Here is a 72089-nt window from a genome sequence, read left to right as displayed (position 1 = left end):
GACATTTACAACGAACCTCATAACTCGAGATATCATAACCAATACCCAACAGTGGCAACAACTCCTAATAGACGGTCTACAAGCAACATGGTTCATAACGCAAACATTCAGCAGGAGACTTCTGATGCACAGTTAATACTCCCAACCAACTTCTACTGCCCACCTGTTCCAAGGCAGCTGGTCACTGAGTCTCCCGACTCCTAACAAAGCACCAACACCCAAACATGCCAATAAGACTAACGATCTGAGACCTAAGAGACTCAATCAAATGACTATTGGTTCCCACCCATATGAATCATACAGGTACTGGTTCATGATACATCGTGACACCTCCTACCACTAAAATGATAAGCTCCCGGTATTACGCCAACCCTACCGCCATTCCTTTGCTGGCCTGAAGACTTATGACCAGCACTACATGGACCTAAAGATACTCAACCATCAAGCCACTGACTTGCAGGAACCCAATAAACATCCATCTCAACACTAACCAAACACAACACGAGTCACACTCTTCTATCGTGCACAATACCTTTCATAATATAGGCTGCTACTAATGCAAAATCAGATGAAAACATGGTTGCACACAACCAGAGATTGAGACAGGAGGTCATACTCGTATTCCAATTCAGAAGCTATAAACTAAATAGAACCATATTAATAAATTCAGACCAAGTTTTCTCATGTTATCTTACTCAGTCCACCTATACACCCCTCCTGATTATACTCGATGAACTACCATGATATCTACCTTCAAGGGAACCCATAACCAATCCCTAGATCTACTGCATTCCTTCTTCCTCGCAACCTTACCCAGAGGGTGAAGTAACGGTAGATCTAAGAAAATGGAGAACCTCAACCATTAACTGAAACATCCTCATGAATGACTAAAACAAGATCCCACACCTTGATTGAAACTGAACAGGTTCCACCAATAGGTAAGTAGTTTGATAAAACTTCCAAAGTTATCCAAAAATACTACAAAAACCCTAGTCGGATCAATCCAAATACCAAATCTGTCGACACGACATGCCAAAAAATTGGATTCTGCGTAGATCCCAAGCCACACCTAAAAAGTTAAACAATACCGCTCCGATGTCCGAATTCCCAATAACCAAGGACATCTGTCAAACCTGAGCCTGCTATGAATAATACTTCCAAACCAACATTTGAGGGTACCCATACCCAGAAACCAAAAGCTACAATGTACAGATTTTACGATAGGTTGACGCATCCATTGAGTTCCACTGATATAGCTCGAAACCTTCGAAGAACCTCATCAATTGATGATGAACGAAATGACTAACGATCAAGAATGCATTGACAACTAATCCAATGATCCAATACACTACTGAACAAAACCCATGTGGAACTAAATATACCCAACTCCGAAGTTGATTTTCCGATCAACAATTGCCCAGTCTAGACTATAGATAGAAATCTGTACAACAAGCTGACAAATCTCTCAACAACCGATTCTCAACCTGAGCGACCCAAACGCCTCTTGCTCTATTCATCGGCATTATCAGAAGGAACCACTGGCTACAAGTTTTCCTTGTCCAAAAGCTTCATGTAGCGAAGACAACACGTACATTCCTTAGCATATATATCTGATGGAAACTTGCCATGCACCCCATTTTCACCAAATCTTGAACCAAAATCTCGCATACGCGACCCACAGATACATGTGACCCATTATTCTGAAACCATAAACTTTAACAGATCGATGATCCTCCAAGCAGAATACACATTTCTCCAATACTTATGGTTCAAACTACCACCAACTGACATTGCAAACATGCCAAAACTCAAATCGGCTCAACCAGATGCATACCATCCCAGAACCTTGGAATTTATAACACAACGCAAAATGATCTTCTAGATAAAGACCAAGCAAAATTAAATAGATTCCAAATCTCAGATGGATACCTCGGAAACTCCCCAATCATACCCGCCTCTAACATTAAAAATCCCATGCAGATGCACAAGCAATAATTTTGTCCATTCATCACACTGATTCGCTATCTAGAAACAATTGGACTGCCACACACCTCGTCTGCAAATACCTAATCATCAATTCATCACGTGAATCATTCATAAATACAAGATACATCATTCTCATAGTTGGGATACATCAGAGATAACAAAAGTTGTCGTTCCTGATTCACTTCTCTGATCACCTGAAACATTCAACTAGCACCAGACCTGACTATATTCAAGGAAAGCAGACCCTTAATCTCATCTCAGGGCAACCATACCATAAGGATTCTCTTGTGCATTCCCACATTGCCATACTTGTTGCCAAAACCGCAACTATCTACCCCCATGCTCGGTCTACATCCTAACTCTGAAAATCACATGTCTGCTCTCTCTTTCCCCCGACCATGTAAAGCTGGAAGAACATAACCCCCATCGTGGATAGTGACATCCTAATCCATCTGCCAATCACTTAGCCTCCGAATGCAATCCTCGAGCCGATCATCATAATTGCTTCCTTCTTGAGTCTTGTGACTCAACTGGCACTAACTCGAGCAAGGACATCGAGACCTCAAATCCACTGACTCACCTAGGTCTGCACCATTCGAACTTAATACTGACATGGCCACTAATGCACAAAGGCCGATAAAGACGGGAACAAACTACAATGAATCATGGTGACAGACCATGCTATCTACCATCAATCAGTTCCTTAGAATCCCCAGAATTTTCCTTGATTCGAGTACAAATCATGTGCTTTCAGTAGTTCGGGCCCAATACTACCTTCCACACTTATCCGTACTTTCCTCATGAATCATTCCAGATCCTCTAAGTAACTACTCATGTACACTACCGCCCGATATAGCCACATATACTCGCTCTCAAACGAGCACACAATGCTAATATTCCTAGAATCTCCTTCTAAGATTCCTCTTCCGAGAGATGCTCCTACAAGCACATTCTACCATGCTTCCTAGGATGTCCTAGGGTTCCCTTCACACCACTCTCCGCCATCAGCTGCAGAAGATACTCCCTCTAAGACCTTCTAACCACCTCACGGATACAATTACATACTACAGACACTAGAAAACTCTTCAACTGTAAGGTCTCACACTACAACGGTTTGACTCAAACAAGAGCTGCACAATAGAGTTAAACCTAACATTCTAAAATTATCTAATCCCTGCAACATGTAACCTAATGTATTCGCTTAATAGTTAGCCGATATTATTGAAGGTCCCTAAAAGCACAAAGCAAACAGCATTCGAGCATCAAGTAATCTAACCAGTGCCTCGCCTAATTAGACCATTCTATCCAACAATCTTAAATCCATACTAGCATGCAGTTCAAAAAGCTCAACCAACAGGCATATAGAAGGCATCATTCCTTGCATTCTATCATGCAACCCTGAGCAGATCCTTAGCCATAATCTAGCATGCAATTCTAATATACTCATACCAAAACAATAAGCATAACACATGTATGGGTATTTTGGGAAATACTTACTTGAGATCGGTTGATTGCACGCATCACACCCCATTTTCTTAAAAACATTTATGGAAAATCATTTTTCTTTTTTAAAAGATTTTAGAAATCCTCAGTTTGAGTTCAGACACACCCGAGAGTGTGCCCAAATCCCTCAAACCAAGGCTCTGATACCAACTTGAAACGTCCCAAAATTTCCAAGTAAAAATTTCATTTTAAATAAGTCAAAACCATTCATTCATTCTCCAAACGTCGGTCGTAATAAAAGTATTATCAAAACATCAGAGTAAAATCATAAAAATTCAATGCAGAATAAATCTCCAAGGGACGCAGTGCGATTACGTCGGGCCCTGCATTTGAAAACAGAAGTACCTGAAACCATAAACATAAAACCGTAAGCACAAAGCTTAGTGAGTTCCCCCAAATACGACATACCATACATATCATATACACATACATACATCGGGCCCCGCCCGATACATTCATCAGGCCCCACCTGGCATCGGGGCTTGCCCGGTATACATACAAACACATATAACACATGCAAGAATCACTAAGACAAATAGCATATAATATACTCATCAGGCCCCACCTGGCATCGGGCCCCACCCGATATACATATCACATACTACACATGCAAGTGTCACACATACAACTAGCATCCTAATCATAATAAATCATGGGTCGACATTAGTGCCTTCGACCCACAAATATTGTGATGAGACTCACCTGAACTATTCAACAAAAGCCCAACAGCTACCTCAGCAACAGAACATCCAACCTAAGCTTCCTAAATCCAAACTGAAACAAATCCTTAGCCAGATACTCAATTCTACCCAAGTTTGACCAAAAGTCAAACTTGTCAAAAGTCAACGTTTAACTTAGTCAAAGTCAACGTCACGACGTGACCATTCCTTGGCCACGTCGTGAGAATGCAAACGACAAAAAAATCACGATTCAGGACGCCATCAGGTCGTGACACTTCTTATTGTCACGTCGTGACTTCTGGTCAGAAGGCGAAAATCTTCATTAAGTGGTTAATCTCTTCATACCAAGGCCCATAACCTTAGATCTAGTTCCTAAATAGCTTCATAATGGATAAAGTTTCCAACTTTATCCAGATGGTCCAAACAACCAAAATCTAGTCTTTAAGTCTCAAAGGTACCAATAATGCATCTTTCTCAGCTAAATCCATTAAGTCCAAGTCTCCAACCTTCAGATCTAAACCAGTATGATGTTCAGATGGATAAAGTTTCCAAATTTATCCATAATAATGTCTCAAGCTTTCAGGATCTAAACTTTAATATACCAAAATGACCAAAATAACTTGCAAGCACTACTACAAAAACACCCTTTTACGACACGCAATGCAAGTTGTAAAACGCTCAGACGACACACAAACGCGTCCAAAGGAAGGCCCTGTCATAACTACGACAGACGACATGCTTTTGTGCGTCGTTTATTTACGACATGCATTTACGACGCGCAGTTACGACACATATTTACAACGCTCATTTACGACACTCAATGCGTATCAAGGGATGCTCTATCATAAAGGAAGACGACACACATTTGCGTGTCGTAACCTTACGACGCGCGTTTAGGACACGCATTGCGTATCATTAAATCCCCTGTCATAAATGAAGATGACACGCATTTGCGTGTCATAAACTTCAACAACCATTTACGATATGCATTTACGACGCTTCTTTACGATACTTATTTATGCATAACACAAAAAATATGGAAACAAATATACACTAAAGCAATCAATTTCATCCAATAACATCAAGTCAAAGAATTGTAATACATTGGTATTAAGGAGATCTGATTGTACATTGTTATTAAGAGGTTTTCCCTAACTATATAACCTAATACTACATTGCTATTAAAGGACACCTTGTTTCAGATATCATGTCAAAAAAATCCTCCATGTCAAAAAATTGGTTGGTGTCCATCGGGTGTAGATGACAAGTAATGACTTGAACATTAGCTGAAACAAAAAAAAATATTAATCACACAATCAACAACCTTTAGAAGTACATCAGAATACATATATGTACTAACAGATGTGATATAATATATACGATCCTGTAAAAAGAAAAATAGCAAAAAACAATTTAAGGAATAGATTGCCAATGATAATGAATAATAAAGAAATGCCTCTTACCAGGTTTTCAATAATTCAAAGATAAGGTTGACTAGTTAGCATCTAATAGTGTTAACATGAATCTACACAGTGGAATAATGTTTGGAATAAGAAAATGTAAGTATTTCTCTTTATAAAAATACCAAAAAAAAAAACATTAAAACGAATATCTTGTACTTGAGATTCTGATTCATTAATAACCTCATCAGCCCAATCATCACTGAAAAGCTTAGTGGATGCCACAAATCTTAACCAAATGGGCTCCACCATATCAACAATTATAGGACACACGTTAAATTTCAACCAAAGCCTTAACCTGCAACTCAATCATGATCTGCACTCCCATCACATACCTCATCCTAATTTCTGAATAATAATCTTCATAACTCAATGTTCTTGGGTGCCTAATTGCCTATAGAAACGCAACATCATGTAAGAAATGAGAAGTTTAGACTCTTATTGCTTTTGGACTATATGATTATTTTGCAAAATGCTAACTATTTGGATTTGATTGGTTTCTTTAATAACTTAGTTTGATTAAATAAGTTACAGGTTGAAACAAGTAATTATTTACACTGATTTTTTTCTTTAGTAACTTAGTTTGATTGGAATAAAGAACAATTTGGAACAAATAAGCAAATAAAAAACTAAGAAGTCTTGCAATCAAGTTCAAGTACTCATGAATTTCAAATAAAAAACAAAGTAAACAGTTACCCTAATCCTAATTCAAATACAAAAATCCAATTGATTTTAATGGATATTTAACTACCAGCTCTAATCCTAATTCAGTGAATTTAAAATTTGCCTTAATCAGTAATCATTAACTTTATAAGTCTGATGAGATAATAATAATAATAATAATAATAACTAGTGGGAGTTCCCCGTGCTCCGCACGGGTCGGAGGTTTTGCATATTTTTATTTGGTTTTGGTGGTGGTTGTTCGACATTGGCAAGTTAAATAACATACATAATGTGCATTAAGTAATGCATGGTATACATTTTAAAAAGTCACATACAACTACTAATTAAACATACACCAAACCAATTTCGGATTGTCTTCTATCCCTGGTCTTAGTAATCATGCTTAAAAAACTGCAGATACATATGGATAATCAACCTGATAAACAGATTTCGAGAAGTTGTAGGGGTTTTTTCTACCACTTTGGTTAATTCTGGTTGTAAGCAGCCTCTTTGGCCAAATCCTTTTCCTTTACCTTTGTTTTTGAATTCCAACAAATTTAATCCCATTAAATTACACAAATAATGCATATCATTCATCATTTACTTAATCAAAATCCAAACAAACTTTTTTTTGCAGCTTTGCCCTCTAGGATATAATTTTTTCCCCCTGTAAATGGAAATAGCAATGTACTTTTCCACCATTTCCAAGCTGTTTGAAGAACCTCATCATTTGTTTTGTTTCTTGCACAGTTTACACAATATACATAAATAAATCACTTCCATTCATTTGTTTTATATAGAACAACACATTTATTTGTTTTGGGTTGATGATTTGTTTGCATAGTTGTTGAAGTACTAAGTAAATAGAATTCTACGGGCTTGACTGGCCATCAACAATGATAACCAAAATATGATATTGGGCACCACCTCCTACAACGTTTGTCATAGTTTTTTCAATGACAGAGCCGATCTATTCTAATGGAATGAACCATTCTGTTCTTTCCTATACTGCAGCATAGCTTTCTTTACATACCAAAACCAAAAAAGGGCTCCATTCATCCATTTTGAAAATAAGGAATATGACGCTTTTGTTTGTGCCATTTATTTAACAAAACTAACTAATACAAAACTCTTATGTGCTTTTGTTTAATTGAAATTAAAGGGTATTTTAGGGACCAAAGAACACCTGACAGATTGGAAATCAGTAATGATGCACAATCTTCAAAATCATAGTATATACCTGGTTATATGCTTCCTCAGGCTTGCAATTAAAAACTATAGTGGCACAATTGTTGTCTCATATTTTCTAACTTCACCAGGCTGCAATGCCCCTAAGTTCAAAATCCCCATATGTTTAACTTCAGCTTCAATCTTTCCATCCTACAATCATAACCATCATTTAAATAAGGGAAAATTCATAATTGAGTTTTGAATTATGTATAAAAAAAATTACCTGGTAAAACTGCCAATAGGAATCGTATTCATAATTACAATACTTATACGCAATGAACCAATTTGAACAAAAAAACCCAACAATCAATTTACCTAGAAGGAGAACGATCAAGAAGGCAGGTAGCGGGAACAGAAGATGGAGATACCAGTGGAGACAGCATGGAGATGATGATCGACAGTCAATCAAGATTTCATGAAATCTATTCTGTTTACTTTACTTTTCTTGTAAAAGTAAACAACAAAGTTTACTATCACGATCATTGAATTATTGGTAACTAATAGTTATACCTTAACCGTGGTGATATCATTAGGCTTCTTTCCACTTATCACAAACTAAATACATGAAGGCTCCCATATCCATAGATTACCTGAAGCCCTAAGCTTAGATGATGCCAAATGTTATTAACAATTCAATATGTAAAAGCACAAAAAAAATCAAAATCAACATATTGTAAACATGCCTAGTGTTTTTACCCGGGTTCTAAAGCTTTTAAGTCAGATTTCAATTAGAAAAGGGCCTTCCTGTTTTTACCCACCCACCATCTATCTTTTTCTCATATTTTTTTCCTGATTTTTTCTCTTGTTCCCAGCTTTTAGTTCCTACCATGGGAAACATGGATTGTGAGCTTCATGAAAAACTTTATCAGGTTCACATCATGCTGCAAGCTTGAATGAAACAGTAAAAAAAGTAAGAATTCTATTAACGGATAGAATTACTTGAAATTTTTTCTTAACAAAGATATTGTGAAAGAAGCTTACTTGCTCACTGTGGGGTTGTGGAAAATAGTCCACGAGCCTTCCAGTTGGAGGTAAAGAGACTAAAGGGCCAGCACAGTCGTGTCATAACTGTGAATTCATCAACTTCCTTGCACCTGGTTTTATCCACAGAAAAAATGAGTAACAATATTGACTTTTAACAAATTGATGATTGTTTGTGCTAACCTGTTGATTTATCAATCAAAATGAATTTCAAACCCATAAGATGAATTTCATGAATGCCATTGTTTAATTGAAATCAAATGGAAACAAAGAATCGGTGATGGATAGAACACATACCCGAAATTGTGTTTAACATAATTAAACTTCAATAAAACCCTAAATCGAAGGAATTGTCGATCTGCTATGAAAAGAAACCTGAGAAAGTAAAAACCGTACTCAAAATAATAATATATATATAAATTCAATTACCTTAAGTGAATTAATTGAATACTCACATTAATGAGATATAGTTGCAATCATCTGTGGCTGAGAATTTAATCTTCACGGGAAATGAATCTTACCAATAATAAAGACAAAGAAACAAGAAACAATGAAGTCGAATTCCATAATTTTCAGAAAAGAAAAATGAAAACGGATAAAGAAATTACCTTGAATTAGGGTTCGTTAAAACGTTCACCATCTACATCTATTCATCTTTGCGTCATCTAACACCTCTCTGCCCATCTCCTATAAAATTTTAGCTTTTGTAGCCAAAAGCCAATCGAACGGTGTTGGTGGCGGTGTTGGCGGTCAATTTACAGAGGTTAAGGCAGAATGGGCTGTAGAAGCACCAACGAAAGATGGAGACATCACTTCTAAAGCCACATAGGACAGGTGAAGTAAAGGTAGGCGGTGGAAAATAGCAGGTGGAGCGGATGTCAGTGGGAGGAAAGAAAGAAAAGGGGAAGAAAGATCGTACCTGGTGGCTTAATGCTGGTAAAATGATTGGGTCATCCTACAAAGTGAAGTGTAATCGGGTGAGAGGAGCGGAGATATATGGGTGAGACGTAAAGCAGGAAAAGAATCGGCAATGATGAGAAACGGTGGTATCTATTGTGGGTATTGAACTGAAGCGAGGAGGGCTAGCGATGATCAATGAAGTTGACCACGGTTGAGAAAACCAAAACAATCCACTGAAGTCTAATCAAATAGAAAAACCCCTTTGGGTCGATCTATGCCCTATGTGGAGGGATCTAGAAGAAAAAGAAACAGGAAAGAAAGATAAAGATGATGGCGGTGGAGGAGGCTTCCGGATTGCCTGAGAATGGGGTAATAAAACAGATACCATCCACAAATCACGGTAAAGAGAAGAAACCCGATGAACAGTACCTGGCGTCAGGTACTGTAGCTAAGAAGGGAGAACTGGAAGGCAAAAGTCCATTAATGGAGGCGGTGGATCGTGTAAAGCAACCCAAAAACGTTTCCAGAAGGATCGAATGGAGTCGGTGGTGTGAATGTCGCTAAGATAAACATGACGAAGAGGGTTGGGGAGAAGGTCCTGGAAGGTAGAGAGACGAAAACCATAGGCGGTGGCAGCGGTGGTAAAAGAGAAGATGACATGTTTGCTGAATAAACAGTGGTGGTGAAAGAGAAGAGTGACGTAGACGACCCATGGACTGAACATTAAGCACTGTTATTCTTGCAAGGACCAAATTGCCATTTCAATAAATAGCTGGACCAATTCCGATTTACAGCAAATGAAAGGGACCAATTATGTCAAATCCTAATGCAGTTTACTGTTACTATTTTTCATAACTTTAATACATATATATATATATATATATAATAATATTTAAAGGAGAAATATAAATATTAAGATAACTTACATATAGATGAGTGAGGCAAAGAATATGAGCAGGAAAATAGCAGTTGTCAGCTTTAAAATCAGCATCAAATCAAGATGAATTACAATTTGAAACCTTCAAACCACAACTTGTCTTTGTTGTCCTGCCCCCTGCTGTTGCTGCCCCTGCCCGACTTGCCCGATCTCCTCCCCTCCTGTCCCACCTTCAGTAGGACTTTGTCCTCTGATACAAATCAACACTTTTTCTATTAACTTTATACTCAATAAATGCAACAAATAGCAATGAACTTTCATACTTTTGTATTATACCATAATCCTGCTTTCATTTTTTCGTTATTAAGGAATTGTAGTATAAAATTACAGAAATGGTCCCTGGATTAATGGAATAGTAACATGTTTTTATTTCCCTGGATTAATAACTACAGTTTTGGTCCCTATAGTTTTAAATTTTAGTAACTACAGATTTACCCAATGTAGTTTTTTATTTCAATAATATACTAGGTGTAAAACCCGTGTAATACACGGGTTGATTACAAAAGATCAAAGTGTAAACAATAAATATTTATTAAAATAAAACTTTGAAATAAGGAATGAAAAACATATTAATTGCAATTTATTATCACATTTATTACATTTAATACTTTACATATATAAGTATAAATATTAAAAAGTGAAAAAATCTAGAAATTGACATGTGAATATTATTTTATTTTAAAAATTATCACAAAATGACAAGTGTCAAAATTTATGAGAGATTGACATGTGGCAAAATTGATCTTCATTTAATATAGTAGATTCATTCCATGCAGTTTATAATTTATATCAATTACAGTTTTGGTCCCTGTAGTTGTTAATTTAAGATAGGTATAGTTTTAGTCCCTGTACTATAGTTTTGAATATGTAAATTTAATTTAAGATAGGTATATTTCATTCCATGCAGAACCAAGTCTTACTATTCATCACGTAAGTAATTAAATAATAAATTCGTTTTAGAAAATTATGCTTTTAATGCAAACAAACAATATGGTAACAAAATAAATACTGAATATATTGTTGGTTGCATCTGTATGTACCTTTGAGATCAGCTTGCAAAGATCAATGTCTAAATTCTTCCTCTTTGCAAGTTGACAAAAGAAGTTCCGCAACTTCAGCTTTCAGCAACACAATATCCCGACATAACCTATTTTACCAACAACAGAATTTTACTAGTATTAAAAAATACTAAAATATCCACACATTCTCAAGGAAATGAAATATTATCTCTTGGTGTGTGAGAAAATACATCTCTACTAAAAATGTTCAAAACCCTTAAGTAAACCCTAGAAAAACCCGAGGTCTCGATACAACGTCATGACACCTCTTTTCCCACGTCATGGCGATGATCAGATTCATCGATTTGATTCAATTTTGTGTTGGTTCATGGTGGTACTTTCAGATCTGCTGTTTATTTGTGTCTTGGGTGCGATTACAAGAGACGAGCTCTACGTTGGGCTCTCTAGTCCAAACCACTGGCTTGTCAGAAGGAGAAACCTACGAAGAAATCAAATATATGTTTTTCGATCTATTGAGTTCTAATAAGTTACATAGATTAGTTGAGTTTATATCCATATATTTCGAGTTTAGATCAAATTGTTTGTTGTTTCCGTTGCCTTATGTTTGATCTAATGAGGCTCGAAACTCATCAGTGGTATCATAGCGTGGTTAACTCAAGTCTATTACACTTAGACTTTGTCCTTTGAGTATGCTAGGGTTTGTATGTGTAGGTTTTCTGTTTTAAATGGTTTTAATTGCCTAGAAATTTGCCTCAATTAAATTTGATTTTATTTATTCTTGAAAAACGATATTTTTGGTTGTTATGCCTTTTCGCCACGACGTGACTGGTCCTCCACCACGTCGTGGTATCTACTGGACAAACTTGGATCACGACTTTCTTCGTCGCCACGTCGTGGTTCCCTATTGAGAACTTAAAATAATAATTTAATAAATCGCATGCTTTATGTGTGTCAAGACGTGGTTGCTCTTTCCCCACGTCGTGGAACTTGAAGTTACAAAATTTTCTAAGTTCGTTTTTGTTTTTGGTTGCTCATCTCTTTCAACTTTAATCACATACAAACAAGCCTTTATACTAAAAGATAAATTCATTTTGATTTAATTATAAAATTAATTAGAAGATTAAAGATTTGGACTCTTAAAAAAATCATTGTTGAATTTTAGTCAATAGAATTAAAAGACATATAATCCAAAAATGTGTATATATAGTAAAATAGTATTTATATGTATAACACTAAAAACATTGTGTTCTCGCATGTTTCTTAAATGTGCATTGTTAGTCTCACCACGACTAGGCTCATCTGCTTTATTTGCTATAAAGGAGGTTTAAGGTAGGTCCCTTTGATTCTTAACGAGGTTGGCTTTTAAGTGACATTTATTGCTCGCCACCCTCACCGACTTCTTGCGTTATGAAGTAGAGTTAGCCAAAGGGTTTGATAGGAAAATTGTGCAAAGTTAAAAGTATTGACTTAATAACTAATAAAACAAAATCTTGTTTTACAATAATGTGAATCTTATGCTTCCCAGGGAAACTACGCATTGTCGTATATCCTTCTTGGCGTTATGCGTGGGTGGCTTACTGACACGTCAAACAAGAATATTATCGAAGTAAGGTATATGGTAATCGTGATTTTCAAGCGTTACTTGATTCAAATATCATGTAGCTGTGTGTGGTTGATTCACCATTTGGATTCATGATCCTCGGCTAATCCAGTGATGAATGCTAAATGAGCATAAGTATAGATTAACATGTTATTGGCATAGTGTCAATAAATATCAAAAGATCTAGGAATCTCATAAGAATTAAGATTGACAATTGCTTGTCTACCTGAATAGCTTTTTGGTGTGATTTTTGGCTAATCCACTTCACATCATGGAGTGAAATATGGATCCTAGCTGATATTGCCTTATTTATTCATATAACTCATGCAGTATCTTGATATTTTTAGCTACATTTGGTCTTAATTATAGATAAAAGTGTTTATAATGTTTAAAATATGTTTTGTAGCAGTGAAGACATGTCCGGGAGAAAAAGGAATGAAAATGATGAGCTGGAGCGGGATTGCTGGATTCAGTGAAAGGATGAGGCTTCTGAAGACCCCACAGCATGGACATATGTGTCCCACGGTGTGGTGGATGGCGTTTTCCCGTCTAAAACTTGTTAGAGTGATCGCGATTAAAGACTTGGAAGGCACGTGTATAAGGCTTGTCCACGACATGGACATTTATTTTCCACGACATGGAACCTGTTTTGGAAACTATATAAATATCATTTTTGCCTCTTAACCTAACTTATGCAACAAGTCTCTCTCGACCATAGACGACCAAAGAACCCTTTTTGGAGCTTTGGAGATCAGAATTCGTTTGAGAAGCTAATTTTGAAGAGATCGAATGCACAATCATGTTTAATTTCTCGGTTTTCTATGTTTCAATCATGAAGTTCAAAGTTCACTTTGTTTTCACTTGTTTTTCTACAATAATCATGGGCTAAAAACCTTAAATTTCGTTTAGGTTAGAGAAGCTTTGAACCTATGTGTTGATTCTATGATTTTGGATTTTAATATTTGTTATGTTAACTTGTTAAAAGATCCTTATGTGTTGAAGTTTCAATATTTTATGTTTATTGATGAGTCTTATTAGGATTAGATTATCATTATATCTTTATGTGCTTGAATCATATGAATCTATGATCATTAGGTTTGGATGACTAGGACTTTAATCATAAGCCTAAGGTTAAATAGGAATGTTGGTAACTTTAATGTGTGAGCTTGTATGTGATGACCATTCGTGTATATAATTGGTATTATGAACATTAATGTGAGTTTATAATTAAAGTATTGCATAATTCGAAGTTAATACTGATTTATATGATTATTCGTTCACCTGATCACTGAGTTGATGGTTCTGTTAAATCAAAGGATTGGTAATATGATCATTATTACTTGTCTTAATAGGAATCAGTAATCAACAAAATTAGATCCATTGCACTATCATTAGAATCAACCATATGGAATTAGCTAATCGAACCTAAATATAAGTTCTCTTTAATACTTGTCTTTGAAATTGTTTTTTTGCTTGTCTTTAGTTTGAGCTACTTTTTGTCTTAATAAAGTTGAATGTAATTAAGTTTTCCGAACTTGAAAAATAAGAACTAACTTGTAACATCCCAAATTTCGAGTCCAAAAATTTCATTTTAATTAACTGAGTATACAAGCATTCATAAGAAAACTACGTAAAAATATATCATTTCGTAAATCAACATATCATGTCTGAAAGCCCAAATCATAAAGTAGCAACATGTCAGAGTACAATCCCACAATATCTCAAGTGCGGAAAATCAATGCGGTGTGTATGATGTGTTGCTACCACGCCAGCTCCTTCCCCTTCGATGAAGAGGTACCTGAAACCAAAACTGTAAACTGTAAGCACGAAGCTTAGTGAGTTCCCCCATCGTACCACATACCATACAATCACATAGCATACATACTGCCAGACAATTCTGGGGTGCCCGACCTACCCGGTCCGGCCATTCTGGGGTACCGACCTACCCATGTCAAGCCATTTTGGGTGCTGACAAACCCATTTCGAGCCATTCTGGGGTGCTGACCTACCCATGTCAAGCCGTTCTGGGGTGCTGACCTACCCATCGGTCCTAACAACCGAAACTCGGGGACTATTCCACCCCTACAGCTACTATCACATATATCATAACATAAACATATTATCAGACATATCTGGGGTGTCTGACCTACCCGTCGGTCCCAACAACCGAACTTGGAGACTATTCCCTCCCTACTACCATTATCACATATAACACATCATGCCAGCATATAACATATCATCACATATTGTCAAACATATCTGGGGTGCCTGACCTACCCTTCGGTCCTAACAACCGAACTCTACTACTGTCACATATAACATATCATGCCAGCATATAACATATCAGGTAGTAGCAAACCTAGATGATATCAAAAATACGATCATCTAAAATACAACTCCTACTGGTGGGCCGGCATTATGGCTGTAGACCCACCGCTGCTGGAAGGTAACTCACCTTGAACGAGTAGCTGCTGATAATCTGCACGGGGAAATCTCTGTCTGCTGCTGCTCCGGAAATCCTCCGGCTATAATCCCCACAAAACACTTAGTCAGAGTCTGATATCTATTCTTAGGGTAAAATGACCATTTTACCCCTGACCAAGTCCAAGTCAAAGTCAAAGTCAACTTCCAGTTGACCCGACTCGCCGAGTTGGGTCGCCAACTTGTCGAGTCCCTATCCTTTCATCTGTCCTTCCTCAAGCCTCTACTCGTCGAGTTTGGCAACGACTCGACGAGTTCTCCTTCTAAAACAACCACAAACGAACCTTCATCCGACTCGCCGAGTTGTATGAACAACTCGTCGAGTTCATCTCCATCCTATGAACAAGTCCTGTCCTCGACTCGCCGAGTTGTATGAACAACTCGTCGAGTTCATCCTCAAGAGTTGCGAGATTGCCTTGGACTCGCCGAGTTTGTTCATGTACTCGCCGAGTCCTATGAACTCCAAGACTATGGCTTATCCCAATACGTTGGGTCACTCCCCGGACCCTCTAAAACCTTTCCAGCACTCCACTGGGTCTCCTTGACCCATAACAGAAAAAAGGATTCTAACCTCGGACTCGCCGAGTCCCAAGAACGACTCGCCGAGTCGTTATTGTCCAAGTCTTATTTCTTCGATTTCTGGTGTACAACTCTTGTCCAAATGATAGATCTAGGTCCCTAAACTCGATCTAGCACGTAAAGTTACGAACTTTACGTGCATGCATGGGACTTTGAGCCTAAAAGGCTCTAAAAGAGACTCTTGAGTTACATGGGGGTTTCCATGAGTGCAAAAGCAGCCCTTATCTGCCTTGTAACTCCTTCATGGACCTAGATCCGAAGCCTCAACCCCCAACCATGCTTGCAATCATGGGTGGGTTACCAAAAATGGCTTATAAAAGCCCTAAATCTCCCCAAAGAGGGATCTAACAAATGAACAAGCAAGGTATCGACTTTATAGCTTCTGAGAACTGCAAATGATGCACAAACTTGAACCCCCTGGGTCTTCTCTTGATTCCTCTAGGCCCTTTGTCACACCCCAAAACCAAGAACGGTTGAAACGTTCAAGGGTGGAGGACGTCATGTAAAGTATCATAACAGTGCAAAGTAGTAAACAAGCAACAACATCATCCATTGCATTAAAAGTAAAGTTTTAATACATGAGTGTTCTTTCATTGTAATAAGACACCAAAATATGTAAACAAAATAAAGACGAGTCTTGTCTGTGCTCCGTCTTCTCAAAACCCTGGTTATCGTACCTATCTACTGGTGACCTGAGAATACAAGTTATTTTGAAAGTGTAGATCAGCATAAAGCTGGTGAATTCATAAGTATTATGGTGTCATTGATTCGAAAAGCTGTTATGAAAGACTTGTAAATGTTTAATGAAACATTTAGTATAAGTGTGAAAACCCTAGAAAATCCCATATTTCCTACTAGTATAAAAAGTAGTCTTCTACCAAGACCCGAATGCTTTGAAGGTTTGCATTTCTGTATCAATGAAGATTTTTCCCCTATACAACTATTATTGTAAAAATATAGTCTACCTCTTCATTTATGTGAATGTGTCACAAAATAAAAGTAATAGGGAAAATTATATAATCATTGAAATCGTATCCTTTTGCCTTAGGATAATCACAACGTGGAAACTCGCCGAACAGTACAACCGAGAACATCCGTCGATGAATAGGTCCCGCTGTAGCTAGCAGCCAGGTGTAGGATGGTCAGTCCCGTATAGTATATATATAGTATTTCTCTCTGTATAGATATAGTATTTCTCTCTGGATAACATGTAATAGTATCTATTCATATAGTAGTATAGACTCATGAATGAACTGACTCTTGTGTAATTCCTTGTAATAGGAATAGTAATTTGTATCCCCTAAACTATACCTATAATAGTTTACTGGAATGTAAATTGAATGTCCAAGTAGGTTTATACACCCTTGCTACTCAAGAGTGTTGGAACTGAAGAAAGAATGAAAGCTCTCATATCAATACATATATACATGAAACATAAGTGTATAGATATGGTTTTTAATAGTAAATTGAAAGAGGTTTTGTAAAACATTTAAGAGTTTTGAACAATAAATAATAATGACTTGATGTCAGTTTATAAAATAATTCAAAAGTAATTTGTTGATAACAAAGTAAAAATAACCGAAAAGCATTGTATTTATCACATTTTGAAGTATGTGAAATCAGTTGTTTGAAAACACAGTTATAAATCACATGTGATTGATTCTATAACTTCCTGTTTTCTACTTGTATTCCCCCCCCCCCATGAAAGCATTTAAAATCATTTAAAAGATTGATTAAGGGGGTATGAACTCACCTGTAGTGAGTGGTTTGGATGAACGGAATGGATAGGATGCTAGGTGTCAAGTGAAGACTTGTACACACACAAAGATCCTAGTTAACATATAATCACACATATATGTATCCAATTAGTCATTTAAACAACTAATTAACCATGTTAAGACATCCTAGGACATGATTTACACTTTATTTAAGTGTTACAAGTACTAAGGATTGCATCTAAGTGTTGTAGAACATTGCTATTGAGTTTAGGGTTCAAGGGTAAACTCCCTTGGAGTTTACGGTTTGGTGACCATAACTCATTGAGTTTACGGTCGTAAACCCATGAGTTTACGGCCGTAAACTCATGGTACTTTGACCATTTTGTGTTTTGAAGCCATAAAGACCATAAGAAGCATTCCTACTTCATGTTTAAGCCTTAGGAAGAGATTAGGGCACCATTTCACTCCTTTAGGGAGTTTACGGTCCTTGGACCACTTCTCCTTGGGTTTACGGCCGTAAACCCAAATGGTTTATGGTCTTTTGATGTTTTCAAGTACTAAGCACATCAAGGAAGGGGTCTAGGCTAGTTTCCAAGGCTTGGTAAGGGACTAGGGCCACTTTGGCCCCTTTGTTAGGGTTTACGGTTCAAGGTGTTCTTGGACCGTAAACACCTTTGATCCTTTGATTCCTTGTGTTTTCTAGATGATTAAGAAGTGTAACAATCCTTATAACAAGCCAAGGTAAGAGTACTTACTATGTAGAAGCTTGAAAGGGTGCTAAAAGTCCAAGAGCACTAGTGTGTGTTCTTGGTGTTCTTGGTGAAACTTGAAGATCTACACTTTTGGAATGATTTCACGGATGGAATCATGTAAGATCACTAGATTAAGTAAGATATCAACTTTTTAGGGATAGAAACACTTACAAAGTTGAAGATCAAGAAGAAAAGTTGGATGATACTTGATAGGATTTGAGTTTGGATCATGAAAATGTGAAAAAGTGGTAAATAATGACTAAGTGTCATATTTATACCCCCTTTTAGGGTTTACGGCCGTAAACACCTTTGTTTAGGCCGTAAACTCCAAACTCTTGGAGTTTTGGGACATTATTGTTTGCACAATAAACCCTAGGGCATCCTCTCTCCTGTTATCTCCTGAAGTACTAACTTCTAAACACTCAAACTTACTCCAGAAAGCTTGAAAGTTAGCAGAAACTGTTCTGACTTCTATTGAAGTGAATGGTTGTACAGAATAGAAATTTCGGGTTGTCACATCATCCCCCCTTTAGAAGGAATTTCGTTCCGAAACTAGAGTTTAAGCAAATAAGTAGTTACAAATAACTAAGTAAAAAGACGAGGATATTTCAGTTTCATCTGATCCTCTCGCTCCCAAGTGAATTCAGGTCCTCGCTTGGCGTTCCATCGAACCTTCACTATCGGGATACGGCTTTGTTTCGTTTGCTTGACCTCCCGATCCATGATCTCTACTGGTTCTTCCACGAAGTTGAGGCTCTCGTTGATCTCGATCTCGTCGAGTGGGATTACAAGAGTCTCGTCGGACAGACACTTTTTCAAGTTCGAGACGTGGAAAGTAGAATGTACGTTACTGAGTTCGCGTGGTAAGTTAAGTTTGTAAGCTACAGGGCCGATTCTTGCGAAAATCTAGAAAGGCCCTATGTACCTTGGATTTAGCTTTCCACGCTTTCCGAAGCGTATCAAACCCTTCCAGGGTGAGACCTTCAATAGAACACGGTCGCCCACCTGGAATTTCAACGGTTTCCTTCACTTATCAGCGTAGCTTTTCTGTCGGTCTCTAGAGGCTTTCAATCGTTCACGAATCTGAACGATCTTCTCTGTCGTTTCCCGAATGATCTCCGGACCTGTGAGAGTGCTTTCAGGAACTCGTCCTTTAGCTAACTGGGTATCTCCCACCTCATCCCAACATAGAGGGGATCTGCACTTTCGGCCATAGAGGGCTTCGAATGGAGCAGCCTTTATGCTCGTGTGATAACTGTTGTTGTAGGAAAATTCGACAAGGGGTAAATGAGTATCCCATGCTTTCCCAAAGTCGACCACACAGGCTCACAACATATCTTCCAAGGTTTGGATAGTCCTCTCACTTTGTCCGTCGGTCTGTGGATGGTAGGCTGTACTCATGTCCAGCCTAGTTCCTAGGGAACTTTGTAGCGACTGCCAGAACCTCGAAGTGAATCTACTATCTCTGTCTGAGATAATGGATATGGGAACACCGTGCAGTCGTACAATCTCCCGAATGTAGTTTCTTGTAAGTTTCTCCATTTTGTATGTTTCTTTGATAGGCAGGAAGTGTGCAGACTTGGTCAATCTGTCGACGATGACCCATATGGTATCAAGTCCACCCGTTGTCTTGGGCAACTTGGTTATGAAGTCCATAGTGATCCGCTCCCACTTCCATTCAGGTACCTCCGGCTGTTGTAGAAGACCGGAGGGTTTCTGGTATTCGACCTTGACCTTGGCGCAAGTAAGGCATTTACTTACGAAGGTAGCAATCTCTGCTTTCATGTTAGGCCACCAGTATAGCTTTTTAAGATCCAGATACATCTTATCTGAACCTGGGTGGACGGAATAACGAGTGTTGTGTGCCTCGGTCATGACCAAGTCTCTGAAGCCACCGTGTTTCGGTGTCCAGATCCGATCCATGAGGTATAAGGCTCCGCCACCCTTGACTTCCAAATTCTTATCCATCCCTCTTAGGGTTTCACTCGCTACATTTTCAGGTTTCAAAGCGTCGAGCTGAGCCTCCTTAATTTGCGTGGACAAGTGTGAATGGATAGTCATAGTCAATGATTTGACTCTACGACCAGAGTATTCTTTCCAACTTAGGGCGTCGGCTACTACGTTGGCTTTACACGGATGATAACGAATTTCACATTCGTAATCACTGAGTAGCTCGACCCACCGTCGTTGTCTCATGTTGAGCTCCTTCTGGTCAAATATATGTTGTAGGTGTTGGGTTTTGAGCATTCTAACACTCCTATGGTGTACATGCAACCCTATAAACCTTGGATCTATGTTTTCTCTATTATACATGCAAATATTAACTATTCCAAGGTTTCATCCTAACTAGCATATTATGAAGCACCTATACTACAAAGTTCTAGTTAGATGACATACCTTTTGATGTAGCTTGATGTCTTCAAGCTTTAAGAGCTTAGCCCCAATAGTTTGGAAGCCTCAAATGGAATCACAAATCACCAAAACACCTTGGAAGAACTTGAGAGAATATGTATGCACACTAAAATCGGCTCACTCTTATTTTCACACACTTGTCCCCATTTTGTGAGCCAAGGACCCCTTTATATATTATGGAGGATTAGGGTTACATCCATGTAAACCCTAATACCCATGACCTTTCATTTACATAGGATCCATGGGTTAAAAGCTCCATGGACCATCCATGAAAGCTTAGCCCAACCTAAATAAACTTGGCCCATTCCATATATATAAGAGTCTATATTTAATTAGTTCTTTTTGATCACTTAATTAATTCTAAATTAATTCTTGATCAATACTAATTAAATAATATGATTCCATATTAATATATTAGAACTTATAATATATTAATATAAATCATAAATATACTATTCTCAAAAGACTATCCATATAAATTGTGCTGGTGAAGTGCAACCCAAATGGACCATGCCGGGTCGGTTCAAGTACATACCAAATATAGTTATGGACTTAGACATTAATCCAACAGTCTCCCACTTGGATAAGTCTAAAACTATTATTGAGTATGACTTCAGAACCTAACTGGCAATCGTAGCTCTTAAAGCCGCTGTCGAACTCTGACCTTGTCAATGACTTGCCCATTAGATAAGGGATCATATATTCCTCCATTCTAGATATCATATGGACTGAGACATGGATTATAATCATTCTCTTTGTCCATTTGTTGTTTCCCGATTTTCGATTTATGATGACTGACTGATTGAACAAATCAAATCATTCCTGGCTTGGCCAAGCACTCACATGTGTCATCGCTAAATCATCGAGGGGCCCACATATATCGCTTTTATCCCGAAGGTAAAAGGAATGGATAAACTTCGACTCATATGGCTAGTTCTACTACTTGTTGAATCATACACAATGGCACGTTTTATAACATCGAGTTACCAAATGCGTTTTCGTGCAATCAATGTATAACCAACTCATAGTAACAACTCATATCTCTAGGTTTGAAGAATATAAGATATTATCGTCTCATGATCACTCGTGATAAAATCCATGAAGTGATTCAAATGAGCGCGGGTTGAATCCAATACTCAGAACTTATGAGCACTCATGAGTGTTGTAGCACCACTTTGTCCACCAACTTGGACCTCTACAAACCAACCCATGACAGTCTTGATTCATATCTACTTCCAACATATGACCGACTGTGGATGGTTTGAATAACTTAATCATTCAGGAAGAGCGACTTAGTTATTCAGGAAGTCAAAACATGCAAAGTGAAACACAAGAATAAATGAATCAAATATGGTATCAAACCCTATGAATATAAATAAACACTTTTATTTATCACCATACTGATTACTCATTATTCATTGTTTCAGTTTTATCAACTTTATACTTGAATTAAAAACACTAGTTGTCCCATGCTCCAAGCATGTACACTATGTTTTTCTTAAACAATAGCTTTGCCATACACCAAGTATGCACTCTATGTTTGTCTATGATCCTTACTTTGTGAAATAAACCAATTGAACATAATTTCAATGATTCTAATTTCACACTCCCAAATCCTTATCGAAAAATGTGAGAATTTCAAATTCCTATCATTTATCGAAATCTGTTTAGATTTTAAACTTATATGCACTGACCCTCCTGTAATGAATATGTACAAAGTCACAAAGACTTGTCAACAGTCATTATAAGGTATTCCAATGGAGATCAACTCCATGGAAACTAAGTCTCATATTCAAAGTACATTGCTTTGGACATGCTTCTTGCATTAAGTTTTCTAATCTTACACAGATAACTTCCACATATGGAGACAACTCCATATTATCATTTTGACTATCACTTCTGAATAAGAGATGCCTCTTTTTAGAATATGTCAATATAGTCCTTCCAAAATTAGCACTATACTTCCAACTGTCCCTGAGCAACCAATCTTTGGTAAACCTCAGATTGTCCTCGACAATTGCTTAATCATTTTAGTCATATCCAATTCTAGACCTTTTGCCTTCTTAATGCCTCTGGGCATTTGGAAAAACTTAGAAATGACAAATATTATAGCACATGCAATCGATCTTGTACCCAAAGCAAATGGTACACGATTCATGATGTCTTACATAAAGACATGATTCTAGACCAGTCTTTTGCTACAATATTTTTATTTGCCATGTTTTCAAAATTTGACGATGAAGAGGGATGCCGTAATCATAATCGAATTTTGAGAACGCAATATATAGAATTTCCTTAAGTTGAACCAATCCAACATGAAATTCATATATATATTCTTGACTAAAGATGATTAAGGTCTCAATCTAAGCCTTTTGAACTGAAATGAAGTATATCCTCTCCCTTAATTATAGCAAAACAACTTTTTCAATCCCTGCAGCCTCACGAATTGAAACTTTTGTTTTCTATAATTAACATTGCTAACTTGAAACACTAACAATAATTATCATGCTCCCACTAACATGATGATTATTAGCATAACACTTATGCTCCCACAAGCTTTGACATGTACTCAGAAATCAGCTGGACTTCTAGAAATCAATACTTTATTGACTTTCTTACCAAAGTTCAGATTTCTGATACGAGATGCTTTGATAAAACTTTATCAAAATCATACACCTTTCCTTAGATAGCATGCATGTGTGTCTAAACAATTTCAGAACTATGAAAAGGGATGCCGTAATCATAGTCTCAATTGGTTAGACCTTTTGCCATCTGCTTCAAATCTACTTGGTGGAAGTGTTTCCTCACCATCATTTTCATGAATCGGAGAGAAACCTTATGACCCTTAGATTTTATGGTGTATGTGTTCTTATCCATGTGAATCGTCAAAACCATAGTCACAAGACAAGGATAATGACAAATCCAAACTCATATGTACTGAACTTATGCAATCTTAACTTCTTGCCACCTGGCAGTACAGGGCCTGCCATTGCTTCCAAGTTGTTATGCAACCAATTGAGAACTTTCAGAACTCCTATGCAAAGCCAACTTTAAATGGAATGGGCACAGAATATGTCAACACGATAGGTTATAAACCTCAAGTCGTGTGCTAGTGAAGAACCTCAGGTTTTATTCTTGATTAGTTCTTGAAATTCTTTTTAGGATCTTTAAGACTCCCACTATCCTCTTGACATATAAGACTATCTTGCCAAATATTCAAGAGATAGTGCGGATTCTTTATCAAGACAAACACTTCACACAATTGGCCTTAGTTGGTCTTTGTTTTATCCAAAACATCACAACTTACCAATTTCAAATGTACAAGAGTAGGACACTTTTACTCTTACATTTGACAAGTGTTTTAAACCTTTCTTTAAGATATGTCACTCAAGTTACAATCTTGGAGTATGACTCTAAGAATTGTTTTGGAACGAAGTATGACTCATCTTCCTGATCTAACCATTTCAACAATTCATGACTCCTCTTCTTAGTCATAAGAATGCACTAAGATGACCTTTAGAGGACTAATTGTGATATGATTTCTAAATCATTAAGATGATCACAAACATGATACTAAAGTACTCTCCCATCTTTTCAGATTTGAGACACTTTTATATTTCTGCCTAATTTGATTCTTCCCATTCGTTCTGCCATACATTGAGACTTTTCCAATGTTTCAGAATTATACTTAAACTTGTAAGTATAACCATATTTACTAAACTTTAGTAAATCAAATAGTCTTAACGAGTTTTGTGGTGGACATGACTAGTGCACAAGAATGTGTACTCGATCCCTTTAGTCCTTCACTTGACTCACACATCCATGTGAACAAGTAATTAGTCTTGATTTTCCAATGCTTGAAAGTTCTCATTCATCATACTATTCAACTTGCATGATTCCAAGTTTCGGTCCAATTGAAACTTGGGTGATGAGGAACTTTCCTGATTTGGTAAATTTAGACACTACCACAAATGAAAGAATCAAATCCATTTTCCAATATTGATGTCAGTGGAATCATATAAGCAACAATTTTCCACAAATGCCATTGTAAGGATACTTCAAATAAATAAAATTAAACAAATCTTCTTTTATTTTAAAACTTTGCGGAAAAACTTATCCTTACAATCCACATGGAAAATTATTGTTATCTATTCCTTAGCAATATATCATAACTTCTTAAGCAACTGCTCAAAATTCTGATGCGATCGAAATCCACCTTCGCGATCAGAATCAACATATACTTCCTTTAAGATTTCTCTCTATTCTTTGATTCTTAAAACATCAACATGTGACCCAGTCACATCATGTAATGAGGATCTCAGAATAGAACTTAACAGAGTTAGATAATGGGCTCTACCTGATGTAGAGTCAAACTTATTGACTTTAATATCCTTAGGTAAATTTGGCAGCTTTGCAATCAACGCCCCTTCCTTTGGCAAAATAAACATATGGACCCTTTGGTAATGGGACTATCTCAGACTTATCCTTTCTCTTTACCATTTGGTCAACCGGGTTGACTATGGCCAATCCCTTTCCATTGGGAAGAGAATGCTTTTTCTGGATTTCCAGTGTCACCATTGTCACTGTTCATAAAGTTTTTGGGAAGTTGATCTTCTAATCAAATTTGCTTTACTATCGTTCCAAATCATTGCTGATTCAGCAGCACCAAGCAAATAGATATGTTCATTAAGGTTCATGTCATAGTCTGTATCATAGTAGTCCCAAAGGAACTCACTATGTGACTAAGAAAGTGATTGAACATCCAACTTTCTCAAAACTTTGAAACCCAACTCTCCCGGCTTGTCAATATGTGACTTCATCTCTAAGATGTGATCACACATAGACCTTGCTTGCTATTAGGGCTTGAGTGACCTTGAACTTGTGGGTTAGGGAGAATAATTGGAGGAGGTGGAGGAAGTAAAGTTCCAAGAGATTTGGGAAGATCATAGATGTCTGAACTCGACATCTTTTGGGAGATATTCAAGATAGTTGATCTAAAGTCCTTAATATAACACCCAATATGAAATATTAAGGCTAGGATCCAACAACCTATTTATAACTGGAAGAGGGATGTCGTAATCCGAGTTATAAAATAGTTGAAGGTAGGTCAATGACGATTTACCAATTTCCACCATGAAAAACGAAATAATTATTAGGTTTTAATTGGTTTTGAAACTCCTAGATTCTTTTGAGATTCATTGAACTTTTCAATGGCATGTTTCAATCTCGAGTGTGCCCTTCAGGTTTTGTGACTGGGATGCCGAGGATCACAAAACAAGGTGTGAAGTAACCATGCAAATATACTTGGTACCCTTAATATTTACCCCTCAATCGATGTGCCGGTTAACCACACACGCTCCAACGATACTATGATAAACATTAAGTTACCCTTTGCCTACCTTGTTAAGTCCAGGTTAGTGTGCCGGTTAACCACACACGCTCCACTAACAGCTTAAACAAAGTGCAAAGTGTAATTTCATGGATTAGCACCTTATTCACATTTTCCTAAGTAACTAAGATTGAGAATTTATAAGTGTTTAGTTACTTAGTATTTATCATTATACTTATAATGAAGGGAGAATTATAGTCCTTGTCCTACCTGTTCGGCTAACGACCCTCCACCGGTCAAGGAAGCGGTGAGTGAGAGTGGACACCCATTAAATTGCCATTTTATAGGCAGTAACCTTATACCCCCATTATAGACCGGCTTCGTGAATGAGGCCTACTAATGGTAAGACGACTTGCTCTTATACATATAATATATTAAACTTTTAATATTATAATAGTATAAGCGTGTATTTTAGACATTCAAAATACTTGGTGGTTTAATCTATTAATTAAACTAGAATTTTAATTTAATTAAACTCAAACTATTAATAAAGTCCATAAGAGTTAATTTGAACTATTCAACAAAACATCATAATTCCAATTATTAAACTCAAAATTAAAACCATTTAATTAATTGTTTAAGTTATGAACCCAAGAGTTTTAGAATTCAATTCTTTTTTCTTTTTTTTTATCATAAAAAACTTTTTCCAAATTCCAAAACTTGAGGGCAAGTTTTGTAACTCTTGAAAACTTTTGGATTCCATAACTTATGGAGTTAAATACTTGTTTTATGATGAAACTTTTCATGTTCCATAACTTAAGAACAAGTTATGGAATTCTTTAAAACATTAAGACCAAGTTTTGTAACTCCATAAAAAAACTTTGAATCAATTTTTTTAAAAACCTTTTCATATCCATAACTTATGAAGGTTTCAAAAAACTCTTTAGATCAAACTTTTAAAACTAATAAAATAATCATATCATTTTATCTTTTACTAAATTTGACCTAATTCAACTCATATAGCAAATGATTCAAATTTTACAAATAATTAGTTTTTCACAAAAACAAGTAATTATCTTAAAATTTGACAAACGTCATGTTTTTTTTCCTTTTTTTTCAACTTGAAAATAAAACATTTGCATCAATATAACAGAAAACAACCCATGGCTCTGATACCACTGTTGGGTTTTGAGCATTCTAACACTCCTATGGTGTACATGCAACCCTATAAACCTTGGATCTATGTTTTCTCTATTATACATGCAAATATTAACTATTCTAAGGTTTCATCCTAACTAGCATATTATGAAGCACCTATACTACAAAGTTCTAGTTAGATGACATACCTTTTGATGTAGTTTGATGTCTTCAAGCTTTAAGAGCTTAGCCCCAATAGTGTGGAAGCCTCAAATGGAATCACAAATCACCAAAACACCTTGGAAGAACTTGAGAGAATATGTATGCACACTAAAATCGGCTCACTCTTATTTTCACACACTTGTCCCCATTTTGTGAGCCAAGGACCCTTTTATATATTATGGAGGATTAGGGTTACATCCATGTAAACCCTAATACCCATGACCTTTCATTTACATAGGATCCATGGGTTAAAAGCTCCATGGACCATCCATGAAAGCTTAGCCCAACCTAAATGAACTTGGCCCATTCCATATATATAAGAGTCCATATTTAATTAGTTCTTTTTAATCACTTAATTAATTCTAAAATAATTCTTGATCAATACTAATTAAATAATATGATTCCATATTAATATATTAGAACTTATAATATATTAATATAAATCATAAATATACTATTCTCAAAAGACTATCCATATAAATTATGCCGGTGAAGTGCAACCCAAATGGACCATGCCGGGTCGGGTCAAGTACATACCAAATATAGTTATGGACTTAGACATTAATCCAACAGTAGGCTTTTGTGGTCTGTAAAGATAGTACTTTTTGTACCATACAGGTAGTGTCTCCAGATCTTCAGAGCAAACACAACTGCTCCTAGCCCAAGATCGTGGGTGGTGTAGTTCACCTCGTGTGTCTTCAGCTGTCTCGAGGCATAGGCGATGACCTTACCTCGTTGCATCAGAACACAGTCGAGCCCTTGATTTGAAGCATCGTAATAGACAACGAAGTCTTCTATCCCTTCGGGGAGGGATAGTATTGGTGCGGTGCACAAGGCTCGCTTGAGCGTTTGGAACGCTCTCTCTTGCTTCTCTTCCCAGTCAAAGGCCACGCCCTTCTGGGTTAGTATTGTAAGAGGTTTCGCAATGCGGGAGAAGTTCTGAATGAACCTGCGATAGTAGCCAGCAAGACCTAGAAATTGACGAATTTCTTTAGGTGTCTTCGGTGCTGACCAGTTCTCAATGGCCTTGATTTTGGAAGGGTCCACGTGAATTCCCTCTTCACTAACTACGTGGCCCAAGAATTCGACTCTTCGAATCCAAAATTCGCACTTGGAGAACTTCGCATAGAGCTTCTCCGATCGTAATGTTTCTAAGACTTAACAAAGATGTTGACTATGTTCCTCCTTACTACGAGAGTAGATGAGTATGTCATCGATGAAGACGATGACGAACTGATCCAAGTAAGGACGACACACCCTATTCATTAAATCCATGAATACTGCGGGCGCGTGTATCTTCAGCTGTCTCGAGGCATAGGCGATGACCTTACCTCGTTGCATCAGAACACAGCCGAGCCCTTGATTTGAAGCATCGCAATAGACAACGAAGTCTTCTATCCCTTCGGGGAGGGATAGTATTGGTGCGGTGCACAAGGCTCGCTTGAGCGTTTGGAACGCTCTCTCTTGCTTCTCTTCCCAGTCAAAGGCCACGCCCTTCTGGGTTAGTATTGTAAGAGGTTTCGCAATGCGGGAGAAGTTCTGAATGAACCTGCGATAGTAGCCAGCAAGACCTAGAAATTGACGAATTTCTTTAGGTGTCTTCGGTGCTGACCAGTTCTCAATGGCCTTGATTTTGGAAGGGTCCACGTGAATTCCCTCTTCACTAACTACGTGGCCCAAGAATTCGACTCTTCGAATCCAAAATTCGCACTTGGAGAACTTCGCATAGAGCTTCTCCAATCGTAATGTTTCTAAGACTTAACGAAGATGTTGACTATGTTCCTCCTTACTACGAGAGTAGATGAGTATGTCATCGATGAAGACGATGACGAACTGATCCAAGTAAGGACGACACACCCTATTCATTAAATCCATGAATACTGCGGGCGCGTTAGTTAATCCGAATGGCATCACTACGAATTCGTAGTGCCCATAACGAGTTCGGAAGGCTGTCTTGGGAACATCCTCCTCTAACACTCGTAGTTGGTGGTACCCGGATCGTAGATCTATCTTCGAGAAGTAGTTGGCTCCTTGAAGTTAATCAAATAAATCGTCAATGCGGGATAAGGGATAACGATTTTTAATGGTAAGCTTGTTGAGTTCCCTGTAGTCGATGCACATACGAAACGACCCGTCTTTCTTCTTGACGAACAAGACCGGTGCTCCCCATGGTGAGAAGCTTGGCCTAATGAATCCCTTCTGGAGAAGTTCGTTAAGCTGACTGGAAAGTTCCTGCATCTCCGCTGGTGCCAGACGATATGGAGATTTGGCTACTGGAGTAGCCCCTGGCACTAAGTCGATTCTGAACTCGACTTGGCGTTGTGGTGGTAATCCTGGAAGTTCTTCTGGAAAGATGTCGAGAAAGTCGCGTACTTCTGGGATGTTCTGAATATCTTTCACTTCTTGACTCGTATCGACGATGTGTGCGAGGAATGCATGATATTCCTTTCGCAAGCACTTCTGAGCTTGTATGCACGAAATGATGCGAAGGTTCGTACTAGGTTTGTCGCCGTAGATAACTAGAGTTTCACTGTTAGGAAGGTTAAGACGAACTGCTTTTTCAAATCACAAGATGTCGGCGCGATGAAGACTCAACCAATCCATGCCGATAATGACGTCGAAAATTTTAATTGGGACCGGCATGAGGTCTATCTTGAAAGTATGGCCATCTAAAGTTAGAGTACAACCTACGTATGTGCAGTTAGTACTTTCTGTTTTCCCGTTTTCCATTTCTACAGTGAATGATTTATCTAGTGCACGTGGTTTTTGTTTAAGCAGGTGTGCAAAATTCTGGTTTACGAAACTTTTCTCCGCTCCACTGTCGAAAAGTATGCAAGCATATGAGTTATCGAGGAGAAACGTACCAGTAACTATTGTAGGATCAGCTACGGCTTCTTTGTGGCTTATGGCCAGAACTCTCCCTACTCCGCCAGCTATCCCTGCCTTAGGGCAGTTCCTCTTGTAGTGGCCCACTTCGCCACAACCGTAGCAAGCTTGGCCCACACCGGCGTTAGGAACTTGAGCGGTCGGCCTTGTTGGAGTCTTGCAGAAACGGGCAGTATGCCCCTTTCTGTTGCAGTTAGTGCACTGCATTTCCCGACAAGGTCCGTTGTGGTGGAAGGTGCATTTGTTGCACTTCGGAAGATTATCGGCATAAGGCTTAGCTGGTAAGGGATTAGCAAGGACAACAGGAGTTACCGTGGCAGCATTGATTGTAACTAGTTGTTGTCTCTTTGAGGATTCTTGTGAAGTCCCGCTTTTCCTCTTGTTCCACCCCTTTTTCTTGTTGTTGTTGTTGTTGTTGTTGTTGTTGTTGTTGTTTCCCTTTTGTTGCTCGGGTGTAGAAATCGTTGGGTTCTGGTAGTTTCCGTGATCTATAAGAGATTGTGCCAGCTCGTCATGAAACTTCTTCCAAAACCTGGAAGTGAACCGCACATCCCTATCTGAAATCACCGAAACTGGCACCCCGTGCCTCGCCACCACCTCCCTGATGTAGATATCGGCCAACCTTTCGGCCGAAATACTCTCCTGAATCGGAATAAAATGGGCGCTCTTGGTCAACCGATCGACGATGACCCAAATCGAATCTACGCCTCGCGCGGTCCTGGGAAGTTTGGTGATGAAATCCATGGTATATCCTCCCACTTCCACAGGGGAATATCCAACGGCTGCATCTTGCCGTGTGACCTCTGGTGCTCGGCCTTGACCTTCCTGCAGGTCAAGCACCGCTCCACATACCATGCTACATCCCGCTTCATGCAGGGCCACCAATAGTCAAGACGAAGATCTCTATACATCTTCGTCGCTCCGGGATGGATAGAAAACCTGGATTTGTGCGCCTCATCCATCAATGTCTGGCGCACGCCTCCATGATAGGGGACCCACACCCTACGGTGAAGAGTCAATAACCCTCGGCTATCATAGTCGAAGGAGGAAACCTGACCCATAATACGCTCGCTCTTCCGATGTTCCTCCTTCATAGCCTCCTGCTGGGCCTCTCGGATCTGCTCCAGCAGCGGAGTTACCACGGTCATCCACATACAGACATCCCTGATCGGCGCTGCCTTGCGGCTAAGCGCGTCTGCCACCACATTGGCCTTCCACGGGTGGTAAAGGATATCGCAATCATAATCCTTCACTACGTCCAACCACCGACGCTGCCTCATGTTCAGATTTGGCTGATCCATGAGGTACCTCAAACTCTTGTGGTCTGTGTAAATGGTACAACGGACCCCATACAGGTAATGACGCCAAATCTTGAGGGCGAACACAATAGCCCCCAACTCCAAATCATGCGTCGGATAGTTCGCCTCGTGAGGCTTCAGCTGCCTCGAAGCGTAGGCGATGACATGCCCTCTTTGTATCAATACCGCGCCCAAACCCGAAATAGACGCGTCGCAGTACACAACAAAATCATTTACGCCCTCTGGCAGGGCTAAGATCGGCGCCTCGCACAATCTCTGTCTCAGTGTCTCAAACACTGCCTGCTGCTCAGGCCCCCAACGAAAGACTACGGTTTTCTTCGTCAGCCGCGTCAAGGGTACGACTATCTTGGAGAAATCCTGGATGAATCTCCGATAGTAGCCGGCTAATCCCAGTAAACTCCGAATCTCGGATGGAGACTTCGGAACCTCCCATCTCATCACGGCCTCCACCTTGGCCGGGTCGACCAGAATACCGTTCTGGTTGACAAGGTGCCCAAGAAACTGCACCTCGCGCAACCAGAACTCACACTTGGAGAACTTGGCGTATAAGCTCTCTCTCCTCAGAGTATCAAAAACCTCTCGCAGATGCTCCTCATGCTGCTCCTGCGTCTTGGAATAGACCAAGATGTCATCAATGAAAACTATCACGGACCGATCCATCATCGGTCTATACACGTGGTTGATGAGATCCATGAACATGACAGGAGCATTGGTGAGCCCGAAAGGCATCACCACGAACTCATAATGGCCATAACGCGTCCGAAACGCAGTCTTCTGCACATCCTCCTCTCTGACCCTCATCTGATGATACCCTGAACGCAAATCAATCTTGGAGAACCAAGATGCTCCCTGTAGTTGGTCAAAGAGGTCATCAATCCTCGGGAGTGGGTAACGGTTCTTCACCGTTACCTTATTCAGCTCCCTATAATCTATACACATCCGATGCGACCCATCCTTCTTTTTCATGAACAGAATTGGGGCTCCCCAGGGTGAACTGCTCGGTCTAATGAATCCCTTGTCTAACAACTCCTGCAGCTGTGTAGACAACTCCTGCATCTCGGGAGGAGCCAACCGATACGGTGCCCTGGCTATCGGAGCCGCACCAGGGACTAGGTCGATCCTGAACTCCACCTGCCGCTCCGGAGGTATCCCAGGAAGCTCCTCTGGGAACACATCTGCGTAGTCCCGCACCACTTGAACATCGCTCTCCGTCGCCTTACCCGCCTCTCGGGTATCCATAACATAGGCGACATACCCAGTACAGCCCTGCTGAAGGTAGCACCTAGCCTTCGCTGCTGAACATAATGTGGGTCCACGGTGTGGCCTCTCGCCGTGGATCACCAACTCTCCCCCACTTGGGGTCCTGACTCGCACTAACTGTTGTGCGCAGTCTATCACCACCCCATTAGGGCTCAACCAATCCATGCCTATAATCACATTGTTCCCACGCAACGGAATGGGAACCAAGTCTACTAGGTAGCGCTCCTCGAATAGCCTCAGAACACAATCTCTGAAAATCGTCGATGCTCGCACCGATCGGTCGTCCGCAATCTCGACCTCTAGTGGGCAATCCAACATACCCGAGGACTCAGGAAACTTCTTGCTGAGCGCAAGAGAAACAAAAGATCGAGTGGCACCTGAATCAAACAACACCTGTACCGGAATACCGTTCACATGGAACGATCCTAAACATGTATATACAGAGCATATATCAATATCATAAACATCATATAAATAGATCAGAGGGGAAGAATCATACCCGTCACCACATCGGGTGCGACGCGTGCCTCGTCGGTAGTCAACTGGAAGGCCCGACTCCTCACCACTGGAGCCTCTGCCTTGCCCTGCCGGCCATCAGTAATCCGCAGAGTCGCTGGAGCTGGCGCCTTCACTGGCGCTGCTGCTGTCAGCTGGGGGCAATTGGCCTTCTTATGGCCCCTCTGGTTGCAGTGGAAACACAGCAACTCGGATGTCTGAATAGTGGGTGCAGGGGCGGTACTGTTTGATTAATGTCTAAGTCCATAACTATAATTGGTAAGACTTGACCCGACCCGGCATGGTCCATTTGGGTTGCATGGCATCATGTATTTGGATAGACTATAATGAGAGAAATAACACTTAAGGTTGGTTAATATATTATAAGTTCTAATATATTAATAAGGTTATTTAATTAGTATTGATCAAGAATTAATTTGGAATTAATTAAGTGATCAAAAGGAGACTAATTAAATATATGGGTTGATTGTGTAAATCATTCATTCTTATATATGTGGGCTTGTGATCCAAGATTCCTTATGTTGGACTAAGTCCATGGGGTAACCCATAGATACTCCATGGAGGTTAAAATCCATGGAGCATAAGGAATGGGTAAAGTTATGAGTTACATGGTGTAACCCTAATAGCCACCATATAAAAGAATCCCATGGCTCAAGAAATCGGGAACTAATGTGTGTGTGTGAGGGCTAGACGATTTCAAGGAGTGTTCAAGTTTCTCTCAAGTTATTCCAAGTGTATTTGGTGTTGTGTGAACCATTTGAGGTGTCACACTTGGGGCACTAGGCACTCAAGCTTCATGAAGACATTCTACATCAAAGAGGTATGTATTCTATCTTGTTATATTTATTATTTTGTATGCTAGATTAGGATAATACCTTGGATGTTCATAATTGTATGTATAATAGAGAAAAGATAGATCCAAGGTATTTAGGGTTGCATGTACACTTAGGAGTGTTAGAATGCTCATAACCCAACAGGTACAATCCCTGCTGAAGTGCCCCGTCTTACCGCACTTGTAGCAGCCCGACAATCCTAACCTACACGCTCCCTCGTGCGGCCTGCCACATTTCCTGCAGCGGCCCTATCCTGACTGGCCTTTCGGCCTACCATCTGATCCATTGGGATTCTTCCCCGAAGCCCCAGTCGTCTGCCCCTCCTCTACCTTCCTCTTCCGGATATGCTCCAGATCAATCTCCCTCTCCCTTGCCCTGGCAATCATGGAATCCAGGGTAGGGCAAGCTGAAAAACTAACATGCTCCCGAATGTCAGCTCGCAACATGTCATGGTAGCGGGTCCTCCTCATGTCCTCATCTCCCGCATACTGGGGCACCAATAACGCCCTCTCCCGGAACTTGGCGGTGATCTTCGCCACTGTCTCAGTCGTTTGTCTCATATCTAGGAACTCCCTGGCCAATTGCTGAAGCTCCACCGCAGGTGCGAACTCAGCCCTGAACCGGGTCACAAAATTCGGCCATGTCATAGCCTCAACAACCGAGGCTCCCAGAGAGTCACCAACTGACTCCCACCAATCTCTGGCCCTGTCTCTCAAACACCCTGCTGCATATCTCACCTTCGACCCCTCGGGGCAGAAGCTGGTCAACTGTGCAGACTCAATGTCTGCAATCCATCGCCTGGCTGCAATGGGGTCCTTTGCCCCGTGGAAATCTGGCGCACCACTGCCCCTGAAGTCCTTAAAGGACAGTGTGCGTGATCCCGACTGGCTGGTCGCCATGTCGCTCCTGAATGCCCGGAGGCGATCCTCCATCAGCTCGACAATCCCTTCCTTGATCGACCCAAAGATGACCGGGGTCGCATCAAGGATGCCTCTAGTGATCTCGGACGCGATGAACTCGTGTAGCCTCTCATCCACCGGTTCAGAACCTGAACCCAAACCCGATCCCTCTCCTGAACTGCCAACTGCTGGCCTCGGACGTGGTACCACCATTCTGCAATACATAATGACAACCGTCAGTAATACTTATACATCTAGAGGGATCACATTCATCACAAGTTCCCTGGTCTTGCCTCAGCCTTCCTCGATTCAAATACGGATCCTCTGCTTTCAGTAGTACGGGCCCATACTACCTTCCACATCTATCCGTACTTTCCTCAAGAACCACCTCGACTCCACCAAGTCCCTTCTACTGTTACTGCTCTCTGTTACTCTCATCCTAGGCTTGCCCTAGGTTAATCACCAACCCACTATCCGTCATCAGCTGCATAAGAAGTCCCTGCTTTATTCCCCTAACTAGCTTGCGAATACTATTACATATTACTCAGACTAGATAATTCTTCGAATGAGAGATCCTACCCTACAACGGTTGGACTCAAACAAGAGCTGCGAAATAGAGCTAGACCTAACCTTCTGAAATTATTTAGTCCTTGCAATATGTAACTTAACATATTCGTTTACTAGTTAGTGAAAGACAACTAGAACTCCTAAAAGCACAAAGCAAGCAGCATTCGGGCGTTGAGTACACATAATCAAGCATATACTACTCTGGCTATCATACTGACTAATCTGCACTAACATGCAGTTCTCAGTAAGTTGGAACACATAAAGCAGGAACATAAGGCATCATTCCTAGATCCTTAGTCCTATTCTAGCATGCTGTTCTACTGAAGCTGATAAACATAACATAAACTTGTATGGGTACTTTGGTGAATACTTACTTGAGCTCGGCCGGTCGCGCACATCACACACTTCGTTCTTTCTCAAAACTCCTTTAACTTATCTTTTAGAAAACCATTTTCTTGTAAAAGCTTTTAATCCCTTGATTTGAGTTCGGACACCCCCGAGGGTGTGTCCGAATCCCTCAAACCAGGGCTCTGATACCAACTTGTAACATCCCAAATTTCGAGTCCAAAAATTTCATTTTAATTAACTGAGTATAAAAGCATTCATAAGAAAACTACGTAAAAATATATCATTTTGTAAATCAACATATCATGTCTGAAAGCCCAAATCATAAAGTAGCAACATGTCAGAGTACAATCCCAGAATATCTCAAGTGCGGAAAATCAATGTGTGTGTGTGTGTGTATGATGTGTTGCTACCGCGCCAGCTCCTTCCCCTTCGATGAAGAGGTACCTGAAACCAAAACTGTAAACTATAAGCATGAAGCTTAGTGAGTTCCCCCATCGTACCACATACCATACAGTCACATAGCATACATACTGCCAGGCAATTCTGGGGTGCCCGACCTACCCGGTCCGACCATTCTGGGGTGCCGACCTACCCATGTCAAGCCATTCTGCGGTGTTGACAAACCCATGTCGAGCCATTATGGGGTGCTGACCTACCCGTGTCAAGCCGTTATGGGGTGCTGACCTACCCATCGGTCCTAACAACCGAAACTCGGGGACTATTCCACCCCTACAACTACTATCACATATATCATAACATAAACATATTATCAGACATATCTGGGGTGTCCGACCTACCCGTCGGTCCCAAAAACCGAACTTGGAGACTATTCCCTCCTTACTACCATTATCACATATAACATATCATGCCAGCATATAACATATCATCACATACTGTCAAACATATATGGGGTGTCTGACCTACCCTTCGGTCCTAACAACCGAACTCTACTACTGTCACATATAACATATCATGCCAGCATATAACATATCAGGTAGTAGCAAACCTAGATGATATCACAAAGACGATCATCTAACATACAACTCCTACTGGTGGGCCGACATTGTGGCCGTAGACCCACCGCTACTGGAAGGTAACTCACCTTGAACGAGTAGCTGCTGATAATCTGCACGGGGAAATCTCGGTCTGCTGCTGCTCTGGAAATCCTCCGGCTATAATCCCCACAAAACACTTAGTCAGAGTTTGATATCTATTCTTAGGGTAAAATGACCATTTTACCCCTGAACAAGTCCAAGTCAAAGTCAAAGTCAACTTCCAGTTGACCCGACTCGCCGAGTTGGGCCGCCAACTCGTCGAGTCCCTATCCTTTCATTTGTCCTTCCTCACGCCTCTACTCGTCGAGTTTGGCAACGACTCGAAGAGTTCTCCTTCTAAAACAATCCTGAATGAACCTTCATCCGACTCGCCGAGTTGTATGAACAACTCGTCGAGTTCATCTCCATCCTATGAACAAGTCCTGTCCTCGACTCGCCGAGTTCATCCTCAAGAGTTGGGAGATTGCCTTGGACTCGCCGAGTCTGTTCATGTACTCGCCGAGTCCTATGAACTCCAAGACTATGGCTTATCCCAATACGTTGGGTCACTTCCCCGGACCCTCTAAAACCTTTCCAGCACTCCACTGGGTCTCCTTGACCCATAACAGAAAAAAGGATTCTAACCTCGGACTCGTTGAGTCCTAAGAACGACTCGCCGAGTCGTTATTGTCCAAGTCTTATTTCTTCGATTTCTGGTGTACAGCTCTTGTCCAAATGATAGATCTAGGTCCCTAAACTCGATCTAGCACGTAAAGTTACGAACTTTACGTGCATGCATGGGACTTTGAGCCTAAAAGGCTCTAAAAGAGACTCTTGAGTTGCATGGGGGCTTCCATGAGTGCAAAAGCAGCCCTTATCTGCCTTGTAACTCCTTCATGAACCTAGATCCAAAGCCTCAACCCCCAACCATGCTTGCAATCCTGGGTGGGTTACCAAAAATGGCTTATAAAAGCCCTAAATCTCCCCAAAGAGGGATCTAACAAATGAACAAGCAAGGTATCGACTTTATACCTTCTGGGAACTGCAAATGATGCACAAACTTGAACCCCCTGGGTCTTCTCTTGATTCCTCTAGGCCCTTCCTTCTTCCTTGTGATCAAGACCACCAAGAATCACCACAAATGCCTTTAGATCTTCACACACACAGTTAGGGTTTGCTATGGGGGGTTTCTGGAAGCAATAGGGACGAAGGGTGGCTGAATGAGATGTTTAAATAGGGTGCAAACCCTTAGATTAGGGTTTTGTCCAGTCAGAGTCTACCCGTCAAGTCCGGAAGCCGACTCGATGAGTCCGTCATTTAAATCCCGGGTAATCCACTTCTACTCGACGAGTTGGGCCTTCAACTCGCCGAGTCCCAGGCTAAAAACGCAAAAATACTTAAATAAAATACATACCAGGAACCAGGTGCTACATAACTCCCAATTTTATTATTTAATTAGTTAACTTTTAGCATATATTTTAATTTATAATCATTACCGTTCCCCAAGTGTTCGACAAACCATAATTACCATCTCTATATTGTCAAACGAATAGGTACACTTGCCTAATTATGTAGCAATTTTAGTGGATAATAAGTGCAATTTACAAATATAAAATGAGTATCTTTCTACACATCACTAGCCTTGTTTGAATTTTTTTAGTAATTGGGTAATTATTCATTAAGGATCATTAAAACAAACTAGGTCTAATAATTAATTGAATGATGTCTTAAAAGTATCTACTCAAAATTAACTACTCTAAAAGGATAAGCTAGAAGGAATGGTCGATCTTGTTCGTGGCTTGAGAATAACTCTCTTAAACGGAAAGAAATATCGTACCTTTAGCTATGTAAAGGAGAAAATATCAAATACTTAGTACATCGGTAGCATTGATGTTATATGGAATTCCATCAAGTTAGGAGTTGAATATGGAAACATAATCAACTGGCTAACCTGTGCATATAATCAGATGATTTTGATTTGGAAAGATCTATCTTAGCAAATGTTAAGTGTACAAATTGAAGAAACAAGGAATTCCATAGTGTTGGGAGTTGACTATGGTGACATAACTAACTAGTCAACTAGTGCATATAATCAGATGATTTTGATTTGATATAAGCTATATGGAAATATCCAATGTGTAACTACATTGAATGTTGAGCCCATTTGGAATTAACATGGCAAAATGGAGAGACTCCAAGATTCAAGGAGTTAAGTACATTGATAAGAAACATGGAATTTCACTCGTTGGAATTGAATATGGTTAGGTGATTTTGACTTAGCATGGTCAACTTGAAAAGATCCATCGTGGAGTGGCATAACATGTTGAGAATCTTTTGGGACTAACATGGCTAAGCATAGAATTCAAAGTTTGAAATGCTCATAGGGTTAGATATCATGAAAGAAGTGTCAAGGAGATGAAAGCCAATTTTCCATAGGCAAAAGGATGATCTTAGTTGGTGTATCCAACCGCAACATCAAATGCAAAGAAAAATAGGTAGGCCAACTCTAAGACATATTCTGATAGGCTAAATTGATAACTAAGAAAAAGGACTAAGAAAAGTATAAATGCCCAAAGTAACCTGATGTAGACTAAAACCTAAATAAGAGTTTATTGATCATCCATAACAAGGCCCCACAACAATTTTAACAAAAGATCAGAGTCAACTCGTTCTTCCAAGTGTTTAGCCTATAATTAGAATAATGAATCCATAACACCATTGGTATGTTACTTCAAATCCTTGAGTATTTCACTATAGGATGAGTATTGGCATTTTCAAGAATGTGAAGTGACCAAAAAGGAAGTAATAGACTATAACATAGAGAAATGATTATGATTAAGGAAATCAAATTGAGTCCCTTTATTGTCCTTAGGATCATAAAATGGCGTGTTCTCCCAAATGTAAATTGTCTATAAAACGTTTCATACGATAGTTCTAGCTTATTTAAATAAATAACACTTTGCATGTTTTCTATTTAAAAGCAAGTCATGAAATCTTTGAAACTAGTATAGTAACAATAGTTCAATGGAGATTCATTGACTGGATTAAATGCAATTATGGAATCATCTTCTTGAATAAGAGTTTCATTACCAAATATCCGGTTGGATCGGATTTTGGAATTCATTTGACCCTAATTTTTATGATAAATGCAAATCTTATTAGTCAAGAATGATGAAAATGACACCATCAAATGGCAAAGTAGCTGTTGGAATCAGTTTATGCTAATTGACCGTTCAGATTAACCACCATACATGTTGATCCAAATATATCCAAAATGTTTAGATCATCGTCTTTGAATATGTGAATGAGAAGTGGATCACCAAATATTCATTTGGATATAATTTTGGAAGTCATTAGACCACAATTATTTTAACTGACACATATCTCATATTATCAAGATAAATGACAAACAAATCACTTCGTGATGTGGTCACTTGTGGGAATTAGTTCACACTAATTGTTTATTCAGATTGGTCACAAAACGAAGTTCAAAGTCAACTGGGCAAAAGGATAAGAAACTCAAATCGAATCGAATAGTAAGAATCTTGATCAAAAGGTTAACAATCACCTAATGGAATTGTGAAGCAGTTTCACAACTCGTCTCAAACCAAAGTATTGCCATAAGCAATATAGTTGGATAGAGAAACAAATTCATCGTTTGATTTGTAACTTATGAGTCATGTTGTGCTTACAAACAATTCAAGATTGTACCGTGATAGAGAATTACAAGAGTCCTTGGTCTTGTACAAACTAAGGAAGTTTTATCCAATGATCTGTGAGGCGAGCTATTTCTGTTTTTGGAATCCCTCTGAGAACAAGGTATTTGTTGCTCTAAGGGAAGTCTTTCGAAAGAGAGAGCTAATATCCATAAGAACTAGTGGGAGCCACAATGATATTGATAAGACTCAAGAATAAATTAACAAAGAGCCTAAATGAAAACACTAACACTTAATTAGATGTTAAACCCTATTAAGAAAAACGACATTCTCTACCTCTTCCACATAGATCTAATAGAAGACGTCATGGAACTTGTTGTCTCCATGTCACATGGGAAATGAGTCACTGATAGATTGCGATTAGAGTCTATCAACTATTGGAAGCTATGGAAGGCCCTATAAGCCACAATTGGAAGAAGCTATGAGAATTGAAATTCAGTCCATGAATGTTGTAAATTTTAATTGATCCAATACTTGGTGTTAAAACCATACAGTGTTTGTAGATCTTTAAAAAATGACAAGCATGGATAGCAAACACATGTATACTTAAAACAAGATGGGTTGTGATAAATATGTAGGCTTGAGAAGTCCATTGAAGGATTCTAACAAGCATCTCATGTTTGGATCATTTGCTTCGATGGGAAATTCAAAAGTTGAATTACGAGAAACAAAAGATAGTCCATATAAATGTCAAAGCTAGTGGGAACGATGTTATCCTTTGTATTGAAATAGGAAATGATGTCCTAACTTTGCTAAGTGTAAAAGCTTTACATAGCCTAGGAATTATCCCGCTATGAAACACATGGGAGGAACAAGAAAACATGCTTAGAGTCTATGGAGATAGATCTAAGTTATTCATTGAATTAACCCAGAGTACTTGGAATCTTGAGGAAACTCCAGATGCATAATTCTTAAAGAGTTTGTGCTAGCAAAAGTAATGACTCATATGCCTTGTGCATGATAAGTCATATAAGATCATTTTGGCTATAATCAACTAATCAAGGATCAAGAATATTCCTTGGAGTCCTAAAGGCTAAAAGGATGAAAAAGATAATATTATTAGTCTAGAAGAACTCAATGAAGGAATTACATTGATGGTCAGTTCCTCACTAATAGAGACGTTTTTGTTTAGCAATCGAAGTTCGTGCTATTAATAAATAATAAAGTATTAGCTTAAAAGAGTGCCAGGTAATGCACTTAAGTGGATTTGATAATAAGCTTAGAGTATATTGCAGTTAGTTAGATTGCAAAGACAAACTACGTGAGTAAAGAAATTCATCAGTAATCCCAGTGTTGTATTCAATCATTGATGGTTCTCTTGAAGTTTCTTGTGACTGTAAGGTGAATTTACATCTTTTATAGATCCCAAGTCACATAAGATCACATGGTAAATACTTAGTAAGTATCTTCACGATTGTAAGGACATCATAGTCAACTAAGGAGAATATTGTTGATTCATTCCTTTAAACTAAAGCTCTAATCAAGATCAATAGTCACATACAGATCTGATGTTATTAGGGTTACATGTGTATTAACTTGAGCACTGTATTTTAGCTTGTTTTAATTTAGAAATTGATGCAGTTGTGGTCTCTATTTGATTTGGCGATTATTAAGTGGAGAACTTAATACTTGATGGAGATTGGTCATTTCATTTAGGATATCATTGTGTTCCACTTTTTCATGTTTAAAACCACTTCCATAATAATATATTATTCAAAATTCCATAATCAGTCCTACTCTTGGAAGATAGTAGTGAATTAAGATTGTCATAGTGTTGGTAGATTGTTCATGTTGGATTAGGTGTCTAAGCCCATAACTATTTTGGTATGTACTTGACCCGATTACGAGCATGGTCCTTTTGGGTTGCCTTCACCATAACAACTGATAGGATGAACTAAGGAGAAAGAGGATTAATTATTATTTATTAATATATTATATGAATAATATATTAAAAGAGAAAGCATATTGTTTAATTAATATTAGTCAAGAATTAATAAGAATTAATTTTGTGGCTAAAAGAGATTAATTAAATAAAGGGGACTGATATTGTAATTATAAGATAATTGCATAAATTGGGCTAATGGACTCCATAGAAGTTGGAGTGGACGAAATCTATGGGGAAACCCATTAGAATTCGTCCAAGGCCTCTAAGGAGGGAGTCCATGGGCTGCTTAGGGCCTAAGCAGTCAGATTAGGGTTTCCTGGTTGAAAACCCTAATAGCCTAACTATATAAGGAACCCCTAAGGCCCCAAAAACATGTGGAAGTAATCCCTAAGGGTTCTTAGACGTTTTTGTGCCTCCTCCTCCTTCTCCTAAGTCATCCTGTTGCTCATGGTGTTTGTGACTCCATTAGAGGTGCAACATTTAAGGCACTAAGCTTTCAGAAGTCAAGATCAAAAAGGTTTTGAGATTGTTATTGCTATATAACAATCAAGGTAAGATCTAAACCCTATTATTATGATAATATCGATTATTATATGCTAGATATAGGGTTTATGAGCTTTGGATGATTATTGCATGTTCATCAGACAAACTAGATCCAAAGCTTTAGGGTTTGCATGTACACCATATGATTGATGTAGTGCTCAAAACCCATCAGTTCATAGAGATGAACATAACTAAGTCTTGCAACCAATACTGATGAGTACTTGAAAATGGAACTTTTAAGTATTGGAGTAACCACGCTTAAAGACTACCTCATGGATCATGTCATGAGTAAATTAAGACGACTATACTTCTTATTTTTAAAATGGAGATGCATGAGGTTTTGTTCTACAATTTACCGTATCTTGTTTTTCTCCAACGTTGTCCGTAATCGGAAGCTATACATGGTTTGATTATATATTGCATGAGGAATAGTATTTGCCTATGAAGTCAAAGTTTATTTGGTTCTTCTGCCAAAAATGGAGAAGTAGATATCTCTGGGTCCCTTGATGATTTGGCGATGACGTCTAAAGCGCTTGGCCGTGCCGTGACTAAAATTGATGTGTTCAATTTAACAGTTAGATGCAGCTTTCACAAATCTATGTCGGTAAACATAATATTGAATTCTTAGAATGTCTATTCTCCATGTCTTAGATTCATACAAATATCATGAAGATCAAAGGAATTTGAAGTCACTAGTCTTAGGAATGTTTATAGCATTGTTGCGATAAGTACAGTAGTTGTGTTGGACTGCTACTCATTGTTGTTCCTAGTAAGTATTGGACCGATCGATTGTTGATGCCTAAGTGCAAGTGAGAGATGATGGAGAATAGTCCCCATAGCCATAACAAACCGGTAATATTACTATAAATAACAGTGTCCTTTTGGGTTACAACATAACTGAAAAGATATTTATATGAATGACTTATTTTGTTAACTAATTAATAGTTTAATTAATTAATTGTAGTGTTATGAGCATTTGATTTGACATGCGGAATTGTAAAGAATACAATGAACATGATGATTTGGGTGTCTAAGAGATGTATTTGATTATGAAAGATGTTACAAAAAAGTATAAGCTAGATCTAGACAAATAAATAGCTCACACTAACACTCTCAATGTTACGTCTCCCAAACACACTCTAATAGTTGCATAAACAATAATAAAAATAAAACAGAAAAGACAAATTTTCTTTTAATTAGAAAAATATTTAAATAAATAAAAAAAAAACTGAAAAAGAAAAAGGTAAGGGCAAAATCGTCAATATGAAAAATGTCATAACAAATTGGACCAAACTTACAACAAAATGAAAAATTTGGATTTCTGATGTTAGTCCAAACTTTTTTGGACCAAACTTACGAATTTTGACATAACACAAGAACCATTCTTGCAATTTTGTCTTTAATATACCAAAATACCAGTTTTAAACCATGCCTTTTAAAAAACTTAAAAGATTTTTATATAATATCCCATGATTCATATTTTCTTTGTAACTTAAACAAACATTCAAAATGTTTTAATATTCAAAGTACAAGTAATGATATTATCCGTATCGTCAGATATTTAAATACTAGATCATCATCATCAAGAAAATACGATTTTCATCATAAAAAATGTATCATCTTTTTATTTAATAAGTTTCCAATACAAATTTATCTATTTTCTAGTTAACAACTTAACATTAATTGCATGATGTTATAAGAATGATATTAGTTCATAACTTTATAATTGCAAGATATTTGTTGTTTAACAACTTAATATTAATTTCAATCGCTTTATAACATGTTTAAACATTAGTCAAATATGGGCATTAAAAGAATATTTATTGGTGATTGGTGAAATTATATATGATTCGGGTCGGATCCTCTTTATCAAAACCCCCCCAAAATCTACCCGTTCCAACGTCTTTGCCCTATAAAACCTAATTCAGGGCTCTCCCCAGTTCATCAGATTCACAGACAGAATTTCAGTCTGGATTCCCAAATACACATTTCTTTCTCCCTCACTACTATTATTGATCTACGGACTTTGAATCAGCAATTTCGTACGTACAACAGGTGCGTATATCTTTCCATAATCATATATAGAATTTGTGTATTACTTAGTTGATTAATCAACTTGACATTCACAAGAATTGTGCTTTAATCACTTAATCCTTCATCGATTACGCCTCCCCCTCGCTAAGATGATTTGGTTTTTAGAACTCAGATCTAAATATTTTTAATTGTTTCTGTCTCTGTTCCAATTTTAGGTTTTTCTTTTATGGCGGGGGTACAACTGAAATGAATTTACCCTATTTATTAGAAGTAGGTGCTATCATTATTGTCTTTATGCATCTAATTCAATTGTTCAATAATGTGATAATTTAGTGTGCTAGGGTTGTTTACGCTGTGCTATGCATATACTGTGTACTCCAAATGAATGTGATAGGGGCATAGGGCTTAGGAGTTCAAACTTGTTTTGATTTGGGGTTTTATAAATCAAGCTAGGTATTGATTTCACTTATATAAATTTGTTCATATGGTCGTCCGTCTAGGGTTATGGCATTTACAATGCTCTATTGTTAATAAAATTTTATGGTACTTTTATTACTGTCATGCTGTTGTATGCGTCTGTATTACTGTTTGAGGGTGTAAAGTTTTATAGTACTCTGCTTGCAGAGTTTTTGATTTATGAGTACACACATCTAGTGCACTTCTCATAGTATGATGTACATCTGTACATGCCTCGTATTCTTGCATAAATTTATGTTTTCCTTACCTTAATCTCATTGAAGGTTCTTTTTTTCCTTTAATTTGCTTGCAGAACCTATTTTGTTTGCGTTTATTTGAAAGATTCAAAGGTTTGAGGTGTTTTTCCATTAGTGAAAGGTGGATCTGTTTGTGTATATGAGAAATGGGTTCTAGAGAAAAGCCATTGTTTGATCTTAATGAACCTGCTGTTGAGGATGAGAGTGACACAGTCCCCTCTACTATCAACACTTGTAAATTATCAACATCAGCATCAAGTAGTTCTCATAAAACAGTAAATACCCGTGCTTTTTCTCATGTTTCCTCTGTTTCGAGCTTTCAGCCTTTCATTCAATCAAAAAGAGAACAACCATCTGAAGTAGGTGAAGACCATAAGAGGGAAGCTGCTAAAAAAAACATTTTAGAAAAGGAAGAAGGTGAATGGTCTGATGTAGAAGACTCCTCCATTAAAACCAACAGAACAAGTAGTATCCCTGAAATGTCAACTTCTGGCTATGATGATAAATCACAAACAAAAGCAACTACTGAATCTGAATCCACAGATCAAAATGATTGTAATCTAACTACAGCATCATCAATCACATCTTCCAAGAATGAAAATAACAACCATACTTCAAAGCTTCCAATTCCAACTAACCCTGGAAAACGCCCTAAACTTGATCAACAAAAGGAAGCAATGCTAGGTAAAAAGCGTAGTAGACAAACCATGTTTCTAAACATGGAAGATGTTAAACAAGCGGGACCCATTAAAATCTTGACCCCAAAAAAACACAACTTTCAACCACCCATTGTAACACGTATTGTGAAAGAGTCACGCCCTCTTCTTGACTCAATTAAAGAAGCAAAACAGATTGATCAATCATGCAATGAGGGTAATAACAATCATGTGGAGTCTAGTGATACAAAATCTGATTGTAATGAAACTGATTTGAGTTCAGGACCTGTAACTCGTTCTAGAAGAACAAATAGTGGGACAGATCTTGCTGGAGAAGATAAAGATAAATTATTTTCAGATCATATTCATAGACAGAGTTCATTTAAGCAACCTAGTGATTCAAGACAGATGAAGAATCCACATATTCCTATAAAAAAGCCTCCATTAATCACTCAAAACGATTCCAAATCAGTAGTTAAAAAGCTTCCTTCAAGAAAACCAACAACTGTCACTACACTTTATCAGGATACATCAGTGGAGCGTCTTCTAAGGGAGGTGACTAATGACAAGTTCTGGCAGCATCCAGGTGTGTTTTTTTTCTTTCTTTTAACCACTTTTTACCTTATGTAAAAGTTACGGATTTGGTCCTTGACTTTATTTTTTTTTATCTTTGGAGTCCCTTAAAGAAATTATTTGTACCCTTTTTTTGTCCCTTACAGAACTATTTACAACTTGTTCATTTTGCTAATGATTCTGTAGTGAATCTTACAATACGATTTGCCATTCAGGATTGATAAAATACAATTCACAATATAAAAAAAAATGTGGTTGTATTAGTTATTGAATGAATGGTAATGTTTGTATTGCCCAGGCCCACGCATAGCAAAAGGGGATCCCTGCAGCTTCATGTGGTTGGGCGTTCACTTTTCACCAGAGCCTCTTCAATGGAAGAAATAAAAAAAAATCATACTTTTTATAATTAGTAGTAATGTATTATAACAATTAGATTCCCATTTTGTTTGTGGACATATTCTTTATTCATTTTACATGAACACAAAAATCTCAAAATCTTTTTGGACATTCAGAGGATGCGGATCTACAACGGGTCCCAGGAAGCTTTGAATCAGTAGAAGAATATATTCGAGTTTTTGAGCCTTTACTCTTTGAAGAATGTCGTGCACAACTCTACAGCACATGGGAAGAATCAACTGAAACTTCATCTAGAGATTCACATACAATGGTTCGCATTAAAAATGTCGAAAGGCGAGAAAGAGGTAATTATTTTCATTTCATTATATATAAATAATTAAATAATAACAATTTATAAGTTTATATTAATTTTATGTGATGTTACAGGATGGTATGATGTTATTCTCCTACCAACAAACGAATGCAGATGGAATTTCAAAGAGGGCGATGTTGCAGTTCTTTCAACTCCAAAACCCGGAACAGGTTTGCTTAAATTCATTAATCTATAAAAATAAAAAATTATTTCACAAACCTACTTAATAAAAAAAATAAAAACCCATTTTTTTAAGCAGTTAGAATGAAGAGAAACAACATTCCAACAAATGTGGAAGAGTCCGAGGTTATCGGACGTGTAGCTGGCACTGTCAGGCGTCATATACCAATAGACACTCGCGACCCCACTGGGGCCACCCTTCATTTTTACGTTGGCGATTCTTTCGATTCCAACAGGTTTTCCTTTTTTTTATTTATTATTTTTTTAATTCATATTTTTAAAAAGTACTTTACAGTTTACTCATAATTTTTTTTTTTAAATTACAGTGACGATGACCATATATTAAAAAAACTACACCCTAAAGGCGTCTGGTTTTTAACCATTCTAGGTGCTCTTGCTACAACCCAAAGAGAATATATCGCGTTGCATGCTTTTCGTAGGCTAAATTCACAGGTGTGTTTTCCTTAAATATATATATATTTTGTCATTTTTTATATTTTATACAAACTCATGAATTGTGATTGATTTTTTGATACAGATGCAAACTGCGATACTTCAACCAAGCCCGGAGCAATTCCCAAAATATGAAGAACAAGCACCATCAATGCCCGAGTGTTTCACAACAAACTTTGTTGACTATCTTCATCACACATTCAACCAGCCTCAATTATCAGCAATCCATTGGGCAGCAATGCACACAGCAGCAGGAACAACAAACACTTCAACAAAAAGACAAGACCCATGGCCCTTCACCCTAGTCCAGGGCCCACCAGGAACCGGTAAAACCCACACCGTGTGGGGCATGCTAAACGTCATCCACCTCGTCCAATACCAACACTACTACACCGCCCTCCTAAAAAAACTTGCCCCCGAAAGCTACAAACAAGCCACCGAATCTTTATCTTCCGAAAACGCCCCTACCGGATCCATCGACCAAGTCCTTCAAAACATGGACCAAAACCTATTTCGGACACTTCACAAAATCTGCCCTAAACCACGCATGTTAGTCTGCGCCCCTTCCAACGCCGCAACCGATGAGCTTCTGACACGTGTCCTCGAACGTGGCTTCATCGACGGCGAAATGAAAATGTATCGCCCCGACGTGGCCCGCGTCGGGGTAGATTCAAATACACGTGCGGCGCAGGCGGTTTCCGTGGAACGTCGGACCGAACAACTTCTAATGAAAAGTAGAGATGAAGTCTACGGTTGGATCAACCAATTGCGGGTCCGCGAAGCGCAGTTGTCTCAACAAATCGCGTCGTTGCAACGCCAATTGAATCTCCAAGCGTACACGGGTCGGGCCGAAGGATCCGTGGGCGTCGACCCGGATATTTTAACCGCCCGTGACCAAACCCGCGATTCGTTTTTACAAAACCTCGCCGCGGTTGTCGAAAACCGCGATAAAGTTTTGGTTGAAATGTCGCGGTTGTTGATTCTCGAACCGCGGTTTCATTCCGGAAACTTTAATCTCGAAGAAGCGCGTGCCAGCCTGGAAGCGAGTTTCGCCAACGAGGCGGAGATTGTGTTCACAACGGTTTCAAGTAGTGGGAGGAAACTATTCTCTAGGTTGACGCACGGGTTTGATATGGTGGTGATTGATGAGGCGGCTCAGGCGAGTGAAGTCGGGGTGTTGCCGCCGCTTTCGCTCGGTGCCGCTAGGTGTGTTCTCGTCGGAGACCCGCAGCAGCTTCCGGCGACGGTGATAAGTAAGGCGGCGGGGACGTTGTTGTATTCGCGGAGTCTTTTCGAGCGGTTTCAACAAGCGGGGTGTCCGACGATTCTCTTGTCGGTTCAATACCGTATGCATCCGCAAATACGCGATTTCCCATCGCGGTATTTTTACCAAGGGCGGTTGACCGATAGCGAAAGTGTAAAAAGTCAACCGGATGAAAATTACTATAATGACCCTTTGTTGAGGCCGTATGTGTTTTACGATGTTACCCATGGGCGGGAATCGCATAGGGGAGGGTCGGTTTCGTATCAGAATGTTCATGAGGCGAAGTTTTGCGTGAGGTTGTATGAGCGGTTGATGAAGGTGGTTGGTGGTGGGGGTGTAGGGAAGGTTACGGTGGGGGTGATTACGCCATATAAGTTGCAGTTGAAGTGTATACAAAGGGAGTTTGAGGAGGTGTTGAGGAGTGATGAAGGGAAGGATATTTATATAAATACGGTTGATGCATTTCAAGGGCAAGAACGCGATGTTATTATTATGTCGTGTGTGAGAGCTTCGAGTTATGGTGTTGGATTTGTTGCGGATATTAGAAGGATGAATGTCGCTCTTACTCGCGCCAAAAGGGCACTTTGGGTATAAATTTTATTTCTTCCTTTTTGGAATTAAACATTTTTTTTCTTCGAATAAATAAATAATCTAATTTGTTTTTTTTTAGGTGATGGGGAATGCGAGTGCTCTTGTTCAATCAGAAGATTGGGCAGCTTTAATTGCGGATGCAAAGGCGAGAAAGTGTTACATGGACATGGACTCGCTTCCGAAAGACTTCCTGGCGGCACCACCACTACCACCACCGCCACCGGCCTATGGTCCACCGCCACCTAAGTTTTCTAATTCGAGAGGCTTCATGAGGCCTAATTTCAGAAACAGACCATATGAGCATATGGGAACACCATCAGGAGATGAAAGTAAAACAAATTCAAACTCAAACTCAAATTCATCAAGAAATGGTAGTAGTTATCGGCCTTTTAATAAACCACCATTGGAGGACAACCATGATTGGTCTCGAGATTCATGGCAGCAATATGGGGCCCAAAAGAGACCGAATCAAGCTGGGGTATTGGGAAAAAGAGACCAATGATATGATGTTTGTCCAAGATTTGTTTTCAGATACTTACTGTGGGACCCAACCCAAAACCCTAAACCCAAAATTGTCACTGTACAAAGATATTGTCTAGCGGGAGGTTCTTTGGTTACAAGGAAAGGTAAAAAAATATATATATACCTTGAAATTGCTTAAAAGGGCAAAAACGTCAATTTGACATAGGTGTATCTGATTTGGCGACACTTGATCCACCACGGGGCGTCATGGTTGGAAAAATTGCGTTAGTTGCAAGATTTTGAAAGGGGACACGTTTTTATGTTTTGATGGGATGGGGCATTTGATGGTAGTTTTTTTGTTTATTTATTTATTTTTCTTTTGGAGTTTTATAGAAAATACAAAAGATGTAGTTGAATTAACATCTTGGGGAATTGTGGTATAAAAAGATTTTGTATAGAAATGGTGGTGTTGATCTTGATCAATTGTAAGTTATTTACAAACTTGTTTTTATTTCATTGGTTTAGTTACATATATGAATTATAACAGGAACGAAAAATTAAAAGAGCGGAACAAACAAGTTCATGAAATGAGTTATTTTATATTTGTTTGTCATATTTGGTCGGTTTGGAAGAATTGAAAAATATTATGAATTGTTAAATATATTCTATATAAACATATTTTTATCTGGTTATAAAAATGTTTATTTCTAATAGTCAAAAATATTTCTTTATCATTTGGACGGTTGTTTATAAATATAAAAATTAATATACCATTAAATTTTAAAAAATGGATACATTTAGTTATATTTAGAAAATAGAATAATGATTTAATTTAAGTTTTAAAAAAAATTAATGTTTATGAATATTATATAGATAAAAGTATTTTATGATTATAATATATTATTTCATTTCATCTAAAAAAACATATCTTTCTCATGTAATGAAAATTAATTTTGGAGAAGGAATCAAACATTTCATGATGTTTAAAAAATAAAAAATCCCCTCCCGTACTGTTTAGTTTAATCTTTTTTTCGATTATGGGTTTTGATTAAATGTTATAATTTCTATATAAAAGGGCTTAGATGTCAGTTGGTTGGAATCAAATACATATTTTGAAAAAAGGTTCATTATATATATATATATATATATATATATATATATATATATATATATATATATATATATTAAAATTCTCGCTACAGTAAAGTTTCTAAAAAGTTGGAGGTTGAGTCCCCTATTTATGTATATGTGTTAAAAAAACCTCCGTTTTCTGCTTTGGGTCTTTTTTGTCATTGTCTGCATTCTTGCCGTACGCGTGTTGTTTGTGCTTTGCTTCACCGTTTTCTCAGCCAATGATATTCCGATTTCTGTAAAGCACCGCCAATGATCCCACTGTCACCGCCTTATCAATACAGGTTCTCCTTCGGTTGAATTTTTCTCCCAAATCCGAAATCGCTAACTGCCTTCTTGTGCTCACCGCCGCTTCCTACATTCATATGTGTTCTGTTCATATTCTTCTTCATCTCACGAATTCTTTCCATCTGATCCATCTTTCTCCGGTGAGATCGTCGACCCTCACTACGGCGATTGCCCAGCGCCGCCATACCCACTATTCTCTCCATTTGTGCTACCGACAACAACCCACCATTGAAGACCGACTGCTGCTTCTCATTACATACTCAAATGTCTTTCTATTTTCGATTCAAGGATTCCACCTCCTTCACATGCCTCCGCTCATCCGCCCGATTATCACACATATTACCCCCTTCACAATCCCAGAGGCAGAATGAAATCGACGTTGAGAAGACGGCAAAGACGATGAATACGACAACTGTGTCGCTGCTTAGTGTTGCCTCCATCATCACCGTTCATCGCTACAACCGCCACCAGACCCCCTGCCCTTCCGTTCCTGTTTAGCTGTCGGATGCAAACAGAATAGTGGTCTTCAGTGGCTTCAAATTGGCTAGCCATCCTTCTCTTCTAATCACTATTCTCCCCCGTTCTCCACCACCTTCTCCTCCAAATAGATGTTTTCCAGGCTACTATACATACATGTCGATTATAAAGATTCAAGATGCGTCGTACTCCAACAAAGAAAGGCCCGTCTAATTCAACGTCATCGCCAAATTCGTCAGCCGGTTTTCCTTCACTTCTCTGTTTCAAATTGAAATTCACATTAATTTTTTGTGATTTAGATCGATTGAAGTGAGTTTCAGACGCATGCTGTTGTTATTTTATTGAAAAGATTCGTATCATAGCATGCATGAAATGATTTTAGAAATGTGCATTGGTTATTGATCAACAATTCTGTGTTTGATTTTAGCGATTTTGTTTTATGACATGATTGTGCTATGTATGGTGCTCAGTTGTAAGTAGGCCATGGTGGTTGTTTTGATTTTCATTTTGTGTTTTTGTGATTTTTGTTTCAATTTGCTGATATTTACCTTATAGATGAGTGAAGTGCATACTTGAAGGAACATCTCTTGAAGGCCCAATTCCCAGTAGTTATGCAGCTTTGACACAACTAGAAAATTTGTAAGATCATTTAGCAATTTTATAAAATTTAGAAATAATTGGAGGTTTAATCTGGATTATATGTTAATTGATTTAATCTATTTGTTCATTTATGTTGTTTTTTTTATAGGACAGTTGGAGATCTAGATGGTGACTATTCAACAGATGCATTAAAACCTCAAATCACTTCCTCAGATGCACATGCACATACACACAGTGATACTGATAAAAGTAGCCAACATATTCAAGCATCGCCATTAATATATTAAGATAACTTTTTTTACCATAAATTTATGAAATTTAATATATTTATGTTTTTCCGTGTTGATCAGAAGTTGTTGTTGTAGATGATCAGATGTGATCTACTCAGATCAAATTTAAAGTTGAATTTGATGTTATCTAAAGCTGAAGATGATAAGATTTGAAAGATTAAGCTGATCAGCTATAAGTTACTATTCAAGCTTATCAGAAGCTGCTGTCCTAGGTGATCAGTTCTGATCTGGCCGAGTTCATCAGATTTGAAGCTGATTGTTGTATATGAAGTTATCCGAATCTAAAATTAATCAGCTTTGGAAGATTAATGTAAAGGATTTGTTGTTAACCAGGTACTCTTTTCTGTCTTTTTTATTATCCAATTTTAAAATAAATTACAAAAGTTTTCCTTTTTTTACTGTTTTTGATCATGTTCCAAGTGAAATGGCTATATTACCCTTTTCTGATTTTTATTGTTTATAAATCAAACGGTAATATTGTCAATTGCTTAAAACATGAACAAAAAACTGAAAGACATTAGTCTAGACCTGAGTTCCGTTCCAATTCACAAAAAAACACGCTACAATCTTGTGTGCCAATTAAAGGGGATACTCACAACTTCACAATCTTCTTAAGTCTTGGATTCACAGGTTGTCTCCCTTTTATATCATAAAAGGGAAAACGAAAAAAAAAAAAATCCTTTCTTAAAATAATATTAAATTCTACCTAATTCCTTGTTTTATTTTATTTTTTCCCATGTAGATACTCACAGATTGATGACCGAGGCAATGGGGGAGAAAACATCAATAGCCAATCTTCACGAACACGGTATGCAGGATTTTTACATGCACGTATTAGCAACGAACTTTCATATTTTTTGTGACTGTATGTTTACTCAACTGTTGTTGTCGTTATAAAGTTGAGGTCAAAATATCAACGAGTTTAATAAAAGTGATGATAAAATGTTCAAATGAAAGAAAAATATATGGTTACTTAATAAACAATCGTTTACCAATAAAACAATAAATATAATAATGAAAACATCTTCATTTCCTTTTATTAAATAATATACGGTTTGTTACATTAAGTTATTTAGTTTTTAAGAAACTTTAATTTTTGTCAACATTCTTACTGATACAGTTTAGCAAATTGATTTGCAAGTTGGTGCAGTTCTTGAGGCTGATTCTGCTAATCCCAAATCACTTGGTGTTGAGTATCTATGATACTACAGTGAAGAAGGTAATATTCATTCAAGCCCATTATCAAAAAATTAACTCCACAAGAATGATCTCTCTCCACCAAGGGCAAAAAGGTCATTTTTTTTTTTTTCTGAATTGTGAAAATTAAAGTTTTATTTGTATTTATAGATAAGCCAAAAGGAGAAATATGATAGCACAAAAGCAAAGAGAGAGGTGTCATGCTTCAGAATATAAGTTACACAAATTTATTTGTTCTCACTACAGTTGTAACCAAAATAACATTTCACAACTGTTAACTAATAATTCACACAATGCAGTCAACACTCCCAGTACATAAGTTCATTTCAAACAAGTTCAGACAAATCTAAATGTCTGTATGAACTTTAAGCTCACAAGTTTTGGACTATCACTCATGATTAGGGTGAAGAGGAACGTTTCCTGTCCCCGAGCTTGATTATGATTAGGAAATAAGTTATGTTCTGAAAATGGCAAAGCCTAAGAAACATTAATATGTATAATTGTGTTTGTTTTTATGCATTTTTATATTAATGCAATTTTGTTTTTATAGAGTTATAATAGGTTAAAATGAAAGTATTTTCAGACAAGATATTGCTGAACTTCCAATAGTTGCTACAAATAAATGCAAACCAGGAGAAGGTGAGATGAGAAATAGCAATATACTTTGTATTTGAATAACGATAACTTTTGAGATAATTATTGCTGACGTGGCAATTAATTAATTTATATTTGATTGGCAGGGAGACTTCCATGTATTGTTTAGCTGAATTATGAGATTACTTTCGTCTTTGAATATAAAATAGATTGTGCTTCCAACTCCAGACGAAGCTAAATCTATATGAACCAAATTAGGCTTCGAAACAATAGAAACAGAAGTGGTACATTTTTTCATCTTAACTTATGAAAATCTATTATTTGGATAACTTTATAAAATATAATTACTTTCTTTTTTGTTAGGTTGGTGACCTAAGGCGAAGATGCTCGACTATCATGACATTCAAAGGCACACAAATTGGGAGAGGAGACAGAACAATAACCTGGAGAAGCCGAATATATTGCATTGTCCTAACCAAATTTAGCAGTGTACTTTTCATTCTTTTAGAACATGCAAACATGAAATATTGTATTCTCTATTTCATGTCGCAGTCTTTTGATAAAACTTCAAATTATCAGACACTAGTTATCTTTAATGCAATTTAGAATTTTTGCCGTACAATTTATTATTAATTTTTTAAGGACATTGTTATTTGTTTTAGTGTCATAGACTATTCACTTTAATTGAAATTAACATGTGTGTTAATGTAGAGTTAAACTGTGATCTAAAAAAGTTAGATTATGCGGTATGTTGAATACAAACCAAACTTGATCATGAAAACGTAATTTTGATTTTAAACCAGTCGTATGCCAGAAATATCAATACGGAAATTTGAACATCTTTGAGAAATCCATATTTATTGATTATCAAACCATATTTTCACACCTTTAATTCTGAACATGTTATACAATACAATACAATTTGTAAATTTGATTTTAAACCGCATCACCAACACCTCTATAACTTAATATATTGATCCATCTCACAGGAAACTCATAATGACTGATTGTCAAATCTTCAATTTATGATCTCAAACTTTTCATATTGATATGCAAAAACTTGGTTTGTTTCATAACTAATTATCTAATATCTGATAATTAATAAATGTGATTCTATTCTCACTCTGGCCTATATTCCTATGTAGTTCTCTACTTACATTCTTTTAAATGTCTTGTGAGTGATGATGTGATGTGAAGACGATATTATCTTAGTTATTAGACATAAGGTATATTTGACAAAACTAGCTAAAAGTTAGTAGTTGATAGCTAGTAGGTGGAAGCTGTATCCTTTATTTTGTGTAAACATGCTCGACAAAAATAGTTGAAAGCTTTTTGAAATGTGAAAAATAAAAACAAAAACTAAAATATCGTAAAAGATAAAAACTCTTATAATCTACTTTAAGTAGCTTTGGAATTAAGAGCATTTTGTTTAAAACAAAGAGTTTATTCCATAAAAGACCTTATATTTTGATCTTTTTCCATTTTAGACCTTTTTTAAAAGACTTAACTTTTACTTATTCTTTGTTATTTCAACTGTGGAACCGGTTAACAACAAGTAAATTGAGTTTATTCCATAAAAGACCTTATATTTTACATTTTTTTTCCATTTAGACCTAATCTTTGTTTTTCAAAATAATCCAAACTTTAACCTATTATTTGTTATTTCATTAATGAATTCGGTTACCGACAGGTTACCCTATACCCTCTAATTCACGTGCATCCTAAGCATCAATCACCTAAAAGAATAACTGATTCTAAAACCCTAGGTCATATTTCTGTTTTTTTTTCTTCTTGTACACCACATTGGGTCTCCTGAAATGGCTTTTTCTTCAAGTGTTAGAAACATAAACTTAGTTTAGAATGTTGAAATGAAACTTTGTTATAATGAGGAAGATTCCTTTGTTTATCTCCCTCCCCAAGTTTTTTTTTCACAATATTAAGTCCGTTTTCAAAGGTTATCCCAAGGCTATTTTTACAAGGTCTAATTGTATGCTTGTTTTAACATTGTATGGAGATAGTTTTCCAAATAAATTACTATTTTTACCTTTAAGCCCATTTTGTCTTAAGTATTTATCAACGTTTCATAAAGTGGCTAGATAGATTTATTTTCATGTTTTTTTCATTACATATCAATGTTTTACAATGAGAACTAAATTTAACCACAATTACCATGAGGCCTAAGAGACCACCAAAGATACTGTTAGCATCGGAAGACAAATCATGGATATTGGTTGTTCCCTATGCTTAAATGAATATGTTTAAGAGAATATGTTAATTAGACATTCCAATCCCTATCAGAGATCCCCTCGTAGTTCATGAGAAGCTAATATATGAGACCCTTAATCCATACAGTGCCAAAGAGATATTATTTCATGTTGGATGCTACAAAGGTAAAAAGTAGCTTATGTATGAGACCCTTCGTTAATACAGTGCCAAACAAATTTAGTACTCTTGTAAAACATTGATAAATACTTGAGACAAAATGGGTTTAAAGGTAAAAAATAGCAACTTACTTGGCAAAGTGTCTCAATACATTGTTAAAATAAACAGAACACCAAACCTTGCGAAAATAGCATTGACACAATATTTGAAAACATACTTTAATCTTATGAAACAGTCGTTATACGAGGTAAATAAAGGAGATTCATCCTCACAATATCATAATTCCATTTTAACTTTCCAAACTAAGTTTATGTTCCTGATGCTTGAAGAAGAAAACCATTTCAGGGCCAATGTGATGTACTAGAAGAATAAGTAGAAACATGACCTAGAGTTTTAAAATCACTTATTCTTTTAGGTGATCGATACTTAGGAAACATGTGAGTTAGGGGTATAGGGTTATCTATTGGTAACCGATACTATTAAATTATTAATGAAATAACAAGGAATATGTTAAAACTGAGTTTATTTTGAAAAAAAAAGAGTTTTAAGTCTAAAATGAAAAAAAAAAATACAAAATGTAAGATATTCTATGAAATAAACCCAATTTACCTTGTAACCGGTTTCATGGTTGAAATACCAAGTAATAGATAAAAATTGGTGTTTTTAAAAAAAATAAAAGTTTTGGATTTAAAACGGATTAAAAATCAAAATATAAAGTCTTTTATGGTATGAAATCGTAAAGTAAAAACTAAAAGCCCGTACCATCGCATAAAACTTTTATTTAATTCAATCTTTTTCTTAAAAGTTAGAAACTAAAAACACCTAAAAGTTTTTAAAATCTTGCTTCTGCTTTTAAAAAAACTAAAAAAATATATTTAACAGGACCCTTAATAAATTAATAAATTAATAGGTAGTAGGTAATAGCCATGGTTTCTTTAAACTTAAATGAAGGATAAAATCTTCAATTTAATTTTTATAAACATAGTCAAAGATTTGCTCCCTATTTATTGCAACTTACTCTATTTGTTAAGCTGACTACTAATCCTTTATCCTTATCTCCTCATTAGTCATTCCTCAAGGACCTCCACTCATGAATCACTGATTCCCTTTCCCATTAGTAGTTGGGATGGACCGATCACTAACCTGCTCCCATCTTTTTGTTTTTGTTCTTTCTTTTTTTCAAATTTAATATATAAATAATGTAACCATATTTCAATTCGTCCAACAAAATGGGATAAACAGAACCCCTTTTTTTAACAATGTAATATCAGTTAAATATTTATGTACGCAATAAAATGTCAGTTTTATGAATTTAAATGACAAATTGATATCTGACAAGAATGTTACAACCACATTTCATAAATTAAGTATTTACCGTTAGTTATATTGTTTTTTTATGAAAAATAATTTTACATAGTATTACAACTTTATATTTTGAAAAAAATTACTTTATTAATGTTAATTTTCACTCATTTATCTAAAAAATAGGTTGTTTGCCTATATCTTGTTCTTGTCCAAAGTGGTCAAAGGACTAATAAAAAAATTTGAAAAAATAAAATGAAAATGGGTTTATGCAGTTGTTTCACACTTTTAGAAATATATATACAATATAGTAATTTTTAAAATGAATTATATAATCATATTATATTCGCGTGAACATGTAAACAACACTTACATGTTTTGGTCATAGACTAAAACATGGTTGTGTATTTGGTAATTGGTTTATAAAAACGTTCTGTAACAACATAAACAATCATATATCTCTCAATATAATTAGAAAAACTATTACTAAAGTAATGATCCACTTCTTCCAACATCTTTAACATAAGAATCTACAATACACTAGAATGCTATTGTTGACAATCTTTTACTCGAACAACATCATGTCAAAACAAATTCCCCTTCTTATTTTTTTTATCAGATCTTTAACCAGGCTAATGTAATCCCTACACATAATACTTAACGTGTTAGCTACAACACCACATAGATTGATACACTGAACATGTTAATTAACTACAACAGTGCATATTTTGGTTATAGAATGAAACTTTATGTAACAATTATTTAGTTTTCTTGCAAAAATGTCATTGAAATAACGATTTGTTGTGGATACAAAGTTCCAATTGTTAAATTTTTTGATAATATCTCTTTTAAAAAGAATGATGTTTTGTGCAAAAACAAATAATTCATTACATATGTACGATATTAAAACAATTTGATAAACCAGATAAAAATTTCTTGTAATGAAAATTGATTATCAAGAACTTGCTATACAATATAACCATTACACACACAAAAGGCCAAGTTTCTCCATTGCATTTTATGAAATTGATTCGAATCATTAAAAAAACAACAAATTTATATGCAATTTTAGTTAATTAAAGAAAATTGCAGCACATTTGAAAATCGATTACTATAATAAGAAAACTTTGCTACTAAAAAATACCATAAATAAAAAGAAATTATTGATCAAAAGGGCCCAAAGATTTCTCATTTCTGACATTTCACAATAGACTATTTGGATGTATTGTTTATCTTTGTCGGATTCAACACCATTACGTGTTTCCAAATGTGTGGAAGTTTTCTACTTCTAAACTCATCAAATCATGATCATCACCCAATTGTTCTTCTTCAACCACTCCCACCACATTAGATCCTCCAATAATCCCCACGAAGAAACATATAATAACACTATAACACATCGATTTCTCCCTTTAATTGTTTTTAATTTGTTGGGTCTCCAGATCCCTGCAAACTTCCTGTTCATATCGTCTTCACAATCCCAGATTCCAGATCAACAAGGTAAACGCTTTTACCTTCGATTCAATTGTAATCGAGTCTGTATTTGATTGAGTTTACTGAAGTGGGTGTTCGCATTTGTGTAAAAATCTGTTGAATTGGTTTAATTTGGTGTTTGGAATTTTAACTGTAAATGACATGAATGAAGTTGACTTTTTGTATTTAATCTTATCTTGATTTCTGATCACCCCCAAATTTCTTCAATTTGAATTATCCGTAAATGTTTGATCGTTGATTGAAGTTTTGATAAAAAAATTGCAGGATCTCCAATCGAGCTATGAATCTGCAACCAAAGAAATCAAACTCAAATGTCGCGTTGACGCCAGAAGATGAACAGAAAAAGGTTCGTATTAAAAACTTCAGATTTGTTTAACATAATCAAAATTAACATTCACGTTTATTTTAATTTTCAGATCATTGAGGTCCGTGACACGATCAAGAAACAGAAATCACTCGAGAAGATCAAACAGCATCGTCAAGATGAGTTTTCTCATTTTTGTTCTGATGAATCAATATCAAGATATCTAAGAGCACGAAATTGGAACGTTAAAAAGGCTGTAAAAATGCTCGAAAGTTCCTTGATTTGGCGAATGAATTATAAACCCGAAGAGATTCGTTGGGTAAGTTTTCATAAAAAAAAAAAAAAAAAAAATTCCACCTTTTTATACACCACATACTCACAGGACACATGTCACATTTAACAGGTCACAAGTCAGAATAAAAATTACAATAGTCACATGTCACACTAAAATCACAGTCACATGTCACATTAACAAAATAACAGGTCACAAGGCACAACAACAACCGTAAAAATCAAAAGTCACATGTTACAGTAAGCATTTGATTCGATTCAGGAACATGTTGCTGCCGAGGCTGAAACCGGGAAAATTTACAGGTCAAGTTTTACGGACAAAAAAGGGAGGGTAGTTCTTGTTATGAGGCCTAAATTCCAGGTAAAAAAAAAGATATATTTTAACTTTAGAGGTCAAATCATTACTTTTTAGAAACCTTGAGGTAATATAGTAAAAATGTTTTTTCTTTTGAAGTCGAGTTTTATTTTATTCTAAAGTGTTTATGTTTATACACGAACTTGTTTTGTTGACTTTTTAACCACAGAATTCGAAGTCAACAAAATCACAAATAAAGTATTTGGTGTATTGCATGGAGAATGCGATACAAAATTTGCCTTCGGATCAAGAACAAATGATTTGGTTAATCGATTTTCATGGATTTAATCTGTCAAACATATCAATAAACTCAACAAAGGAAACCGCAAATATCTTACAAAATCAATATCCAGAGAGGCTCGGGTTAGCAATTCTATATAATCCACCCAAATTCTTTGAACCCTTTTATAAGGTATGCATGCATAATTTATCATCTATTCTATTTCTACTACACCTCTTTTTGAATAAAACAAATGAAAAAGATACATAATAATACTTTCAAAATGTGGAATTGCAGATGGTAAAACCTTTCCTAGAGCCGAAGACAGCAAACAAAGTGAAATTCGTTTATGCAGATGATCCAAATACGAAGGGCATTATGGACAATTTGTTTTGCATGGATGAACTTGAGTCTGCATTTGGTGGAAAAGATGAAGAATATTTTGATATTAAGAAATATGCGGAGAAGATGATAGAAGATGATGCAAAGAGGATTGCCCTTCATGGTGGAGAAAAATGCTCCGATTCGGATTCCAATAGCAAGAAAGGAACGTCTTGAATGGAATTGGATTTGGTTTGACTTTCTGACTTGAATGGAATTGGATTTGGTTTGACTTTTTAATGGGTTAAGTATTTTTAGAGATTTTAGTTTTTTAGGTTTTTGACCTTTTCAAGAAAGAAGAAGAAAGTCTTGAAGAATCATGTTAAATCTATGCAATGCTTTTTATATGTGTTTAGTGCAACTTGTTCTTATTTACAAACGATCAACGGAATTTGAATTTTAGAATAATGAAAATGATAAGAAAATAACGAGTTTTGAACTTTATGATGTATTTTGATGATATATAACAAAGTCGAAAGCTTTATTCAATATATATCAAAAAAGTTCGAACTTTTATTCGATATAAATCAAAAGTTTCAATCTTTTATTTGATATACATCAATAACAATAACAATAACAATTATTCATATCATCATCAGAATGGAAAAAAGGGGGAGATAGGATATAGACTCTCTCTACCCAAGGGTAGGAAGACTGCTTCCATTGATGACTTCTAGCATAAAAGAAAAAAGACAAATCCATTGGAAAATCTCATGCACATGAAACATCAGCCCACAAGGAACAATGAATAGTGATGTGTGACTAAAAAAAAGCACACAAACTATGAAAGCACATACTAGCAATGAAACAGATAGTAAACTATGAAAGCACATACTAGCAATGAAACAGTAGTAAAGTTTACAGTTTTATTCTATATAATAATATACAACAAAAAGTTCAAAACTTTATTGGATACACATAATAAACATAAAAACTTTATTCGATATACATCACAACAAACATAAAAGTTGTATTCAATATACATCACAAAGTTCAATGTTTTATTCGATATGCATCATAAAGTTCAAAACTTCATTGAAACATACAAAGTTCAAAGTTTTTCTGATATCTTTTTTGTATGTATCTAATGCAATTTGTTTATCGATACAAAAACTATCAACGAAATACTTTTTGTATATAATTAGTGCAATTTGTTTATCGATGACATTTGATTTTCAAAATATTGTAAATTAAAGAAATTAGTTTTTGCTTAATAAAATTTTGATTTAAGAGGATAACGAGGTATTATTTTATGATCTTGTTTGCATCCATGTAGCACAAACAAAGAAACTATCTTGAAAATCTTGTCCAATCATCTTGCTTTATAAAACGTTGGCAAATGTGGATTTAGGGACAATAAACCTCCGTTTAAGTTCATTGGTTTAAAGGGATACATTTCCTTTTCAAAGTAGAAAAAAGAAAGTCTTAGACAAGATACAAAGACACAAAAAAGCAAAATAGAGGCATAGATATTGGAGCCCATACATTATTTTCCACTTTCTACCACATACTATACAATCTTGCATCCTAAAAAAGACAAAAAAAAAAAAAGTACACTGAAAATCTAGAACACTGAACACCAACACATATATTGTCCTACTATGATGGGTCCCACAAAATGAAGATGAGAAATAGATATATAATAACCTGCTGAATCATCAATGAACCATCTCATCTAACTTCTGTCTGTATCGAGCCAAATTCTACAATAAAGACCCAAACCCATGTTAAATAAATGCCCAAAATATTAATTGATTTAGCAACTTAAATGTTTTCTGAAGTAAATAATCAATTATTCTTTTTTTGAACGTTTAAAAAAATCATTTTTTTGTATTACTTGGTTCGGTATCAAGGAAAAATACATAAAAACACATCTTACTTATATCATTTTATCGATTCAGCCACTAAATTATTATTTTTTATCGATTTAGCCACTAAATTATTAAATAGCTAAAGTGTCTATTTTTCCCATTTTAACACCATTCTTTTTGCATTTTCAACACATGTTCTACCTTTTTGAGTTAATTATCAAATGCTTTTTTCGCATAACAATTTTTATTGAAAAAATAATAATTATTGAAATAAATTGTTTGACATTTAAAGTTAAAGTAATATAATTCACCTTGGTATAAGCATAAACGCTTGCTTCACTTGGTGCAGCTGGACTTCCTCTTCTAATATATTTTTCCTCTTTAACAATATAAAGCATTGGTATACCCGTAGAAAGTTCCAAACTTATAACCTGAAACAATATGCAACTATTATTTAATTATTCAATCTTTTTATAGATCAAGAAACCAGATATTAAACTTAATAACAAGAATGACGCAAAACCATGTAAAAAAAAATCAAAAACTCACCTCTTGAGAAGTTAATTTGTCAAGATACATTATGATGGATCTCAAAGAATTCCCATGTGCAGCAATCATTACATTCTTTCCACCTTGTAGTTGTGGTTCAATCTGAAAAATTCCCCATTTAGAATTAATTTTTTTACAATATTATGTGTGTATGATTATCGATCAATGACTAATTTATAAAAATGTTGAACTTTTATGGTTTGATTGGAAAAGATTGGAGTATTAGTGGTTAAACCACAAAACTTGTAAAAGTATGATGTTTTGTTTTTGTAACTTGTTACAATAAAAGATTTTATTTTAAAGAATACAAAGTACGAAATAAAATTATATAATCTTTTTACGTGTTCTTTGAAGTATGCAACGGCTCTTTCTGCACACATTTCTAAACTTTCACCATTTGGTGGAGGGATGTCAAAACTTCTTCTCCATTCATGAACTTGTTCTTTTCCATATTTATCAGCAGTTTCTTGCTTATTTAGTCCTTGTAATTCCCCATACCTAAACACCAAGAAAATAAAAAGCCGCTTAAAAAATTTAAAATTTTGAAATCCGGGTATTCTTGCAACATAACACATGTGAATTATTAAAAAAAAAAAGTAAAATAATTCTTACATTCGTTCGTTAAGTTGCCAAGCGGTAACAACCGGGATACATTGCTTTTTGGTTTCTTCACTAAAAATTTGACTCCAAGATTTTGCTTGTTCGCTTTCGTTATGCAAGACAATAGGTACCTACAAAGCGGTCAAGAAAGTAGATCTTTTATTAAATCAAATGACACAGACAGTTACAGACACTTACAGTGACAGTGACAACGACAATGACAGTATCAGTGACAACGACAACGACAGTATCAGTGACAACGACAACGACAATGACAACGACGACATCGACAACGACAGCGACAATGACAACGACATCAATAGTAGATCTTTTATAAAATCAGATGACAGTGACAGACTGACAGTGATAGTGACAGCCTGACAGTGGATACCTTCTTGCGGCGATGTTGAGTCATGGCAAGCATGGCAGTCATTTGTGCACGAATAAGTGCGGATGTATAAATCATGTCGACGGGTATATTGCTTATTCTTTTACCGGCTTCAACCGCTTCTTCCACTCCTTTTTTTGTCAATGGCACATCAACACAACCCGTGAATAAATTCTTTTCGTTCCATAGAGACTCACCATGTCTAATCAATATCAATGCCGCTTCACCTAAAAAAATCTTTCATCCTTAAATTAATTGTTTTTTTGGTATTTTCACAAAAGAAAAATATATATAATCTTTTTGCAACGATAAGTGTTGTCGAATGAAGGATGTTTTGTGGGTAAATAATGTTTAAAAATATCTAGAAAATGATGCAAACTTTGGGAAAATGGAAGGATAAAATTAAAAAAAGCAAATTTGCAAAAAAAAAACTTTAGGACTTTATAGGGAAAGTCTACTTTCCCTCATTTTTTTTTGTTAAGTCTTACTTCATGTATTAACTTAAGTAAGCAAGAAACACTCATATACAGCTTATAGATTAAGGGCATGTTTCTTTTCTATGTATTAGTGTTGTATGGTTAAATGATGTTTGTATGAACAAAGATTGTTTCTTTTTTTGAACCGAATAAACCCTCTGAATGAAAGTAAATTACCATTTTACCCCTCTGTCAAAAGTTAATTATATTTTCCCAACATATTCAACAAATTAAGTCTAGGAAGTGATGTATGAACAAAAAATGTTTCTTTTTTGAACTGAATGAAAGTAAATGACCGTTTTACCCCTCTGTCAAAGTAAATCAAATTTTCTCAACATATTCAACAGATTATAAGTCTTTTAAGTCAATAAGAAACATAAGTAGAAGGAAATACCGTACTTGATTTCTTAGGGGTGTCCACTTTGTTGTTTAATGGGGACGAAACTTGGTCTAATACTGTAGTTTGAGAAGAAGAAGAAGATGCTTGAATTACATAAAAGCCCCTCTTTCTAGAGCAGTAACGATCTTTTCCAGATACTTCAAGATTGATCTTAAAACCTTTTGAGGTCAAACGAAGAGAACTATTTCCATATTCTAGATCAAGAGCGAAATTACTCTTATGCCCATGAGACTTGATAGTACTAATACATCCGTTAAATGCTGTTGCAGCCATTCTGAAAATTAAATAAGAACACGTATAAATTTCAAGTGGTAAGTTATCAAGTTTAGTTATTCAAATTAAAAATGTAAATGATATCATGATTAAGCTTATATATGCAAAATTTATAACAGCTTATTTGCATTTCATTCTTAAGGGAGCAATGAGTGAAAGAAAATAAAGTGGACTAAATAATCAAAATCACTTTTTGCACAAAGGTTGTGACTTCATTAGTCGGTTTTAACTTATATCATTGCTTCCAGAAATGTTCGAGACTTGTACAGATATGAATCAAGAAATGACCTGTTTGACACCAGATTTTGAAAACCGTAATTCTGATTCCAATTTTTTTTGGAAATTAAGTCAAAGTGATCACAATAAATAGAATTTGAACACTGTCGCTCTAAAAATCGCAATAATATACATATGAACAATTGAAATTGATAAATGTCGAGTTGGAGATGTAAAGTCAACATGCGAACAACAGAGTAATTGAAATACGAAGTCTATATTCAGATCTAATTACAAGTTCGCATAGACAAATGTGCATGCATTAATGTAATCATCAAAACCAAATTCTAGCAAATGGGTATCACACAAACTGAACTACTGAAGTCAAATTAAACTCAAACGATTCAAATCGTATACCAAATAAAGCAGAAAAGGGGCAGAGAAATCAAATAACCGCTTTAAAACGCCGGTATTTTAAAAAGAGAGATCTTACATTATTTATACCCCGAAGCGATGGATTCTTTAGTGGAAATGACGATAAAACCTAGGCAGATCAAAGGGTTTATTACAAGGAAAAAGTGAAGGTTGACGGAGATGAAGATGCAATGGGAGGCCAGTTAAGCACGCAATTTTACATGTCGTTGATTCAGAGTGCGAATTTCTGGTTTGTGTGTGCTTCTGTGATTGATTGTTTTGTTTGCATAGATAAAATCGAGGGGTTGATTGGGTGTTCTAAAGGGATTCAGAAGTCTTCGGCTTCGCAGATGAAAATGGAAGAAGACGAAAAATGAAATCTTGAAAGTTGAGACGCCCCTTTTTATGCTTGCTTAGTTTTTGTACCTTCCACGTTTTCAAAAGGCAACATACATCATACATGTGTTGTGTTATATAATAAGTTTTTGACAAAATTACAACATGTGTTGTGTTATATAATAAGTTTTTGACAAAATTACACAAATGGTCGACATAGGTAGAAAATACAATTTCAAATCTTTTTGAGGAATTTGTAATATTGCTGGTCATTTTCAGGTTTAAAACGCATGTGGTGAGTCCTTTTGATCGGTAGAAAAAGACTCATCATGTGCGTTAGAAAGCTAAAAATGACTAATTATCTTAAAAATTCCTTAAAAAGACTTGTAGTGTTATTTTTTGTCAATCATATGACAATTTGCTTAATTTTGTCTAAGTTTTTTAAAGACAAAATTTGCAAAATTAGTACCTGTGGTCTCTCTCTCTCTCTTCTTTTTCTTCTTCTTCTTCTTCTTCTTCTTCTTCACCTGCAAATCAAAAAGAAAAAAAATCCTCGATTTTTTGCTACAGATTACACGCACAAAGAGACCCCCAAAAAACATGGTTCTTTAATTGTGACATCCCCAAATTCACGGTTATTTTAAAAACTTTATTTATGCTTATTTGAAAATCAGAGTATTCATTTTAAAGAATAATATTGCAGAATTTGTTCCCAGAAAATATGATAAATATATTATCAAATCATTTCCGAAGAAATGTAATTTGTTTATATTAAAACTTTGGGGTGTCATCGTCAATACATAAACATAAGCATAAACAGACCTTACATTCATTTACACTAGTGATTTACATCTCCTTTAATCTCTCAGTGTAATGTAGCTTCGTATCGACACATGTGATACAAATAAACTGAGTGGGTCAGATTGGAAAACCTGGTGAGTACATAGGGTTTTCAACCCACAATAATATAGTTAATTTGTTTCATCATTAAACAATTATCCCAATTACCCATCCCCATTATCTTCTTTATTTCTTAAGGATCTACCCTAAAAATCATCTATCATTCACTCATTCATTCCTAAGGACTGTCCTAAGTAATAGGAATGAAGTCCATCGTTGTCGAGGTTTGTATAACAGGCGCTAAGTCCATCGTTGCCGATGTTATTTGTTAGGCACTAAGTCCATAGCTTCCAAGGGTTATCTCTTTTATTGACAATATTATTTTAGGGAGTCCACCCACAATACATGTCAATGAGTTTTTAGAGTACATCTGATGAACATATCGTTCACAACACCTACAGGTTGCGAGCCTGCTAGTGTTTCACTGGACTGTCGAGAATAGTCTGTGGTTGTCATCTATACTCTGCTAGATGACTGGGCCATCGCTTGGGTCATTGCTTGGGTCATCGCTTCTCATCATCTTTCACCTCTCACCATCTATATCATCTTTCATCTCTCATCATTCATCTCATCTTTCATCTATCATCTCCTCTCATATTTAATCTACCCATCTTTACCCATCATAATTATAGGTATAAAATATGTATACAGTTTAAATCGAATAAAACATGTATATTTTGTTCATCCAGCATAGATATCAAGAACACAGGTAATATGCACACATAGCACGTAATTTATATTAAATACTTCATGTCTATGTGTAAGATGAAAGTAACTATGCACTCACTTGTTAAAGTGATGATTCGGGCAGCGCTTTGCTTCTAACAATTCTATTTTCCTTCGGCGAAACCTAGAATCATTACCGATAGATTTTAGTCTAACATTTATAGCGACTATTTACGAGCGATATTGTTTTATAAGTGTTAAACAATACTTTTCAACCATTATGTACAGACAGGGTCAGACATGAAATACTAGAGGGAAGGACCATTTTGGCATTATAGCACTTCTGAAATCCAACAACCTTATGCGGCCCGTCAAACCAGATTCCCTGTACCGCGAGTAGTTAAAAGATATTATAATAACACTTTGTATATTATATTTTATAATATATTTATTGTTTATAAGTTCATAATAATGATAATAAACTTAAACATAAGCTATACTTAAAGTAGGATAAACATAACTTACCTATAAGAGGGTTTGGCTAGGAACCGGGCTCTGCGGGGGCTGAACTTCCGAGCCGAAAGCTCTTCTTCTCGGAGCCTTCTGGCGCTCCGGGACTCGCCTCTTAGCACTTGGGAAGTACTATGGGTTGGGAGGGGTTTAGATAGAAGTTAGAGAGAGAGAGAGAGAGAGAGAGAGAAAGGCTAAGGTGTGAAGAAAATGAGTGAACCCAACATGCTATTTATAGGAGGTTGATCCTCGGTTACGATGGGCGTTCCTCGGAGGTACGTTGCGTGTTCCTAGTATGCTGCACGTTCGAGGGCTACACTGCGTGTACGAGGGGGCAGGTGTCGCCTCCGGATGCGAGACCGTGGAGAAGAAGCAAGGGTCCAGATTTTGCCACGTCACCCTCTTCGCAGCAGTTCACTCCCGACTTCTAAATTCCGTAACTTTCACATACGAGCTCCGTTTTCGACATTCTTTATATCCACACGTAGGTGGTGACGTACTCTACAACTTTCGTTTAGACTCCATCGGCTAATTTTGAATTTATTTTTAAAGTTATATTTTAACAGGTCTGGACAGGTAAAGTCCGTTAAAAATTCATAACTTTGTCATCCGACGTCCGTTTTTGTCTGTCTTTATATCGTTGAGTTCTTATTAACGAGATCTTCAATTCTCCTTTAGATTGTTGGCTAAAAATCGGTCGATCTAAAATTCGAATTCCGGGTTGTGCACTGTTATGCTAAATCTTAGAAAAATCATAACTTCCTCATACGAAGTAAGATTTGGGCGTTCTTTTTATGCACGTTCTCGGTTTAACGTATAATACGACTTTCGTTTAGATCGCTAAGGATAAAAAGTACTTTATCACAAACTCACTTTTTACGTCACATAGCGTCGTGCCGGTTTTGTCACGAACCTTCGACATGTCATAACTTCTTCGTTATAACTCGGATTTCAGCGTTCTTTATATGTAAAAAACCCTTGTGACATATACTATAACTTGGTTAAAATTATTTATTCTAAATAATATTCTATCAAAAAGTCATTTTTGACGCTTATTGTCTCTAAATTGACTAGCCCGAATCTGCGGGCATTACATCAATTTCTTTTGCCCACCTTCAAGAACCAACTCCTATTCTTCAGTGATCAAACACAAATACCCCATTTTTGAATCTCTCTCTCTCTCTCACGTGTTTCTCCCAAGCCCTAGATTAGTTTTCCCTCTTCCCTGTTATTGCAATTGAAGGTGGTGGTGCTCCCTTATTTTTAGTTTCAATTCACCGACACGTATTCATCCCTAAATCTCTGCTTATAAATCCACCATAAAAAATCTATATCCTAAAATCCACAACACAAACAATTTCTTCACATCAATGGTAATGTCGACTGCATCTGCATCTTTCTTCTTTACTTCCCTTCATTTTTCCCAAAATAGAGAGTTGAGCGGGGGCTTCGTCTCTGGTGAGATTTTCGGACGAATACAGGAGGAAGAGGATACAGGTCGATGCTGAATATGGAGGAAATATGGAGGACATGTAGTTGGCGGTCATTGTACCTCTCGATTTGGAAGAGCTGAGAAATCAAACCCAAACAATACCCTGTCTCATTTATTTGGTGTATACAGATCTATAACCCTCTATCTTCATGTACCATTAATCAGGAACACATAAATTCTTCATCATCCAGATAACCAATGTCGTCCGAGAAGCCTATTGTGAACCACCTTCATCTACCACCGAAGACAACTTCCCTCGTCTTCGTCTCTCATCCAGTCAAATCAATTATGACTTCCGATCGATTTATCTATTTTCTAAAATGAACTAGAAACAATTGACTTTCAAACTATTTGGAAACAATCGATGTTCTCAAAATCAAAATGATAAACTTTGGGTGTGTCTCTGTTTATTTGGATTTAGGTGAAATGGAGGTTTGGTTCTTGTGATACATATAATACTCTGTATATATGTGTGTGTGTGAGAGGGTGAGGAAGAAGAAGATGAGAGAGAGAGGGGGTGGGGGAAATGAGGGGTGGAGTTATGGGGTGAGCCTTTTTTTTTTAATATTTACAAAATAGAAAATGTAAAAAAAATACAAAAAAGAAATTTAAAGGGCAAAACAGTCAGTTCAAGTTCTCCATGGACCAAAACTACAAAAGTTTCTTTTTAGGACCAAAACCAAAGGAAAACCTTGATTTTGGACCATCCATGCAAGTTGGAA

At 36.8% G+C, this 72089-nt stretch overlaps 3 protein-coding genes and 1 long non-coding RNA gene across 12 annotated transcripts; 3 read left to right on the top strand and 1 right to left on the bottom strand.

Annotated features, from left to right (window-relative positions):
* Positions 1-45297: 45297 nt before the first annotated feature.
* LOC145122432 (putative helicase MAGATAMA 3) lies at positions 45298-51546 on the top strand. 4 transcript variants are annotated; one of them, XM_079058039.1, is made up of 8 exons: positions 45298-45450; positions 46466-47384; positions 47884-48072; positions 48155-48250; positions 48337-48496; positions 48587-48713; positions 48799-50565; positions 50648-51546. In XM_079058039.1, the coding sequence occupies exons 2-8, from the start codon at positions 46622-46624 to the stop codon at positions 51068-51070; spliced, it is 3525 nt and encodes a 1174-aa protein (XP_078914165.1). In that variant the 5' UTR covers positions 45298-45450; positions 46466-46621; the 3' UTR covers positions 51071-51546. The 4 variants fall into 4 exon arrangements, with proteins under 4 accessions (XP_078914165.1, XP_078914163.1, XP_078914162.1 ...); XM_079058037.1 differs by having other exon boundaries at positions 45302-45450; positions 46199-47384; positions 48340-48496; XM_079058036.1 differs by having other exon boundaries at positions 45302-45450; positions 46199-47384.
* A 784-nt stretch (positions 51547-52330) lies between these two features.
* Positions 52331-56219, top strand: LOC145118694 (uncharacterized). 6 transcript variants are annotated; one of them, XR_013713414.1, is made up of 7 exons: positions 52331-53565; positions 53675-54149; positions 54559-54624; positions 54967-55035; positions 55564-55652; positions 55754-55891; positions 55971-56219. It is a non-coding gene; the product is annotated as an uncharacterized LOC145118694 (long non-coding RNA). The 6 variants fall into 6 exon arrangements; XR_013713415.1 differs by having other exon boundaries at positions 54967-55108; XR_013713416.1 differs by having other exon boundaries at positions 54958-55035; positions 55597-55652.
* A 4279-nt stretch (positions 56220-60498) lies between these two features.
* Positions 60499-62691, top strand: LOC145120411 (CRAL-TRIO domain-containing protein C23B6.04c-like). Its single transcript, XM_079056237.1, has 6 exons — positions 60499-60791; positions 61050-61131; positions 61202-61408; positions 61643-61741; positions 61905-62147; positions 62253-62691. The coding sequence occupies exons 2-6, from the start codon at positions 61066-61068 to the stop codon at positions 62511-62513; spliced, it is 876 nt and encodes a 291-aa protein (XP_078912363.1). The 5' UTR covers positions 60499-60791; positions 61050-61065; the 3' UTR covers positions 62514-62691.
* Positions 62692-63717: 1026 nt separating this feature from the next.
* Positions 63718-67894, bottom strand: LOC145118762 (2,3-bisphosphoglycerate-dependent phosphoglycerate mutase 1-like). Its single transcript, XM_079054438.1, has 8 exons — positions 67543-67894; positions 66560-66834; positions 65688-65911; positions 65309-65427; positions 65038-65194; positions 64697-64798; positions 64459-64578; positions 63718-64039 (listed from the first exon to the last, which is right to left on the bottom strand). The coding sequence occupies exons 2-8, from the start codon at positions 66831-66833 to the stop codon at positions 63995-63997; spliced, it is 1041 nt and encodes a 346-aa protein (XP_078910564.1). The 5' UTR covers position 66834; positions 67543-67894; the 3' UTR covers positions 63718-63994.
* Between the last annotated feature and the right edge of the window lie 4195 nt (positions 67895-72089).

This window comes from Lactuca virosa, chromosome 6, assembly GCF_052849685.1.
Source record: "Lactuca virosa cultivar CGN04683 chromosome 6, Lactuca_virosa_CGN04683_v6, whole genome shotgun sequence".
NCBI classification, from domain to species: Eukaryota; Viridiplantae; Streptophyta; class Magnoliopsida; order Asterales; family Asteraceae; genus Lactuca; species Lactuca virosa.
The sequence above is the reverse complement of the archived record's forward strand: the minus strand, read 5'-3'. Positions and strand labels throughout refer to the sequence as shown.

Coding starts and splice junctions, on each gene's coding strand:
- LOC145120411 (XM_079056237.1), top strand. CDS start 61,066: ATGAATCTGCAACCAAAGAAATCAAACTCAAATGTCGCGTTGACGCCA. Junction 61,409..61,642: donor AACCCGAAGAGATTCGTTGG/GTAAGTTTTCAT, acceptor GATTCGATTCAG/GAACATGTTGCTGCCGAGGC. Junction 62,148..62,252: donor TCTTTGAACCCTTTTATAAG/GTATGCATGCAT, acceptor GTGGAATTGCAG/ATGGTAAAACCTTTCCTAGA.
- LOC145122432 (XM_079058036.1), top strand. CDS start 46,289: ATGGGTTCTAGAGAAAAGCCATTGTTTGATCTTAATGAACCTGCTGTT. Junction 48,497..48,586: donor GATTCTTTCGATTCCAACAG/GTTTTCCTTTTT, acceptor TTTAAATTACAG/TGACGATGACCATATATTAA. Junction 50,566..50,647: donor GCGCCAAAAGGGCACTTTGG/GTATAAATTTTA, acceptor GTTTTTTTTTAG/GTGATGGGGAATGCGAGTGC.
- LOC145118762 (XM_079054438.1), bottom strand. CDS start 66,833: ATGGCTGCAACAGCATTTAACGGATGTATTAGTACTATCAAGTCTCAT. Junction 65,428..65,687: donor CTCAACATCGCCGCAAGAAG/GTATCCACTGTC, acceptor ACCGCTTTGTAG/GTACCTATTGTCTTGCATAA. Junction 64,799..65,037: donor TTGCATACTTCAAAGAACAC/GTAAAAAGATTA, acceptor GGAATTTTTCAG/ATTGAACCACAACTACAAGG.